The following is a 72,089-nucleotide window of genomic DNA, read 5'->3' as shown; positions in this document are numbered from 1 at the left end:
GAAATATAAAGAGGCAGAGGTTAAAGAATACATAATTCAAATGGGATTTAAATTTAGGTGATCTGCAGAACACAGCATTATTGAAAAATCACACATGAGGTGGAATAAGAAAATATAGAAAGATCTATTATTATGTTTTGTAAATTTCATTAAAGGTCTACATAAGTTTGCATCTTTTGATGTCCTTTTGCTGCATGTTATCCCAATTGGAAAGGATTATTATAAAATACGTTTCCTAGGTGATTTAAATCTTCACCTAGATGGGGAAACTGACTATGTCAGCAAAAGTTTTTTCCATGATTAACTCTTTGGGCTATCTCAGGATTGTAATGGTCCTACATGCCATCATAATCATACTTTCAATTTAATTAACATCAATGTGTCAACACACAGAATGTAATTATCTCAGTTCTTAATGAAACCATTTTAGATCATTTTTAATCACCATTAAATTGCTTCTTCCCTTTTAAATAAATGATTACTTTAAAACCAAAACTGTGAGAATATGTGCTGATGATATAAAAACCTCATACCTGTCCTGTTCAATCGACTACTACTTATATATGAAACAGACTTTACATAAAGTTATTCCTCACAAACTAAAGCTAAATGAAATTTTTAAAAAGAATTCTGTTTAATGAGAACACATGCTGTGTTTTATTAGAAAGCCATTGGAGCAATAATGGGGAGCAAGAAAGTAGCAGGTTTATTTATATGCATTGATTGAAATTATTATTGTTAAGTGTATAAGAAAGTTCTCTAGAAGGATTTATCTGAATAGGATTTCATATTAACAGATGAATATATTAATAACTCTTTAAGTTTTATTTACAAGAGCCAACCTGAAAAATAAGAAAGGAAATCCAACAGTCTTAATTAATGAATGACATCCTGTCTTCAGATTTAGTATCACAGGATCACAATGTTACTTCAAAAGAACATTCTTCAGCCCCTGACTTGTGGCAAATAGTGCTGGCACTGACAAAATTACCTCCTTAATAAGGATTTCAGCATCATTGAACTGAAAAGAAAATTGAAAAGGTAATAGCCACAAACAAGCAAGGATACGGAAATGTACAAAAACATCATAAAAGGTTCAAAAATAATATTTATAGATGAAAAAACTGCACCAAAATAATTAAGAGATCTGTTTATGTTTTATTGTGCTTAATTACTTCTTTTTTTTTCTTTTATTAGCTAATTATTTCATCTCTACCCTAAATGAGACTGTTCAACATCATACCCTTGGTTTATTGTTATTGCTATTATTGCATTAAGACTTATTATGCTTATTTTGGACACATTTTTAACACCATCCCCCCGGGTTTATTATCTGAGTGTATTATTTTAATGCACTAAGATTGCTGAAGACTATATATATTTTAAGTGCACAATTTGGTTTTTTTTTTGACTATATTGGTAACAGATATCTCTATCTTTTAACCCTAAAACGCCGCTGCATGGGGCTTGTTTTGCTTTGGACGTGCTCTGTCTCTGGGTATGTCAGAGGACTGGGACTGTGTGAAGTGGGCTCTAGCCTCACTTGGGGAGGCAAAAAGGGAGTGTGGGGGGTTAAGGGGGGAGAGAAAGAGAGCAGGCTTGATCTATACCTAATCTATCCTCTTAATCTTTATAATTATAACTACAAACGTAATAATAAGCTGCATGGCAACAACTCTAGGGGAAATAGGAAATTAAGGCCGAAGCTGTCTCACTTCCAGTTAAGACTATAAAATGACATCAAAACTCAGAATCAATGTCTCCATGATGGGACAGTTAACTTCGTGAGCTGGAATGTTAAAGGCCTGAATCATGAATTAAAGAGAAAGAAAGTACTCTCTCACCTAACAGGTCTAAATGCTAAAATAGTATTTTTACAGAAGACCCACTTACTAAGCAAGGATCAGTTCCGGCTGCAAAAAGACTGGACTGGCCAAATGTTCCATTCTAGTTTTACAAAGAAAACTAGAGGTGTGGGAATTCTCATACATAGAACAGTACCATTTGTAGCATCAGATGTAGTATTGGATCCTGAAGGGAGATATGTAATGGTCATGGGAGACTTATCTAACTGTAAAATGATCTTGATAAATGTTTATGCACCTAATGTTGATGATAAGGAATTTATACAAAATTTATTTGCATCCATTCCCAATCTGAACACTCATAAAGTTATAATGGCTGGGGACTTTAATTGTGTTCTAAATCCACTTTAAGATAGGACTTCTTCCACAGGGGAAACGGCATCTAACATCGCGAAGATAATTACAAAGTTTATAACTGATCACAACTTATCAGACTCCTGGAGGTTTTTAAACCCAAATTCAAGAACATATTCTTTCTACTCACCAGTACATCATTGCTACTCAAGGATTGATTACTTCTTTATAGACAATAACTTCTTGCCTATGATTAAATCTTGCAAATACAATGCTATTGTTATTTCTGACCATGCACCTTTGATCTTGGAGCTAAAATTACTAAGCCCCATACACTCACCCCGCAGATGGCGCCTCAACCCGCTTCTATTAGCTGATGAGAATTGTACGGAATTTATATCCAAACAAATCAAATTCTTTCTAGAGACAAATACATCCCCTGAGATCTCTGCAGGAATACTCTGGGAAACTCTTCAGCCCTTCTTAAGAGGACAGATTATCTTGTATCTTTCCCACAGAAATAAATCCGAAGCCAAGAAAGTAGCAGAGATAAAAAGCGAAATTACTAGAATAGATGAAGAACATGCCAGACTACCAAGCGAGACTCTACATAGGAAAAGGCAGGCTCTACATTCAGAACTAAACCTCTTGACAACTAAAGAAACTGAACAACTAATTTATAAATCCAGACATCATTACTGGAGAGAAAGCTAATAAGCTTTTAGCTCAGCAAATTCACAAGCAAGAAGTGCGCAATGCAATCTCAGTAATCACCAACACGAACGGAGATAAAATTGTCGACCACAAAAATATAATGCACACATAAAGCTCTTTATCAACAAAATTTCACTGTCTGCATGGAAAAAATTAAACAAGACTTACATAGATGGTCAACCATTCATCTCACACTAGCTGGAAGAATTAACACTGTTAAAATGAATATTCTTCCTAAGCTCCTTTTTTATTTCAAAGCACTCCAATATACATATACATTAATAAATCATTCTTTAGGCAATTAGATTCAACAATAACCTTATTTATTTGGAATTCAAAACATCCACGCATCAAAAAAGAGCGACCCTACAAAGACAAAAGGCCGAAGATGGCATGGCTTTACCTAACTTCCAGTAATATTACTGGGCAGCAAATATACAGGCGATAAGAACCTGGACACAAATAGATGAACATACACAAGCTTGGTCCACAATAGAAGTAAAATCCTGCAGTACTTCTTTGTATTCCTTGCTCTGTGCTCCAATAAACAAACGTTATCGGCAATATATAAATAACCCAATTGTGCTCCACTCACTTAGAATCTGGAACCAATGTAGAAATCATTTTAAGACGCAGAAACTTCTATCTGTTGCACCCCTGCAAGAGAACCACCTCTTTCAACCCTCACAAACATATGCAGTTTTTAATATCAGGAAAAAATTTGGAATTAACTTGCTTAGAGATCTTTATATAGACAACGTCTTTGCATCATATGAACAATTACATTCCAAATTTAACATTCCAGCTACACATTTCTTTCACTATCTTCAAATCAGGAACTTTGTTAAACAGAACCTTCCAGATTTTCCTCATCTTGCATCCTCATCCATGCTGGAAAAAATATTGCTCAATCTCAAGGACTTAGACACCATCTCTACAATATATAAAATCATTTTACAATCCTTCCTTTTCAAAGATCCAAGAGGACACTGGGAAAAAGATCTCTCAATTAATATATCAGAAAAGGAGTGGAAAGTAGCAATGCAGAGAATTCACTCGAGCTCCATATGCGCAAAGCATACAATTAAAAATTATATATCAAGCACATCTGTCTCGACTAAAACTCTCCAAAATGTTTCCAGGACATGATCCAACCTGCGAACGCTGAAACCATGTCCCAGCCTCACTGGGTCACATGTTCTGGGCCTGCACCAAATTAACATTATTCTGGATAAAAAATTTTAATTACCTTTCAGACAGCCTTGGACTCACAATCCCTCCTAACCCATTAACAGCTGTGTTTGGGGTTCTTCCAGAGGGGCTTAAAGTGGAGAAAGACAAACAAATTGTGATTGCATTCACTACACTCTTGGCACGCAGACTCATTCTGATAAACTGGTAGAACCCAAACTCTCCTCTTTTAAGTCAGTGGGAAACCGATGTGTTATATTATTTGAAATTGGAAAAAATCAAATACTCAGTTAGAGGATCCGTACAGACTTTTTCAAAACATGGCAGGATTTAATCAGTAATATTTTAAAATAAGCTCATATAGCACATAGAATTTATTAATATAGGTATGTTTATAAGCCTTAAATTTCACTCCATTTGGCTTGCTCTCTCTCTCGGGGTGGGGATCGATCTGTCCTTAACTCAATTTTTCTTTTTGTAAAACCTTGATTGATTTGTAAGGATTACTTGCAGGCCAGCTTAAATAGTGTCATAAATGGCAACCAAAACCATGCGGCCATGACTCAGTGACATAACATGAGCACCATATCATATGGACACACCTTCATAACATCATGGTGTTGCCACTATTTTGAGCCCCTAGAAACAATGGTAGATCACCAGCAAATTAAACCTAATTAAAATAAATGGAAAAAATGTATTCTATTTATATTTTTGTTCTGTCTATTTAACATATTTGTTTACCTAAATAAAAGCTGGTTGGTATAATGATTTGCATGTATGTGCATCATACTTGTAAATATATTTAAGCTCTGTGTCTGTATTCACTGAAAATATTAATAGTGCTAAATTGAAGTGAATTTCAAAGCCTTATTATGCAAATTTATCAGAATGTTCATTTTCATTTCCTGCTCTGTGAAACTTTTGGTCTCTACAGTAGATTGTTTTTCTCTTACATTTAGATTGAACATGCCCACTATATGTAGCTACTGTACTGATACTGCCTCTTCTGTGCTGTTTATCATCTCCAATTTGCAACCTAGTGCAATGTGGCTGCTTCATTAATTAAGCTGTTTTCTCATTTGCCCTCAGAACAGCCTGAATTTATCAATGTCCTAATTCAGCTATTTAAGAAAATATTTAAATAAAAAATGTTTCTTTTTTGCTCACTGGATTCCAAAATTATTTTTGAGTTTCTTAATTTAAATATCTACTTGTCAGATGAAATTGTGTTGAAACAACAAACCAGTGGTTGTAGCCAGAAACTGAATCTATCTTACTTAAAAATGTACAGAACATAGAACCTAAATCGGGGGATGTTATCTGATTATAGCCAATTATTCAACTAGTCACAATTGCATTTCATGTTGTTAAGCAAAACAAACTAGATGGTTGTTGTCCTTTACTAGAAGAACTGAAATGACAGATGATGTCAGCCAGCTAAGCAAAAAATCCAGAAACAAGGCAGTTGCTAATTGTGTTGTCCATTGGTTGACTGTGCGATACAGAAATAAGTCAGTTATTGTGCCTTGCTGGTAGCTCACAAAATTCACATATAGGAAACATAGATTATGTGTCATCTAAGCCTGGGGATTAGGTAAATGTGTAGATAAACAGACACAAGGCAGCTAGATGCTGCCTCAACATTGAGTTGACCAGTGGCACAGATAATACAAAAACAGTGCAGCCATCAACTAGGTTATTCAAGTCCAGTCTTAGTGGATGAGGTAGAGAAAGGAAACTGTCATGTCTCTGTTACTCAGAAAATAGAATTCGTCATAAGTAAATATTTTCTAGTCCTCCATTCTTTAGGATTCAAGTTGTTTACATCTTTATAAACTTGCTAATTTTTTTCAATGAGAACAGTGGAACTCCACTTCCATTTTGCAGCCTTAGCAAATTACTAAGTGATGTGAACCATTCACACACATAAGCAATGAACACTTCCAGTAGAAAGGCAGTATTTTTGGGCACCAAATCCACTGTCTTTAATACTATAATGCCCAGCACAAGCAGCAAACGGCCTGCTCTCTAATACCCCACCAAGGCAGCTGAAGTCAAGTTAGATGCAAAATTCTCAGAGCTGAAGTCTCTTTAGTTAGGCGTCTGGAATGGTATTGCAATTGTTGCATTTCACGCGTGTTCCGTGTCTACAACGATCTGTTTAAATTTATGATGACAGTAAATGCGAGGCAAGAAATGTTGAACGCATAACTAAAACCAGAAACTTTTTTTATATTATAGTAATAATTGACAAAACACTAACGTGAAATAATGTGTATAATGTGTTAAAACTGAAGTCCACATATCAAATAAACACTTTCACAAAAGGCATAATTCAGGAATATAACCAAAGAAGAAGGAAATATTCAATTTACATGCTCCTGGCATTGTGTAGGCTTCAGGGATTCTGGTGTTAAAATAGGCATTAATAGGGCCGGAGCCTTAAATAATACAACTTGAGGCAAGGTACATTATATACATATATATATATATATATATATATATATATATATATATATATATATATATATTTTTTTTTTTTTGTTTTGTCACGCGCGCAGTAGGAGACCGTGGACGGATTTGAACGCACCTGAGAACACATTCGCCGGCAGGGAATGGCGGGTACTAACTTTCTCCCTCTGCTTCATCATAGGAAAAAGGACCCTCCGCCACCATAAGCCGGGTTTTGACCGCAGTACGGTACTTCCGCCATCTTGTCCTGACGTCATCAATCCCATCCTCCCTCACGGTCCTTCCCAGCATCCCTCCACTTCCGGCTCCTCCCTAATAAAATGGCCGCCAACGCCATGATACGGCGTCGCGCATATGAACAGTTTTGTTTATATTTTTGACCTTCCTTTTGATATTATATTGTGGATTGTAGACAATATACGGGACCGGAAAACCCCAAACCTTTTTGTTGTCTCCTCCTCGCTCTTTTACAATATATATATATATATATATAAAGTGGAACCTCGGTTCACGAACGTCCCGGTTCACGTACAACTCGGTTCACGACCAAAAAGATCGCCAAACTTTTGCCTCGGTTCACAACCACACACTCGGTATACGAACAAGCCAGTTTCCCTTGCCTGTCTGAGCTGAGCTGAAAGAGAGAGAGAGAGCAAGAGCGAGCGAGCACGTGCCTGCTAGGGAGGGGGAGGAGGAGATTGCTTCACGTGTTTGCTGAACAAGCCAGTTTCCCTTGCTTCCTGAGCTGAGAGAGAGAGAGCAAGAGCAAGCGAGCACGTGCCTGCTGGGGAGGAGGAGAATATTGCTGCACATGTTTGCCTGCCTATCTGTAGGCTGTAGTGAAAGCGAAACCATCCCCCCTACCACAGGCAGCCTGAGAGAGAAAGAGAGCTGCCATGCTTTTTCATTTAAGCAAAGCCGCTCCTTGTTTTCAATAAGACGTGCACTCTCTTTGTGCTCTACAGAATTTCGTGTGCTTTTGCAGTTAACTATGGCTTCTAAGCAAGTGGAGAGTGGTCAGAAGAAAGTTTTGAAGAAAATTGAAATCGAAGTAAAGAAAGAAATTACAAAAGGTGGAAAAACTGTTTACCAGTTTACTCATTTACCAATCGGAGAACCTTCGTGCTTTCAAGCAGCATAATGTAAACAAAGCCAGACTGCCAGTAATGTGGAGGGCAAACACGAAGGGTTGGGTCACAAGAACTTTCTTTTTGGAATGGCTGCATGAGGCTTTCACTCCCACCAGCTAAACAGCTAAAAGCACCAGAAACCCAAGAAATCACAAGAGAGAAAACACCTGAAGGAAAACACTTCATGCCAGAACTCGTTTCATGCAAGGTTAGTTTTCTTGGTGGTTTTTGTATTACGGATTTTTCAAAAGTTAATTTTTTAGTTCATAATGTGATTTGTTGCAATGTTATTTTTCTCTTTTTTCAAATGTTCGCTTTTTTCCTTGTGCTTAAAACTCATGAAAGGTTTACAGATGGAGTTTTTCATAGCGCGATTAGGTGCGATGTTACATTTCTCTTTTTTCAAATGTTCGCTTTTTTCCTTGTGCTTAGTACTCATTAAAAAAAATGTTTACATAGAGGACTTCATTGTGTGATTTGTTGCAATGTTACTTTTTTGGTTGCTTGTGAGTTGGTTTTTAAATGAAGTTTGGATTTGTGCGATGTTTTTTTCTGCTGTGCTTAAAACTCATTTTAGAAACATTGTTTACAGCGATCAGGCTTTAGGTTTAATAGCGTGCTCTCCTGCAATGTTACTTTTTTGTTTGCTTGTGAGTTGGTTTTTGCAAGTGCTTCGGATTTGTTGTTCCTTTTTTTTCTGCACAGAGAGCACAGGCAGCTGACAGGGAAGGGTTGGGGGGAGGATAGGGGTGTGTGTGTGTGTGCGTGTGTGCGTGCAGGCGCTCGCGCTACACAGAGAGAGAGAGCGCGTGAGCCAGCCTGCTCCTGTAGCTGAGGTAGGGAGGGAGGGGCTTTGGTGGTGTGTGTGCTACAGAGAGAGAGAGAGAGAGAGAGCGCGAGCGGGCTCGCTCGCGTAGCTGATCAGGGAGCCTGGGTGTTTTGTGTCAGTGTTATTCAATGTTTTTACATTAGTTTACTATTACACTGTGGATTCTATGGTGTAATTAACTATATTTGTGCTTAATCTTTACATGTTTTTACATATTTACATACAGTTTGTACGGTCTGGAATGGATTAATTGTATTTACATACAATCCTATGGGGGAAACTGCTTGTTCATTTATAAACTCGGTTTACGACCAAAGTTCTGGAACGAATTATGGTCGTGAACCGAGGTTTCTATATATATATATATATATATAACATTTTACTAGTCTTGAAATGATACACTTAATCCACATAAAACACATACTGTAATACAGACTTCATGATACATTAATCACACAATCAGTTTATCATAAGAACAACAGAGAAATAATAAATAAATGTTATTTTGAGAAAAACAAAAAAAAATATTTTAAACAATACAACACACAACACAATCATTAAAAATAATTATATAGATTCTTCCCTGGTTTTGTTTGACCTCTGTCTTCCTTATTAAGTTTTGTGATTGTGACATTGAATTCAAAATTTAACTGAGCTCATTGCACTATTCTCTTAATAACCTGGGGCCTCATGTATAACGGCGTGCGTAGAACTCGCACTATAACATGGCGTAAGCACAAAAGCCAAAATGTGCTTACGCACAGAAAAATCCAGATGCAGGAATCTGTGCGTACTCCAACTTCCACGTTCTTCCGCTACATAAATCTCGATCAGCGTGAAAAGTAACGCTCGTGCACGCGCTTTATGTAACGCCCCATCTCCTCCCAGAGTTATGCCTCTTTGAATATGCAAACCAATATAAAATCGCCATTAAGCTCAGCCTTCTGTGAAAAGACAATGGGAAAAGCACGGGGGAAAATATAAGAATTTCAGCAAATACCAAGTGGAGGCAAAGGAAAAACATACTATTTGTTTAATTAAACCGTGGTATAATCACAAAAGGAAGTTGATCAAGTGACATAGCGTGTTGGAGAAACTTGAAAGCTCACGTTCACAAAATCGCACAGTGCCGGAAATAAAAAAGAAGTCACATATCAAAGTCGCCGTGAAAAGGCGAGTTGTAGCCCACTGTCTGAGTGCCATATGAAAGCTTATTAGAGTACAGACAAAAAAAAGGCACACAGTGGGGAAAAAGCACGAAATGTCAACTTCAATCTCAAAATTTCCACTATAATCATGTAGTTTATTTTGTCATTAATGCAGAACATCATAAACTTCATCTTAAAATCGTTTAATTAACCAGCTTCTCAAATCACATCGTAGTTAAAGTAGCACGTCAAATGCTTTGTTTTGTATGTGATCTTCTATGTGCTCTATGTATGTGAATCACTACTTGCTTCTTAAACCGGCTCTCTTCCTCCAACTGGACACAGAATCCATTACATTTGTGATATTACAGCTCTCTGAATAACTAAAATACTGAGATGTATACGTGATATCATTTTCATGATGATAGGAGTTAAAGCACGTTATTAAACATGGGTTTCACAGCGCAGTGATTGTGTGAGACCTTTGATGAAATAATTTATTGCAGCAGTACTCGGGGGCAGTTCTAGGCTTGTGGTGGCCCTGAGCAGAGGAAGAATCTGTGGCTCTTTCGCCCGCCAATGTCAATAAGGTAGCTTATGCACGGTGGATGGCCACGTCCGTTGTGGACACTGCATAGCCACCTCGTGCTTATGACACAAGCATTTAACTTTTGCCGAAATTTGCCGCTGCGCTTTTAGCTGTGTTGTTATTTTCTCTTTCTGTTTTATATTCAATATATATTGGCGTAGCCGCCCCTGCAGTCCTTGCTTTTCTTTCTCCAAGTAACCGATCACCGCACAATCAGCTCTGTAATAGACGTTAAGGCATCTGTAAGCTTAGAGCGCTGATTCTTCAAAATGTTTAAGGAACATTGAAATATCTTCATAGTACATGTTTAATTATTCTATTATTCATGACAGTCTCAGTGAATAGATTATTTAAATTAAGTTAAAGTTTTATCTGTATAATATAATAAACATATTTTGCTGCATTTCATTTTAAAAATATCGTCATCATATGTAAATACATGCTTTATAAAGTGGCTCAGGTTGTGCGATATTATAACTGTAGTGCAAGTTTACAGTGGGGTGATTGTACTTATAAGCACAAACAGTTCTACAAGGAGCAATTGATTAAGTGCGTTTAAAGTTCTTGGGATGAAACTGTTTCTAAACCGCGAGGTCTGTACAGGAAAGGCTTTGAAATGTTTTGCCGTGGCTGAAACAGCGTGTGCTTGAAGCTGTCTACTCTCTCCGATCAGCTGCTCCTGTAATTCGCACTCAGACACAGTGATATAAATACTCCGAGTGATGCAGTGAGAGTAATATGGAAAAAGATTATCCGGTGTGGCAGCCCTTAAAGGGAGCAGCTGAAAGAAGAAAAAGAAGAAGGTGCAGTGAGACTAACAACGCTAAAGCAGTTATGGTATTTGGAATACTATGGGTATTCCCTGGACCATTATATTGTTACAAGTTAATTACAATCAAATGCATTATACTAATAAACAATAGGCGGTTAGTTTCAGTGTATTTATAAAGATGCGTCAGGAAAATAAGGAGTAACCACACAGGAACAGTAGCATTGCTTTGACGTTTGTTGCCGCCAGTCTGCAAAACAGAGTGGAGAACTTGTGTACGACAAGGTATGAGGTACCGTGGAAATGTGCGTGGAATTACACAAAGTGTAGGTTTTATACATCGCGATTTGAATGTGGAAAAGTTCTTACGCAATATTTCTGTGCGTACGCACTGTTTATACATGAGGCCCCTGGCATTCTCAATCTCTTGTCTTGCAAGCTAAAACGTGCCTGCCCTTTCTAATAAAACATGTGCAGTCCAAATTTTAAGAGACGTTTAACAAACAATAGACTTTTGACTGATGCCTTAATAATGTCCCAAATAACATAATTAGTATATACATAATAAAAATTCTTTGACCTTGATTAAATAATTGATTTTTTTTCCTTTGCTCTATTCTATAAGTTAGATTTTATAAACTTGGGAGCTTATTTACCTTTCGCTAACCTGGTCTATGGCTAATATACAGCATGTATTGGTTAGTAGATGGTATTTAGGGGTACATCTTTTAAGATTTCATTGTTAATACTCATCACTTATTTTAAATAATAAGTTAAGTGACATAACAAATATTTTATTTTAAATAAAAGCATTTCAAAGACAATGAATGAAATTACCCTTTTCTGCTTTCCTAGTATGTTTTTAATATTTCTTATTGTTTCTAAATACCAGATAATAGGGGAAATCACAAAAAAATGACTGCATTAAAAATTCTTTCAGTATCTATTGCTTTTTATTGTCATCTGCGATCTTATTAAATAAAACTCATTGCTTTCTAGTATTGCATGCAGAATCTAATATAAAGTATTTCACCTTCATCATTTTCATTCATCACTGCTCTTAATAACACTCATACGATGAAACCCCACTTAGATGATTATACTTGATGTCAAAAAACTGAGACATGCTGTGACAGAAGAGAGGCTGAGAAAGAAGCCTTCTGACATTCAGGCACTGAATGCAAAGAAAACAGTCAAGCTCTGACGTCCTGACTTTAACGCCGCAATGAACAATCTGCTTTGCAGTTTCAGCAGCAATACAGATTTTCTTAAATAACTATAATAAGATGGATGTGCATATTTCTTGTTTGAAATACATTTAAAATAACATCTTATTATATGGTGTACCAATCTAGAGGTTCCCATTATATGGAGGTGTTTTCTTGCTGCACATTTCAAACAAGATAGAAGAGTTTTTAATGTTTTTGAGAAATTATCTGTATATATTCAGTTGTCACAAAATGTGTGTAAATAAAAGAAAAGCAGATTAAAATGTTCAATAGCCAGGTCTTTTTTAAGATTTAATTTTTACAAATTAAATATTCACATTGTCCAAAATATGTATAATACTAAAACACAAGCAGGTTTCCAGCATTTCTGCATGATTAAATTCATTTTTATTGGTGGTTAGTACTGATGGACAGTATCTAGGTATCTTTTTGATATTCATATGTTTTTACTCAGGAGTACTAGATGCGTAAGACTGAAATATTTTCGAACTAGCTTTTATCATCCAGGATCGTGTCGAAGAATGAGTCCTACATTGCACTGGTCATTCCACATAATTCCACTTACCAATAGGGTTGTCAATTAAACCAATATGCATATCTTTAGAGTTTAGAAACAAATATAAGCACCTGAAAAAAATCTGCTCAAACAGTCAGAATGTGAAAATATGTGAAAAGAGAGTTATTCAATAAACTATAATAATAAATATATAATTTTATATAATAAATACATAGTCTCTTGAGACAAGTGTTTTTAAGTTTCAATAATATAAGTTTAAGAATGAAGAAGCCCATCTTTAGAAAATGGTAAAAAAAGAAAATAAATGGCAACCTTATTGAATTGTCTAATTAATTATTGGAAATTGCAAAGGTGTATCAGTTGTCATGGATATGTGTGGGTGTCATTGGCAGTGTGCACCCTTCCCTAGATCTGTTGAAATGAATGGCTGAATGCGCAAGGCCAGCCAATAGTTCATGGGGAAGGGAGCACCTGGCTCGGAGGGCCAAACAGACTGTAAGGGGAGGAGTCAACTATATGTAAATCAGTGGTGGGAAAAAGGAAAAGAGGAGAGTGCCAGACCCAAAGGACAGGCATATGCTACCAGTAAGAGGGAAAGCTACTCAGCTCAATGGGAAAAAGTCAAGTGAACCCAGGTTCATTTCTGCAATAATTATTTTTCTTTTCATATGAATGAAGTGAAGTAATTCGGGATAGGACCTGGTGCCAGCATAAGGGACTGTGTAGCATTATGTTTCCCAGAAAAAGAGGTCACCATCACAGACTGTAAATACTCATGTTTAATGTTGAATATTTGAGAGAGAATACAGACTCACACAGAGCACAGGGGCTCACAGGCAGATGAGGGTCTGTGGCTGGCAACGTGGAAGAGACAGCTCTACCAGAAAAGTATGGCTGTGGGTCCAGCAAGAGAATGGGAAGACTCATGAAAGAATCAAGTGAAGCTGGCAGATAAGAAGCAAGGCCTAGGTTATTGCAGCAACATAAGGAGCACAGAAATGAAAAAAAGAACACTCACTCCATGAGGAAGACATGCTGACAAGGATTCAACAATTCAGCAAAACCTCTTTTGGTAAACAACAGTGAACATAATGTTTCTGTGATCATTTGGTACACAGTGCTCAAACAGGACTTAAACCCATTAAACTTATCCTCTGCTATTATGTTTTTAACAGATGTTTAGAGTGTGGACTGTGTATTTTATTTAAAAAAAAGGTTTTTGCTCCTGATATTTTCAAATTCTTGTCTGTTTTTTTTCTTGGTGTATTTTCAATATAGTCTGGTATAATACAGGTTATTATTGCTTTTCCTGAAATTTGTTGCCATGTCTTTCATTATGTGTTTACTCACCACCCAGTTTAAAGAAACCTATGTGCTATTATCTGTAAATCTCAAGAGTTCCCAGTCTGTTAACAAAACTGGATGGCGAAGTCGGATATTTTAACCATTTCTAGGTTAGATTATTTATAAGTGTGACTAGACACCTGTCACATGTTGCTACTGTGTTTTACTCTGAGATGACTAGGGTCCTCATGCACAACACCGTGTGTAGAATTCATACTAAAACATGGTGTACGGGCAAAAGCGGAAATGTGCGTATGCATAAAAAAATCCAGATGCATAAATCTGTGCGAACTCCAACTTCCCCATTCTTCCGCTACATAAATCACAGTGTGTGTGAATTGTAACGCTCATGCACGGACCTGTCGTCCCTCACAGACTCCTCCCAGAATTATGCCTCTTTGAATATGCAAATCAATGTAAATAGCCCCTTATGTTTTGTGTTCTGTGAAAAGACAATGGCAAAAGCACAGGAGAAAAAGAAGAATTTCATAGAATACCAAGTGGAGGCAAGGAAAAACATACTATTTGTAGGTTTAAGCGTTGATATAAACAACAAAAGGAAGTCGATCGAGTGGCAGAGAAACTCGAAAGTTTAAGTTCAGAAAGTTGCAAAGTGCCCAAAATAAAGTGGTCAGATATCAAAGTCGCCCTGAAAAGGCGAGTCGTAGCCCACCGTCTGAGTGTCATGTGGAAGCGTATTAGGGTACAGTGAAAAGAAAAACAAAATAAGGACACAATTGAAAAAAGTCCAAATGTCAACTTTAATCTCAAAATTTCCACTTTAATCACGTAGTTTATTTTGTCATTAAAGTAGAAATCACCACACGATCAGCTCTGTAATAGATACCAAGCCATCTGTAAGCTTAGAACGCCGATTCTTCAAAACTTTTATGAAACACTAGCAAAATACCCGCGCTTTACAGCGGCGAATTACTGCCTTAACATTTTAATTAAGAAGAAAATTAAACCTTTTTAAACTGAGGGAAAATATACCTATAATTATTTGTTAAGGATCTCTTTGTATACCACATTGAGAGTTCGGCCCTCCGGTTGTAATATGACCAAGCTGTGCGCTGAGCTTACTCTTGAGCATGCAACGTACAGTTGGCCATGTGAAAAGAAATCTTGTCTGAAATCTCACAGCTTGGATTGCTGCTGTCATAATCGGTTTGAGTTTCATGGTTTGTTTTAGTTATGACAGTATTTGCAGGACTTGTGTTGAAGTGACATTCAGCATCTGTCAAGCGTTTGTAAGCATACAACCGGTTTCATCGATAACTTCACATCCAGCTTTTGAGAGTTTAAACATTCATAAACATCACAGTGTCCACTACTGAAATCGTCACCTGTGAATCTAAGTTGTTTAAGAGGCATTGGCGGTTGTCAAAAGGTGTAAAATATTTGACCATTTCGGTACACTTGAAAGCGACAACCGAACAATTCAGTGGCAGCCATCAACTCACATGGAGAACCATAGGTGAAGGGCTTAAGCATTTCACTCTTATAGTGCTCCTGTGTAGTATAATTATCTCCTGTACCGTCGTCAGTCCACACCTTGAACCTGTCCCAGTCATTCAATACATAAGACACTAAGAAAGTTCTAAGAAAGTTCATCATGGCGGAGGTAGAATTTCGAAATGAAACCTGTTTAATTTTTGTAAGTAACCTGTAAGGAATGAGCCTGCCAAATTTCAGCCTTCCACCTACACGAGAAGTTGGAGAATTAGTGATGTTGGAAAGTTCAATATGCCGGCTGACAGTGGCGTCATACCACTGAAATAAGTATGTACATCGGTTTCGGTTAGCGCAGGGAAGCCGCCTACCAAATTTCGTGAAGATGGGGCCATAAATAAGAAAGTTCAGCATGGTTAACGTTGTCGACCGTTATGACCGCTACGCTTAAAATTTCGAAATGAAACCTGCTTAACTTTTGTAAGTAAACGGTAAGGAATGAGCCTGCCAAATTTCAGCCTTCTACCTACAAAGGAAGTTGGAGAATAAGTGACGTTGGAAAGTTCAATATGGCAGCCGACAGTGGCATCATACCACCGAAATAAGTACGTACGTCGGTTTCAGTTAGCACAGGGAAGCCGTCTACCAAATTTCGTGAAGATGGGGCCATAAATAAGAAAGTTCAACATGGCGGACATTGTCGAGCATTATGACCGTTATGTGTAGAATTTCGAAATAAAACCTGCTTAACTGTTGTAGGTAAGATATAAGGAATGAGCCTGCCAAATTTTAGCCTTCTACCTACACGGGAAGTTGGAAAATTACTGACGTTGGAAAGTTCAATATGGCGGCCGACAGTGGCATCATACCACCGAAATAAGTACGTACATCGGTTTTGGTAAGCACAGGGAAGCTGCCTACCAAATTTCGTGAAGATGGGGCCATAAATAAGAAAGTTCAACATGGCGGACGTTGTCGACCGTTATGACCGTTACGTGTAGAATTTCGAAATGAAACCTGCTTAACTTTTGTAAGTATGCTGTAAGGAATAAGCCTGCCAAATTTCAGCCTTCCACCTACACGGGAAGTTGGAGAATTAGTGATGAATGAGTGAGCGAGTGAGTGAGTGAGTGAGTCAGTCAGTCAGTGAGGGCTTTGTGAGCGAGTGAGTGAGTGAGTCAGTCAGTCAGTCAGTGAGGGCTTTGTCTTTTATTTGTATAGATTGAAATATCTTTGTAGTACATGTTTAATTATTCCATTCATCTATCCATCCAGGGTTGCGCCAATCAAAACAAGCATACAGCGCAGCAAGCATCTAGCATAAGGCAGGAACAATCCCTGAATGGGCGCCAGCTCATCACTGCCACTGTCCACCATGTTCTCACATGTTTAATTATTAACCATATACACTATTTTAATGAAGTTTTAAACTTATCTGTATAATTTACTGCATTTCATCTTAAAAATATCAAGAGCTCCAAGAAGATAGCACTTGGAAATCTAAATCGACTTAGAACTTTTTGTAAATATGTGCTTTATAAAGTGACTCAGGTTGTGCAATATTATCATTGTAGTGCAAGTTTACAGTGAGGTGATTGTACTTATAAGTACAAACAGTTCTACCTGGAACAATTGATGGACTGATTGAGTGCGTTTAAAGCACTTGGGATAAAACTGTTTCTGAACCGCTATGTCCCTACAAGAAAGGGTCTGAAGAGTTTGCCGTACTGTACAGGAGATGTCCAAATAGACTGTGTGCATGGTTGAGACAGCATGTGCTAGATCAGGGGTTCACAAACCTTTGGATGTCAAGTACCACCTGAGGTTAAGTGAGTTGCGTTGCGTACCACCCACACCTTTTTGAAAGGGAGGGAGAGCTGTAAGGGGAGCTCAGGTCTAAACCACCCCGAAATCTGAATAAAAGTTAAAGAATTGGAAGAAATTATGCATAAAATTAATGAAAAAATTTGTGCATGTACATAAATTGATAAATTCTGCCCCAAAACTAAATCCTGCCTTCGGCTTGTATGTGACCAAAGACGAAATGGTATCGGCTTTGTGCTTAGATCTAGTGACTATGATGCGATTCAGCAGCAGTGTACGTATAACAACAAACGCGAGTGGTTTCTGTGAGGCAGAGTTTCTGAAGACTAAATAGTGTTGGTGTTGTGCTTTCATCTAGTGACCAAAAGCTCAAACAGTGAAGAAGTAGAAGTTGACTTCTGCGAAACAGAATTATGGTAGCATTAAATTAATTAAATACTGATTTGAATAATAGGTTTTATTTATTCAGATGACGAAATTTCACACCACACTAAATTTGGGAATCCACGTATTATTGTATTTAAACAGTTTCATTGGTTTTTGCTCACAACAGGCTTGTCATAAAGGGTTTTACACAGATAAATTTCAGGGACCGCGATGCGTACCACCTGAAAAGGCTTCGCGTACCACAGTTTGGGAACCATTGTGCTAGATACTCTATCCTGATAATCCGATCAGCTGCTGTACAGCTGTGATTCCACATTCAGATACAGTGGGTTAAATACTCAGTGGTGCACTGAGAGTAACAATGCTAAAGCAGCTATAGTAGTTGGAATAGTTTGGCCATTCTGTGCACCGTTATATGGTTATGGGTTGATTACAATGAGATGCCTTAAGCTAATTACCGATATGCAGTTAATTTCAGTGCATTTGATAAAGCCACGTCAGAGATGTGAATCTAAAAAATAAAGGGAAACCACACAGGAACAGTAGCACCGCTTTGATGCTGGGTGCTACCAGTTTGCAAAACTGAGCGGAGAACTTGTGTATGGCAGGGATTGAGCTGGCGTGAAAATGTGCGTGGCTTTATGCCAAGTTTAGCTTTTATACATCGCGATGTGAGCGTGGAAACAAACTTACACAACATTTTTGTGCATACGCACCATTTATACATGTGTGTGGAGCATGACTTCCTATTTATATAAGATTACAGATAAATATTAAAAAAAAAAATTGGCATGTGTTTTTCTTTTGGCATGTGTTTTCCAACTTCAATTTACAGGTTTAGTTTGAGATGCTGACGAAAAATAAGATCAACTTTTTTGTTCTAACTTGACTTGGCTTACAACTTATGTCTCAATCAATAAAATACTGCCTCATGTTTTCCTGGCAGTAACCCATGTGCTTGTCTCCCCTACACACACAACCAGAAGCTACACCTCCTTGTTTATCTGTGTAGCTAAATAATCCCTATGATTGATATCAGTTGCCTATACCAGACTTTTTCAAGGGTACCCTATGGCTGCAGGTTTTAAATACAACCAGTTTTTAACAACAATTACATTTTTTCAATTTTATTGTTAAACATAACTAAAAAGTTTATATTGTCACAGGTGGCTGGGTGCGGTCGGCAATTAGCCGCCTATTTAAGGAGCCACCACCCTGCAATCAAGGCTGGAGTCGGGTGAGGAGGAAGACGAGGTTGTGGCAGAGGAGGCGAGGAGAGGCCCGAGTGATTTGTGTGTGTGTGTGTGTGTGTGTGTGTGTGTGTGTGTGTGTGTGTGTGTGTGTGTGTGTGTGTGTGTGTGTGTGTGTGTGTGTGTGTGTGTGTGTGTGTGTAGACAGTGGCTATTGACTTTGGGGAGACTGGGGGTTTGATGGCGGTGCACTTGACATTTGTAAATAACTGTAAATAAACGTGTGGTGATGGCTGAAACGGTGTCCACCTTTATGTGTCCGGGCCGCTCTAGTTCACAATATATATTTATACTTGCCTATACAGTTATTTGTTTTCTCTTATTTCTGTCCCACTCTCTCTGTGATGCCCCGTATCCACCACATACCCCACAGCAGTTCAACCATGGGGCATGTTGTACTTGTACCATGGATAAACCAGAGCGAGTGAGAGAGGCTCAAACTAAATGGCATAAAATAGACAGTTTTTTACTAAAGTTGATAAATAAAAATATCTTAATAACATCAAAAGTTGAAGTTAACTGAAAAAAAATCACACAAGTCCATCAAAATCACAGTTCCAAAAGTGCTTAAATAAAGATGATGAGAAGAAGGAAAAAATTTCAAAATAGACAAAAACACAGTGACTGTAGTCATGTTTCTTTCTCCTACATCCAGGCTATTTGTAGGGGCTCTAAGAAATGTCAGCATCAAAAACATAAAAATAATGCGTCCTTTTTTCTCCGTATTCCAGGATGTTCAGCGGACCCAAATTTAAACAATCTCCTAGCTCGTGCATTATTTCCACTACTCAGTGCTCTAGGCTTTGATCTAGAGCAACTGCAGTCTTTCACTAAAGAAAGACTCAAAGACTGACAATAAAGGTGATCTTTGATGTCTATCTTCCCATTTGTATACATCCCTTATTGAAAGACGTCTCTCCCAGCTCCTTCCAATTACCACAGGGCACGCCATAACCCTAAACGTAGCCTTCAAATCCGTGAACCACACTCCAGCACACATGTACGGCAATGGACACTCCATCTTTGATTACTGTCTGTAATTTCTCTTTTCTATCGGACTCTTTACTCACATTGGAAATGGCTTTACTACTTTTCTTCTCTAACTTGCAGCTCAGTACCTCATGCCAGAATATCTTGTCATGTCCAGGTTTTGGATGACTCTTCTGTACCACCTTCAATTAATAATTCCCCCATTACTATTTGAACAGTCAAACCTATAAATTGTCACATACATAAAATAAGACCATCACCACATTGTGACTCACCATATCCTCTATCATGATATTCAATTCATTCACTGAATATTGTTTTTGACCTATTGCTGTGTTTGAAATATAAAATTTGTGTTTGACTTCTACCTTGTGATCCCAAGAATACTTTTGTGAACATATCTGTCTGGCAACAAAAAAGAAAGGTCTCCATTCTTACGAAGTAGTACCTATTTTGGGCAAGAGGATGATCAGAGTGATCCCACCATTTATTTTCAGGTCAAGTCCCCTACCAGAGAAACAGGAATGCACCTTCAGTGAAAGATGCTGTCACTCTATGAATCTCCACAAGTGTAAGTTGAACCCTTTTCAGTATAACAGATTTGTGCTTATTTCGGCTTTTCTCAGAAATGCTCACAGATTATTATTATTTGATGGCTAATTCTGCATAAGCATTGTGAATTGTAAGCATTAGATTTGATCCAAAAAAAAACAAGCACAAAAAATCAAACCTGTATGTAAAAAGCACCTTTTCTACCTATCAAAACCAGCATTGAATATAAGATGGACTTGCATGTTGGGGTGGACGGCCGGGACCCATGCCCGGCTGGGATGCCCCTTTGACACAGGGTTTGGGGTAGCAGCCTTGGGATGCACACTACATCCCCCGGAATGTGTGGTGGCAGCTCTCCTGGGTTACTTTGAGGCCACAGACATGGGACTTCAGGGCTCAGCCCTGTTGGGCTCCATGGCCACCACAGGGAGGAGCTGCACGGCTTAATGAGCCTATGTGAGCTGGAATGCAGCCACACCCGGAAGTGCAACCTGAATTAGGTTAATCACCTGAAGCACTTCTGGGTGGGCTATAAAAAGTGCCTGCAACCACTACCCAAGGCGCCAGAGTCAGGAGGAAGAGGACAAAGCTGACTTGGAGGAGGAGGAGGAGGAAGAAGAAAAAGAAGAAGAAGAAGAGAGTAATTCTGGTGGGTGTTTTTCATTGGTTGTGTGTTTTGGGACTGTGTAGGGCCTAAGAGATACGGGAAAGATGTGCCCCACGGCTGAAGAAAGAATAAATCTTTTGTTTCATTTTTACGTGCCTCCGTTGTCAGTCTGTGTCGGGTTGATGCTTATATAGTGCCTTTGCCACAATGTACAATGGCCAGGGCAAAGTATCAAGTAGGTGTTTATTATACAAAGAGTGTAAAGATGAACAAAAATAATATCTAAATATTAAAAATATCTATTTTATCTTATAACTAGCTGAAATACCCAGCGTTGCCCAGGAGGAAAATAAAGTTTTTTTTTAATTGTTTGAGAAAAACATAATTAAAAAAAAACACAACTTTAAAAATAAAAATAAATTAACAAACAATAAACCTGGGTTCGCTTCCCAGGTCCTCCCTGCATGGAGTTTGCATGTTCTCCCCGTGTCTGAGTGGGTTTTCTGCGGTGGGCTGGCACCCTGCCAAGGGTTTGTTTCCTGCCTTGTGCCCTGTGTTGGTCAGGATTGGCTCCAGCAGACCCCCATGACCCTGTAGTTAGGATATAGCGGGCTGAATAATGGATGGATGTATAAAAAGTCATTAATGTGCTTGTCTTACGATGTTGTATGTATGTTATCATCCAGTTGATGCTCGGAACCGGCCAACTGTATTTAATTTGCAAAGTAACAGGTGCGCGGTGGTGCTCAAACATAAAGAATGCTGGCAGTCGCCTGGTATATACTAACTGTGTAAGCCTGTGCTGTTAAAAGCACGGGATCCTAGAAAGTATTTAAATTGTCAGAACTACTCTGGGCATCTCTCTGCTAGAAGGATTCATGTTGCCAAAGTGCTTGCATCGTTTGTGCATTAGCAGCTAAGAGACTGTCTTAGGAGGTTTCCTTTTGCCGGTGTGCTGGCCTAGCTTGCGTATCTTCAGAGCTGGAGCCCTCACCCTGACTCTACATCTCACTTCCAGGCCGGATAGACACACAACACTTCTGGCTCCTGAGGATGACGTCACTTCCGGTCCCTCCGAGATGATGTCACTTTCCGGCTCCTGGTGATAACGTCACTTCCGGTCCCTACGAGATGACGTCACTTCCGGTCCCGCTGAGATGATGTCACTTCCTGTTTCATCACTTTCTGCAGCCATCTTATGTCCCATATAAAAGCCACCATTACACAGCAGTTGTCGAATGTTTGGATGTTTTTTCATCTATTTTTTGACCAACTTTTGCTTTCAAGCAATATATGGGGCCATTCCCCAACATTTTTTGAGTTGTTACTCAACTTATTTACCACAATTGGCGTAGCCGGCAGGATTTTATTGTCCAAGAATGAGTGAGGGACAGGACCTAAACACCGTGCTGAACACCTTGGTTGCGGAGCTACAACAAGTAAAGATCCAACTAGGAGATACCCAGACCCGACTTGCAGAATCCGAGGCACGTGCAGCCGCAGCAGTAAGGGTAGAGACATCACGGTCAGTACCACCTTCCTTGCCTTACCTCACCGCAGAAGATGACGTAGAAACGTACTTCTTAATATTTGAAAGAAACGCTAAACGTCACGCCTGGCCGCAATCGGAGTGGGCCTACATTCTGGCACCCTACTTGAAGGGGGAAGTGCAGAGGGCCTATTACGATCTAACAGAGGAGCAGGCTGCCGATTATGACACCTTGAAAAAAGAAATCTTCAAACGCTACGGCATTTCCGCGGACCAGCAGGCGATGGAGTGGAGGGAGTGGAAGTTTGATCAGACCACACCCATACGTACACAAGTGTACGAAGTTTGGGGTAAGGTGGGACGCTGGCTAAGGCAGTACAGACTGTACTCTCCCATTAATAAACGAAGGCTTGGTAATGGAACATAAAAAAAATATTTTGACTGATTTCATGCCGTGTAATAACTCTCAAAATCCTAATGTAGATAGTGTTAATAACGGAGATGAAGGCACGTCAGGGACTACGGGAGGCAACCCACCCCCCGAAGGACCTGAGGTACCTGAATCTACACCCCTTAACACTAGAATTACCAGAGCCTACGAAAAACTCGTAAATCCGTCCCACCTTAAATCGCTTCTTAAAATTGTTCACAGCTCTCCACCAGCGTCTTTTGTCATCTAAATGTGCTAAAAAAAATCAGGCTGCAAAGCAGCCAGCTATTCCATCCCCCCACCGACTTAGAACGTGCACAAACTTCTCCCAGATCATGCCTTGATTGATTTTCTGGGAGTGAAGTGTAGTTTTAGAGTAGAAATAATAGATTGTTGTTTGGAACACACGCATTTCATGTCTGTTCCGTTTCTACAGTAATCTGTGTAAACACATTGTTAAAACAGAAACATTTTTTATATTTAAGTAGTAGATGACAAAATGTAGGCATAAACTATATAATGTATGAAGCCTGAAGTCCAAATATTAAAAGAAATAATTTCACAGAAAGGTACAAATCTAACACAACAATTGCGCGTTTATTCAAAAATATAACTCTAGAAACAAAAAGCCGCATTAACATACGACTTTGACAAGTGTTTATTATGACTTCCTCCGTGGAACAGAGGTAAACTCAACTCCCTTCTACATCGGCGCAAGAATGCGCATACCATTGCTTGCATACTAAAGTGTCAGCAGGCACTTTTCGTGGCATTACACACAGTTTTGAGCATGCCCTCTGCACATTACTTGTGACTTTAGGCTTTAGGAAATAAGTAAATAAATAAAGGTGCATCGTGTCATAAAATGATTTCTTCAAAACGTCGAATGTTATTTATTTGGCACGGACATGTCTGCGTGCACTTTTTGTGGCATTACACATGTATTTTTTGAGCATGTCCGTGCCAAATAATTAACGCTGTTCGTTTTCAAATAATATTGCATTTCTCTCTATGCTGTGATTTCTATTACACACCTGAAAGAAAGAGACAATATATGTGAAAACATCATCACACAAATGCAAGATTATTTGAAAACAAACAGCGTCCGATCAGCTGTAAAAGTATGGCATTTCTAAATGTTTGCTTTTTTTCAGTCTGATTCTCTCAGTCAGACTGTATATTTGTCTCTTATTCAGTGCACGTAAGAACATGCAGGTAGCCAGATGCTGCATGCTACAACATGCTGGCGGTGATCAACCTACATTTTAAAAAAAGAAAGAGACAAATATATGTGACGCTTTGAAGAATTCATTTTATGACACGATTTACCTTTATTTATTTACTTACTTCCTAAAGCCTAAAGTCACAAGTAGTGTGCAGAGGGCATGCGCAAAACTGTGTGTAATGTCACGAAAATTGCCTGCTGACACTTTAGTATGCAAGCAATGGTATGTGCATTCCTGCTCCAATGTAGAAGAGAGCTGAGTTTACCTCTGTTACAGCGCGTCTATGTGAAAACAGCAGTATCAGATGCGGGGGTGGGGTGTATTTGGGCTCGTGAACGCGGCCGAGATAATAAAATTGACTAAAAAAAAAAAAAACAAAACTAACCTTTACAAGTATCATAAATTACACTGGCTGTTACAGACTGAAATCAAATGTATGTTTTTATTCTAAAATAGTAAGACTAAGAGCAGTTTACTTCTCAAAATGGAGAGATGCAGGATCGAACTCGTGACCTTTTGATTCCCAGTCGGCAGTTGAGCCAATTGCGCCACAGAGGAAGTCATAATAAACACTTGTCAAAGTCGCATATTAAGGCGGCTTTTTGTTTCTGCAGTTATATTTTTGAATAAAAGCGCAATTGTTGTGTTAGATTTGTACCTTCTGTGAAATTATTTCTTTTGATATTTGGACTTCAGACTTCATACATTATATAGTTTTATTCCTACATTTTGTCATCTACTACTAGAATATAAAAAACGTTTCTGTTTTAACAATGTGTTTACACAGATTACTGTAGAAACGGAACAGACATGAAATGCGTGTGTTGCAAACAACTATCTATTATTTCCACTCTAAAACTCTACTTTCAAAAATCAGGGCCTGTTAAAGCCTATTGTGGCACTTGTGTGATTTTTGGGTTATAAAAAAAAGAAGTTGTTGGTGTTGTTTTAAATCTTAACAAGTTCAACCTTTTAGCATATACAGTTAAATATAATTAATGTCTCACATAAAGTGCTTCCTCAGTCAAAAATAATTTAAATGTAATGATTGCTATTATAAATTTAAAAATTCCACCTGTTCTTTCTTGCACCATAGGATCCTCTTCAAAAAGATGGCTAAACCATTTGCAGCTCTAATGCTTGTGGCTATAAAATGCTCTGGTGTCATCTAACATATATTAAAATCTGTATGATGTTAGGTTCAGCAGTAATGTACAGTATATATAGTGCTCAACAATATTATGAATGATATTGTACTGTCAGACACTGCTGTATGGTGATTTGGTTAAAACTTATCAGATCGATTTGTGAAAATATTTTTCAAAAGCAAATAATTTTTACTTTCACTGATGCAGGAGTTACTTGTACTAATCAAACAGCGCTAATGAGTATTTTTCATTTTCTTTCATTCTAATTTATTATTTTAACCAGTTTTAACTATAACTCCTTAAACTCTTTTAAATTCATATTAAAGGTCTTAGCTTTACCATAGCATACATTGATTTGGCTATTTATAATGTATAAATAGACTGGAAGTCGCATACCAGGTGATCCCTTGTGTGGAGATGGCATGTTCTCTTTGTCAGTTTCTTCCAAATGTTCTGGTTTCTTCCTACAGTCCCAACACATGCCAGTGAGACAGATTGGAGTTGCTAAATTGGACTTTGATGTATGTGTGCTTATCATACAATAGACTGGGCTCTCTGTCCAAGTGTTGTTCCGGCGTTACTGCCAAAGATTCCCAGATAAGCTCCAACTGCCCCATGGCAAGGAGGATCTGTTGATTGAATATGTTCAAGGCAGTAAAAAAATCAAATGGCATGTTGGTAGCTCTATCTGGCCATAATGTGTTGACAACAGTGAGTAGAGTCATCTTGATGGAATGGCCTCTCTTGAAGCATGAATGATTAGGATCAAGCATTCTGTTCCGTAGAAGAAAGTAAGGAAGGAAGAGACTTAGTTAGAGACAGCATTTGTAAATGTTTGTAAAGAAAACAAAGAAGAGAGGCTGGTCTGTAATTACCTGCTTGAGATGGGTGAACTAGAAAAAGTGCCATCTAAGTAACAGCAGAGGTGTGAGAGCAGAGGATGCTAGGGAAGAGAAGTGAGTGGGAGATGGAGCATAGGTGACAGTGGAAGGACACAATGGCAGGAATGACAGTTGGAGATGAGGGAAGAAGAAGAGAGAGAACCTAATAAAAAAGCAGTCAGATGTAAATAGTGGAGTACTAAATGCCTCTTGCTTTTGTCATGTTGAACTTAGTGCAGAAAGATGGAGTTGACCTGTTTGACATCAGTCCAATTTATCAATATCTTCAAGAGGGGTTCCCTACATTGAGTTTCCACATCCAGGAAGAAATTTACATGTATTTAATGAACTAATTTATTTCAATAGTCAAATTGTTTTTATAGTGGCTGTACCCAGGTTTTTTAGGACCCATATTAGCTACCAACCACCAGCAGCTAAGTACCCAAAACAGCAACATTAATTCCCCTGCATCAGGCAATCTTTAATTCTTAAATCTTTAATCTTTAAAAGCCTTGTTTTTCAGTTTTTCTTCTTGTTTACAATACAGTCTCAAAGTTGTGACTATCAATTTAACTATTTAATTTCCTTGAGTGAGAAAAATATCTGAAGGTGGATAAGCCTGCACCTTTTCATCTTATTTTTTAACAAAAGCAGCAATTATCATATACACTCGCTTATAAGTCAGGTCTTGAAACCTGATAAATCAATCATAAAATCAGACCCCAACGTATATGCCTGTTCAAAAATCCATCCATCCATTATCCAACCTGCTATGTCCTAACTACAGGGTCACGGGGGTCTGCTGGAGCGAATCCCAAGGCGCAAGGCAGGAAACAAACTGCGGGCAGGGCGCCAGCCCACTGCAGGGCGTGCACACACACACAGCACAATTTAGAATCACCAATGCACCTAACTGGCATGTCTTTGGACTGTGGGCGGAAACTCACGCAGACACAGGGAGAACATGCGAACTCCACGCAGGGAGGACCCGGGAAGTGAACCTGGGTCTCCTAACTTTGAGGCAGTAGCGCTACCCACTGCGCCACCGTGCCATCCCCGTTCAAAAATGCGACACTTAAATATCACATTTTTTTTTTTACATCTTCTTGCTTCCTCCAATCCTGCACCAGTTTCTCAGACACATCAAATTTTGTTGTAGCAGCGCAGTTACCAATTTCTTTCACCTCTTCAATGACTTTAAATTTAAAACCAGATTCATATTTTCTTCTTATCGAACGCTCCATCATAGATAAGGGATGTTCTTATGATAAAGGTATATGAGGGTGTGAGATACAAAAAACTGAAATGTTGCTTCGGAATAGATTGGGTATTACTGTGTGATCATGTAGGCACAAAACGTGGAAAAAAAAAGGAAAGTGTGCTCTGTGCTTACTCTCTCAGGTGGACATTAGCATATCATAATCTCTTGGACCAAGAGCGTGAGTTTTCTGCATTCAACTTAAACGACCAACATTTTAAACACGGTATTTTACACGGTAAAATCAAGCCCTGACTTATGCGCGGGAGAACTTAAACGTGAGTTATACGGAAACTGGTTTGAAATTATCTATTTGTGCAAATAAAAAATAAGAATGTAGGTGCTGCCCCTACATACTGTAAACAATGCATGCTAGCTGGCAGCTGGAGAAGAATTTGGTAACATGTTTGTTGTTTTTTCACTGATGCCTTAGACAAATGGAAAAAGACACAGACAAAGAACTAAATTAAGTGGATAATCAGACACAACCTAAAAACAGGAAATCTTACTACGCCCTCAGATCTGCTCTTTTAGTGGGTTTCCAAGACCCAAGTCTAAGTGATATCAAACACTAAATACAGGATAACTCCACATCTTGGATACTTGGAACAATTTATGATTATACAGTATATTATATATAAACCAAATATTGTTACTTGTGTGCTACTATCTTTTGTTAGGTTGTATTGCCTTTCAGTTTCTTTTATTTTCCTTCAGGAGCTAATTTATTTTAGGTAGGCACACATAATAACAATATAATTATTTATTCAGAAGGATTTATATTTAAAAAAAATCAGAGCCATCTGGCGTGTGATAAATGGTGTTCATCAAACACTTTTGGAGCTACTGCATTGTATCTTTGAATTGAACAAACAGCATTCTGGCAATTATTATTTCTGTCTAGTTAATTGCCTGGAAATTTTCTGAAAAGACAGTGAAGTTATCTATGCTTGATAGAAAGGAATATCTTCAATCTTCCAAATGTGCAGATTTTAATGAAGTAATCCTTTCAAAACTTATATTTAATTTTGCAGGAAAATTGGATTATTTTCATGAAATCCCTAATGGCCTAAAAAGATTTATCAATGCTTCTGTACAGTTCACTAATTCATGTGGCACTTTTGTATACACAGTTAAAGAGGCTTGCAAAAGCTTTTCCTATTTTGACTTCTATAAAGGCTGACAACTTTTATTCCAAAGCAAATATTTTGTAATCTTCAAGTTTTCTTTCTGAGAGCCATTTAAAGACTTATTGGACTACCTGCAGTAAATATGATTCATTGTGCTGTATCAGCTCCAAAATGCTATTTTCTCTGCTATTTAGGCAATATAATGGCAGCCTTTTAGGTGATGAGTTAGACATCTGGCGGTTTAATATTATATGATTTATATGAGCCTAAAATGAGTGACTTTGAAACATAGCTTGTGGCTAATTCACTTGTAAGGTTAAGATGAAGTCACCCACACATAATTTAAACAAATGATATATTTAACATCTACACATCACTTATAAGATTTTTCCAAAAGTTAATTTGAAATATTTCACTTTTATGTGGTGCACAGCTAAAGCTTCATTCTTCAAAGTGCCCTTTCAATCCATCAATCATTTTTTTTTAATTTTATATGTATCTTATTGAACTCAGTATGGTTCAGAAGGTACTAAAAGAAATGTAAAATACAATAAAACATTGAATATGCATATGAAAGCATAAATATACACAATGTACTAAAGCCACCCTGACAGTTTTCAGAAATGTAAGGCTTCAGAGGAAACAGTGTTGAAAAATGCCAGTTAATTCTCAGATGCTGACTTTATATTTGAATGCAAATTTAGAGACTTAACAAGCTACAGAGGGAGGTGTTACAGACATTTTCCATGTTAAAACAAAAGACACTTAACTTCTAACCTTTGACGTTTGTTTTAATATAATATATTCACCCATTATATCTGAATATAAGTGCTTTGCCATTGATATAAAGTGCTCTCTGATTAGCTGACACTGAGAGTGATCTGTTACAGGCCAGAATGGGCATTCATTTACCTATAAAACTACCTGGCTACCTTTTTCTGAGTTAATGAAGAAATTGAGATTGAGAAATGAATGTTAGTGCTGGCAAGTTACAGATCACTTTAGATGTCTCCCCAAACCCACCGATCATATTACACTTTATAATGGATCCAGCCAATCGCAGATCATTTTGATTAACATATGCAAGTGAGGTGTTGCCTTTAGTGAATACCTAAGACCCATTTCTTTCTCTTGTCTTTCTTTGTTTTCTTCTTTCAAGCACTTCTGCTGGCTTTCCAGCTCACTTACTGTTTTTTCCCCTATTGGTGCCATCAACCTGGAGAAGTCCCATTCGCAAGAGACAGCTTTCTAGCCTTGACTCTCTGAGAAGACAAGGAAAAACTCCCAATGAAAACCTTGTAGGGAAAAATGGAAGAAACCTCGGGAAAGGCAGTTCAAAAAGAGACCCCTTTTCAGGTAGGTTGGGCATGCAGTGGGTGTCAAAAGTAGGGGGTCATGGCGCCATGTCATATGCTTTCTCCAGGTCCACAAAGACACAATGCAACTCCTTCTGGCCTTCTCTATACATCAACACCCTCAGATCAAACATCACATCTATGGTGCTCTTTCTTGGCATGAAACCATACTACTGCTCTTTAATCATCACCTTACTTCATAGCCTAGGTTCCACTACTCTATTTTCCATAACTTCATGCTGTGGCTCATCAATTTTATCCTACTGTAGTTAGTACAGTTCTGCACACCCCCCTTCTTAAAAATCAGTACTAGTACACTTCTTCTCCACTCCTTAGACATCTCACTTTCCAAGATTGCATTAAACAATCTGGTTACAAACTCCGCTTCCATCTCTCCTAAACACCTCTATTCTTCCACAGGTGTGTCAACTGGACCAACAGCTGTTCCATTCTTCATCCTCTTCATATCTGTCCTTCATTCCTCCTTGTTAATCATTTGCATGGCCTGATTTCCATATCATCCAACCTTCTCTCTCACTCTTTCTCTTCATTTATCAGCCTCTCAAAGTACTCTTTCCATCTGCTCAACACAACCTCCTCACTTGTGAATATGTTTGCACCTTTCCCTTTATCAATCTAACCTGCTACACATTTTTCCCAGCTCAGTCTCTCTGTCTAGCCAATCGGTACAGATCCTCTTCTCCCTCCTTAGTGTCCAGCCTCTCATACAACTTATCTTACACCTTTGCTTTTGCCTTTACCACCCCTCTCTTCACCTTACGCCTATGTTCCTCCCTCTTCTTAAAGTATGTAGTCACCACAGTCCTGCCCATCCTTTACGCAAAATCCACTATCATCTGACCTTCTTCATTCCTCTTCTTGAAACCATACCTTTCCCATCATCTCCTCATCTCTTCTGTTCCCTTCATCAACATTTCCTTTGAAATCCTCTCCAATCACCACTTTCTGTCCCTTGGGTACTCTGCCTATCACTTCATCTATCTCACTCCAGAAATCTGCTTTCTCATCCATTGCACACCCAACTTGCAGGGTATATGCACTAACAACATCATCATCAAACCTCCAATTTCTAGCTTCATAATCATCACTCTGTCTGACACTCTTTTCACCTCTAAAACACTCTTGACTGTACTGTAACATACTAAAACACAACTTGCAATTATCAATAGTGAATGTAAGATATTGACCAAATTAAAATGTGTCAAAAGTACTTGCACTGCCTGCACTGGCACTGCATGGGACGCTAAACCAAAGACTAATTTCACGTTATATTGAAACACACTTAAACCAACTTTTAAAAGTAGCAAATTATGTAATACTTTACATAACTTTTTGCTGCCACTAAACTAAAATGTAAAAAAACAGTATTGTGCAACCAACCAACTTGCCAAATAAACCAGGTATCCTGTGTACCTGGTTCTAACCAGGTTCTAACCATCTAACAATCGTTATATTTATTTTAAAGGAAATAATGAAAGGTTATATTATAATCAGTTTTTAGCAATGCTACATTTAGTTTGATTGCTTGGAGAATTTTAAGGTGCCAGTTTTGCTGATACCTATCCGGATGCTGCAAATGCTTAAGGGTATTATTTATAAAAGAAAAAGTGTTTCTGTTTCAGATTAGATAGAAGTACTATTAATATAACTCGTATTTGAATTATAGTGAATCGTATACTAATATAAATGTATTCAACAAAGTAAAACATACATTTTTCAAAGCCATTTAAACCAAAACAGGGTCACAGGGATTACCTGCAGCAACTAAGGCAAGATAGGAACCATCCTTGGATGGGGTGTCAGTCTACTGTAGGGCCCACTCATGTTAAGAAACCTAATTTACACATCTCTGGAATGTGGGAGGAGAAAAAGTGGACTCCTAAGAAAAAACAAGCATACACAATGGAAGAACATGATGATCCCTATTTGCTGACCTGACTTGTTCATTTACCTTGCAATGATTTTACAAAATGTCTGATGGATGCCATAATATTGATATAAGCATAGCTTATTCAGGTTGTGGAAAGGGATTGGAAGGGAGAGATGTTTTAAGAGAAATGTCTGAAAAGTTAAATATAAATTGTTAGTTTTTTTTTTTTTTTGTATATTGATTGAGACAGAAATACATTTTATAAATGCATGTTCTAAAGTACTACAGTGGGCTGGCGCCATGCCCTGGGTTTGTTTCCTGCCTTGCGCCCTGTGTTGGCTGGGATTGGCTCCAGTAGACCTCGGTGACCCTGTAGTTAGGATATAGTGGGTTGGATAATGGATGGATGAATATTCTAAAGTATCCTGTACACTTTGTCCATCATGTGTGTTGTAAATTTACTTATGTTTACTTTTAAACATTGCATAGTACAGATTGTTAGTATCTGGTACTGATACTTTTTTCTATTAGTTGCAATAGTTAGTTTTGAATCTATATTACTAAATGCAATATTCTTTATCTTTAACTGCTAGCACCCTCTGAGCTTCCTTCTGTGTTGTGTTTACCTCCATGACATTTTTTTCCCCACATGTCACTTTTCTGATTGTTTTTTCTGTCTGTGTTGTCTTCTGTTCTCTGCCTGTTTACATGACCCCAGGCTAACAGCAAATCATTAAAGTATTTAACATGACTAGTGCCTCCTCTGGCTGGCTTACCCATCACATTTAAAGTTCTGCTTTATTAAGTTATTCCAACCCTTCATTTAGATTTTTTTTTTTTAGTTTTGACTGTCTTTTTAAAGATTGATTTGGAGTGTTTATAAAAATAACTTCGTGGCATTTCTTTCTTGTTTCTATAATTTTTGTTATTGGGTCGGGTTTTTTTGATGTATTTTTGTTGTATTCTTTAGCATGTCAGCAAAAACATATTTTACTGTAGTTTTCCCTCTTGTGCTTTTTATTTAAGTCCCTTATTTGTTTCTGTCCTGATTGTTTATTCTTTACATCTTACTTGTTAATGACATATTAATTCAATTTCCTTGAATTTCTTATTAAGTTTTTTAACATGTTGATTAGTCACTTATGGCTTGTTTTTTTCACACAGGTCTAATTAGGGTTTAGGGTGACAGTTATCTCTTTACCTTTTGAACTTCAGTTGGTTAATTTTAGGGCATTTTCCAAAGAAGATTTTTAATCAATGTCAAAAGGACAAAATATGATTTCTGTTCAAATATAAGAAAAGCTCCTGATCTGTCCATACTTGCAGGTATGCATTTATAATGTCCCAATGTGGTTGCCAACACTGCACATCACATCGATGTAACACGTCCTTGACATGGCATCTATAAAACCATGTGAATTTGACCTTTGTGGCCTTATTGTCAGGACCATCTTGTCTCTGGAAACAGTATGGGTTAACTGTAAAGAATTTCACAAGTTGGTCAGCAGCTGCATACTAAGCTGTGTAATTTTTCCTCACCTCAGAAATAAAATGCAGTGAAGAAATATACAAATAAACAGATATTCAAAAATATATACAGAACAAACAGAGTTTAGCTGAACTTCTTCTTAGGTTGGTTCTATGGAATCAGCATTCTTTCTTCACTAAACAGAAAATATTAAGCCAAGTCTGCATATCAGTGCTTTTCAATTACTGTTATTAGCCAACTAAAATGGATGAACCTTAATATACATTATTATTGCTTGGTATATCATATTTAAGGACATTTTCCTGACCAATTAATTTTAGTTTTTGATATATCACTGGCATTTCAGCTAAAAGATGTTGTATGAAGGTAAGTAGGTGGAGTGGTGGCTCTGAGGCTAAGGTGGCTAAGAATCTGCGCTAGTATCCCGAAGGTTACCAGTTCGAATCCCCTTCACTGCCAAAAGAGATGCTGCTCTGCTGGGCCCTTAAGCAAGGCCCTTAACCTTCAATTGCTCCAGGGGCGCTGTACAATGGCTGGCCCAAAGGGTTATGTGAGAAACCAAGTAATGTCCTTTGGGATTAATAAAGTATAATAATAAAAAAAACGTACAGTAGAGTTTCACTTATCCAACATTCCGTATTATCCGACATCCCACTGCAAAAAAAACCAAAAAAAACGCATCAATCGGCTACAAGAACTGCAAGTTGTGAGCGTAGTCTATTTTTTGTTGTTCCCGACTCTACCACAGCCAATTACAATGGAACCTCAGTTTGTGAGGATAATTCGTTCTGGAAATGTGCTCGCAATCCAAAGCACTTGTACTGTATATCAATGCGAATTTCCCCATAAGAAATAATGGAAAAATCAGATGATTGGTTCCACAACCCAAAACTATTCATATAAAATGATTAATACAAACTATAAAGTAAAAATACATAAAGCAAATTAACCTGCACTTTACCTTTGAAAAGAATCATGGCTGGTGTCAGTGAGCTTCTAAACTCTTGTGGGATTCCACCCAATGGGACGACACGCGGAAGAGTGTCCCAAAGGAATTGCGTCTCCTAGCGCTGTAGCAGTTCACCATAAAAGCCAATCCGAAAAGGTCGCGGACATGCTATAAGCACCTGCCGTCGATGGGTGATACAAGAAACTTTATAAATGTGCAGGGCACAGTATTATTTTCCCCAAGACCCTGCCTGAGTGCCGTGTCTGTGTATAGGAGAATGGCAGATCCCGCTATAATAAATAGCCGTGCTGTTGCTGTGTCATGCTTAATAAAGCTGGTGTTGCTAAAAGTACTGAGACTCAGGTTCGAGTTTTCAGGTGCAAGACAGGGACTCACACGTCACAGCACAAACACACACGCAGTCACAATGCTGTAGTAAACAGTATACGCTCGTACGGATGTTGACTATATGAGTGACGGAGTTAAGGCTCTAGAAACTGCAATTAATTACACTGAGCAACAAGAAGAAGCTACAGGAATCGACATAATGATGCTACAAAGATGGCGAAACTTGACAGCGAAGAAACGGCACTCGTCAGGAAAGCAGACTATGATCAGAAATAGCTTTAAATCATCACAGGACTGAACTTTTTAAGTATAGTACATACTGTATTTAACTTCAGACAATTCTGTAACTGTAAGTTCATTTTTTCAGTTACACTAGTTTATTCTGTTGTTTTGTTGTAAAACATGATTATTAGGTTTGTAAAGTGTAAAATTATAACATAGTCTGACGTTTAATAGGCTTTTTCTTAACACCTGCCATTATCCAACATTTTCGCTTATCCGACGTTCTGCCGGCCCATTTATGTCGATAAGCGAGACTCTACTGTAGTAACAAAACATGAGAATATAAAACACAAGAATTACAGTTGCAGGCTTGAAATAGAATTCTGTTTTATTATTGCTAATCCTTTGTTTAATGAGGTGCTCCAGAACAGAAACTGAACATATCTTTATTACCAAATCGTTATAAAATATATCTAATTAATTTACATCTAATGGGCAGTTTTATTTTTAAAGAATTAGTGATTAAACTTCTGAAATGACTGCAGGAAACTAAAAATATTTTCAGTGACCCTCTAAGACTTTCTGTTGTGAACCCTGAATACAATGAGGACTGATTGTGAGGTCATCTATGTTAGGTAGAATGCCTAGAGGGGGTTGGCTGGTCTTGTGGCCTGTTACCCCTGCAGATTTTTTTTTTCTCCAGCCTTCTGGAGATTTTTTGTTTTTTTTCTGTCTTCCCTGGCCATCGGACCTTACTTTTATTCTATGTTAATTAGTGTTCCCTAATTCTATTTTCTTATTTTGTCTGTTTTCTCTTTCTCACCATATAAAGCACTTTGAGCTACATTTGTATGAAAATGTGCTATATAAATAAATGTTGTTGTTGTTTTTGATAATCTGTTTGATTAACACTGTGACTTTCACTAACTTATCAGAACTTTCCTTTCTTTAAGAACAAATATCACTCTCTTTCATTCTCCTTCTGAGCCCAGAGGAGGTAGCTTTTCGAAATGAATTTTCTTTTAGTAAATTCCACTATCTTGCTGTCATATTTCATTGCAAAGTGAAGCTAACTATGTTTCTAGTAAACTCTACCATGTGTTTGAGATTAAATGCACCATTCCAATCCACATCAGCACAGTGGCGTAGCTTGAGTTCGTGCCGCTCGGGGCGGGGCTTCAATTTGCCGCCCTCCAACATATTTGAATATGTTATACTATTTAAATAGTAAATTAAAATGACGTATAGAGAAAAATTAAGATACATTTTGCATAGATTTATTCATATATAAAGAAACAGCAATAATTTTTTATATACATTTATAAGCATCAACTAGACAAGAATATAGTATAGACGCACTGATAAGCTGTGTTCTAATTATTAGTTTAATATAATTACGCTACGAAAACCAGAACCAAAGTAATAGGTGGGGATGTTTTCCGCGCTGAGCAAGAACGCATTCGGATTAATAACAAAACGAAATTATAAATTGTAAATTAGTTGTTTATCTTCCTAGAAATTATTATTGGTGTAACGTTTATGTTTATTTTTGTCATTGCCTCACACATTTCAACTGCTGTGTCTGATGCAGAAGGACAGTCTGAACATTATTTTTCAAGCATTTGTGGTTAAAAATCAGAGAATTTTACTTTTTTCATACATGAGTGATATTTTTCCAAACCCTGCTGCTTACACACGAATTGTACTGAGCCTTGTAGCCAATAATGCCGCCCCCAAAAATGTACTGCCCCCTCCGCCCCCCCAGTTACGCCACTGCATCAGCATTGTCCCTTACTCTGCCACAGTCCCTTGCTTACATGTGCAACTTCTAAAATGTTTGACATTAAACTTAATTATTATTAAATGGCACTTCTGTTAATAAACATGCATTAATATATTTTAATTGTTGTAAATGTTACATGATTCTTAGGCAATTTTAGTTAAATATTACTGTAATTTTGCAAGCAACAGATACAGAGATTAAATTTGTAGTGTTGATATTTTTCCCACTATATTTGGAGGCCTTCAAATTACATCCATAGTTACCCCAAGTACAATGCTAAGTTTTTTAAACTATAGGCAGGTAAGGTTTAGGTAAGTGTGCTGCTCTGGGAACACTGTATATGACAAAGGTTTAGTATGGTTCCATGAACTGAACTGAGTAAAATATTTTGCTGCAATTAAGTTGAAGGGAGAGCTGAAGTTGACCTACACACAACGTCTAAAAGAATTTTTATTTACTGTATGTTGATTGTGCTGTGGAATAAAGTTTGGTTTCTCAGTCACTTGGTAATGTTTAAGAATCACAATCTTGTTATTTCCTCTAAATACCCTTTGACAACCGAGGAAACACACAAGTCCAAAAAAGAAATGTTACCCCTTTTAATATTGGTGTCAGCAATTCAAATTAAGTAGGCACATGACGGTGAAAACAAGAACAAAAAGCTGAAGTGCCCTTGACACAAAACTATAGCCACTCTGTAGAGCGGTCAGGTTAGGTAGGAGTTTAGTCTGACGGGCTGATCTTTCCAAATTGCGAAGCCACCTTCTGGGAGCCTCTCAGTTTTATAATTGTTTGATTGGAAGGTCCAGAGTCAATTGGCCTTATTGAACGTCTTCTCAAAGCTGTGGGTGTAAAAAAGACAAAATCATCAGTGAACACTGTCTCCTCATGTCCTGGAGTGGTAATGCTTACCTCTGAAGAGCCCCGAAAAGGCGACCCTCCTACTCAGATGTGTGACTAATCAGCAGCAGACAACTGTTTTTGAAAATTGGTCCAGTCACTTTTTGTGTAGAGTTTTCTCGTTCTTCTTATGCCTCTGTGGATTTTTCTCTGGGTGTTCAGGCTTTCCTTGCACAGTTCAAAGATGTTTATATTAGGTTCATTGGACACTGAAATTTTGAGAATGGGTTTTTGCATGAATGCATCCTGTGACACATTGGCTTCCCATCCAGGGTCCCCTTCCATGGTTAGTTCCCACCAACAGTGCTGGATTAGCAGTTCTAATCATCACAAAACCATAACTGATGTGAAACAGAATTTCTGTGGATTTTACATAAGGTAATATTTAAATGAAAGGATATATTTAGATTTAGGAAAATGAATATGTTAGGGAAAAAAAGCAATAATCAAAGTGAAAAAGAGAAATCTTATCTTACTCAAGGCAACTGCACAGCCAACTAAGAGTAAACCTTTGTTTCAGCATCCCTAGCTTTAGTACAGGTCAGATGCAATAAACAAAATCAGTTCAGTCTAGCACAGCCTTTACCTTAATATTAAGCAATAAAAGACCAAGTAATAAATACAGTTAACAAAAGACTTCTACCCAGACAGAAAATATGGTTTGTTTAATTACAAACGAGTATGTCCCAGAATCTCAGCAATCTGCCAGCTTTAATTATGCACCTATTTATATAGCAAGTTTAGAATATTTTTCAATGAAAACATTCTACTAGTGAGGGAAGTGGATGACCTTGGCAAAAGAATGTTTTTGTGCTTCACATGTACTGTTTATGACTATGTACCTCACACATTTTAGCAAGAAATTAGACATCTCAGTTTAAAACAGTTGCAGCTTTTAACCTTGTTTGTATTGGACTGTGCTTTCAAATCAATTCAATTAAGAAAGTCAAATCAGTAAATGACTCTGTTGGAAGGAAATGTGCTGATTTTATTTTGTACATTTTTATAATTTATTATGTTTATTATGCCCCTTTGTTTTTTTCTGTTTTGTTTCAGATTGCCAAGTCAGTGTAACCAACTGTTTGCTGTCATGCATTATAATGTAATATTGTCTGGCTCTACTGACTGCATTTCTTTCCCTGTTTGGTACCTTTTGAACATTTACTTTCTTTTTGTTTTGCTTGCTAGACTCATAACTTCAGTTGCAACCAAATAAATTCACATGGGTGGAACATGCCCAACATATACGGCAAACCTTCCGCAAGTATTGTGCTCTTGTTTTTATTGCAATAACATAATTATTATCTTCCAGGCAAAGGTTGTTTTACTGAGAATTATACTTCAGGCATCAGATGCTACAAGTTAGTGCTATGCTGTCTATGCCTGAAGCTATACAACTGGCCAAAAAAGAAATGAAAAAGACCAATAGACTCTTTGAATTCTTTTAGCTTGTGGAATTACAAGGCCATTAAGACACATACAGTATAAATAATCAAATCCCACCAGACTGCTCGGATGATTAACTATAGAATTATTTGAGTATTATAAGCAATTTGTGTCTGAATACATGGGAATAAAATATTGAATGTGTTCAATGCAATCTTTATTAATTGTTCCAACTTTGTAGGACATGCTAGGGCACTCTGAATTTACAAAAAAAATATCTTCAGTAACAAAAATTAATGATCACTATATGCAATATTCCACCTTACATGCATCCATTTACTGTGTATTTGAACTTGCATTCTTTCAAGTTCTGTAATGCTATGATATTTTATGAATGATTATATAAGAGCATTAAATAATTCAATGTTGTATAATAAAACCCCCTTTGCATTGTACTGAGCCCATTAAATCACTGTGTAGTTAAATAATCGACTTTTAGCATGATCTAGAAAGTTTGGAAAATTAGGTAAGGACATGTTGTATGTGTATGGGCTAAAGCACAAATTCCTTTATACGGTATGCTTGTTTAGGTGAAGTTTCTAAAGTTTTTAAGTTCCAAGTTTGTATCTCTCCAATTTGTGATCAGAAAAATAAATTTCAATTTTATGCAGTCAGTCACAGTATTTTGAAAGTGTCTCATATGTATAAGAATGCAACGTTCAACTTCTTTCTGCAATTTTTAAATTTTAATTTGGAGTTGTACCAATGTAACTAATAAAATATTTATCATTAATAAGTATACATTGTTATTGGCTAGCTTTAATCATAACACAGATGCTCAGTAACTATATTTCTTTCATTTGCAGTTATTTTAATATTTTAATCTAAAAAAAATATATAATTTGCAATCTATGCTCCTTTTCACTTCCACAAGCTTATTAAATATGTATGTTGTTTCTGTTAAGGCTGGAAACAAAACACAAATAATAAAACACACTTCTGTTAAAGATACAGTCAGTCTAGTAATAGAAACATCATAGTTAAAAAAAATCCATCAAGCTGAAAGCTCAATGTTGGTTCACACAACCCAGTCTTATACATATTGCTTAAACAAAAATTAAGGGAACATTTCATCCTGGTACTGTGCATAATGGGTCCGCAGCTCAGAAAAACTGTCCATTTTAATAAATAAATAATGAATGCGCTGGGGAGTGGGAGCAAGTGTGAGCAGTCTGTCGTGAAGACGCCCTGTCTCCTGGTTGGTGCGAGGTGGTCAGCCATCCATGCGTTGCCTTGCCGGCGCGTGCGGGCTATCTGATAGTCCTATTATCAGCCTGGGGCAGCAATCAGGTAATAGCTCCTGCAACAGCTCTCCAGCATATAAAAGGGGATGGGGGGAGAAGAAGAAGAAGAAAGACAGAGTGGAAGTAGGTGGATGGGAGTAGAGCCCCAAAGAGAAGTGAGTGACCATTGCTCAGGAGGGGGTCATGGTTCGCTCATGTTAAGCATCTTTGGGAGCAGGAGCAACCATTATGTTCTGGAGCTGCTCTCGCTGGGAGTAGCCTTTGAGATAGCAGCTGTGAGAGTACAGAGTGCCCGCGCTGGCTGGAGCACCCTCGGATGATGTGGGATTGTGTGGATTAACTGCTTTTTCTATTTATTGTTTTTTAGATAGATAGATAGATAGATACTTTATTAATCCCAAGGGGAAATTCACATAATCCAGCAGCAGTATACTGATACAAAGAAACAATATTAAATTAAATAGTAATAAAAATGAAAAGAATTAAAATAAAATTAATGTTCGCATTTACTCCCCCGGGTGGAATTGAAGAGTCGCATAGTGTGGGGGAAAACCTCCTTTTTCACTTCATTTTATAGATTTATTGACAATTTTCTACACTGCACTTTGGGACACTGGTTTTGTGATTTTTATTTTATAATAAAAGCACTTGCACTTTTCACCATCCCCTTGCTTGGTGTGTTGACTTCATCTGCCACACTCTTCTCTTTTACAGTACTGACAGTGTCTGGTTCAAGAGGCTCCCAAAAGCAAAGAGGCAGCAAGAAGCTGACCTGCACCGTCTCGTTTACTAGCGGAAGACTGTTGCCTAACACGTGGATGTCTGTGCGACCCTCCAAGGATACACCTCCCCAGACCATCACTGAACCACTGCCAAACTGGTCATACTCAATGATGTTGCAGACTGCATGATGTTCACCACGGCATCTCCAGACTCTTTAACGTCTGCCACATGCTCTTGGTGTGAACTTGCTTTCATGTCTAAAGGGAACAGGACATTAATGGTGGTGCTCTCTGGCAAATTCCAAGGGAGCAGCACGGTAATGGGCTGTGTTCATAGGTCCTGCTTGAAGATGTTGGGCCCTTATGCCACCCTCATGAAGTCTGCTTCTGACCATTTTTGGTCAATCATGCACACCAGCTGTCAGCTAGAGGTCACTTTTGTAAGGCACTTGCAGTGGTCCTCCTGTTCACCTCATACAAAGGAGCAGATAACGGTCCTGCAACTGGGTTGATGCCCTTCTATAACCCTCTCCATCTATCCTTGTGTAATGGATGGTCTTCTTCTATCTCCTCTATTCTCTTGAGATTGCATTAGGAGATACAGCAAACATTTTTTCCAACTGCACATATCTATATGCCACCCTGAAGGAGCTGAACTACTTGTACAACCTGAATCGGCTACTAGTAACGCCTCATGCCACCTGTAGTGGCAAGGGCACCAACAAAATTCAAAACTAGAAAATATCAAACTTGAAACTTCTGCCTGTTATGAGACAATGGACTGATTAATTTTTGAGGTAAATTGTGCAAGAAAAAAGAGGCACTTTAGAGGAGTCCTCAAATACTGTACTTCTGCTGTTATGAATTCTTCTCATTAATTGCTATTGTAGTGACCTTTTTATGATCAGAAAGATCAGCATCAGAGCAGTAAATAATTGAAATGTTATAGAATTGTTTGAGTAACTTGGTTCCTAGGTCTTAAAGCCTATTGACACCCATGTCCAAATGTGTGTTTTTTTTTCACCATTAGGTATTTTGTGATAGTTTCAAATGTGTTGCTGTGGTGGAGATCATTTTTATTATTATGACAGTAATGTCCTTGTACATTTTTTGTTTTTCCTCTGTTTAATGTTTCTGTAGCATCTCATTAGTCTGATCCTGTAGTTGCTTATCATGCTTTATTTGGTGCCTTTATCGTTGCAGCAATGAGGGGCAATGCTTATTTTAAACAAATCGAATATCATTGAGGCCACCAGCATACAGCTTTATGAACTGATATTACATTGTGCATATAGTTTATTTTGCCATTTAACAAAGATGTTAATGATTTTTGTGGTGTTGCAGCAGTTGACCTCAAATGGTATATGCTGAATCTTTCTCCTCCCACAAATTATTTATTTTTTGGCACAGTATAAACTTTAACTCCAAATTTTAATTCTAGGTGCGCTGAAGGTGCCCATAGTAGTCCAATTAGTTGACAAACGCCTCCATGTGCAGCACAGAAGGTGATGGATCTAATAGCGTGTGGCTTTTAAAGGGTCAAATCATGTCAAGCCACTTCATGTGTTAGATTGCAGGAACTTTAGCAGATCTAATTGCTCAGATAAATTTAAATACAGTATACAGTATGTAAAAGTCTCTGCATTAACATAATAGGATTCAGTTCCCTGCAACCTTGTACCACATTAAGCAGGGTAAGAAAATGGATGGACAAATCAGACAGATGAAACATTAGTATTAATTTTTAGATTTGATCTCTCATTGACAAAAAAGACCTGTACATTTAAAAGGTTAAAAATGTATGAATTGTCGTTTAATAGAATTTTTATAAGCTAAAGGGGTGGTGCAAGAACATCTAGCTAATATATGAAGTTGTAAAGTATTTTTAAGTTTGTGCCGAATGTGTATAATGATTTTATAATAGAAAAGATCTCCGTTCAGTTGCACAATAGTATGAACACTAATTTGAGGATAATACAGTCAATACATGGCTATTTTAAATAAACCAGAGCTTGTGTAAATAAGTTCACAGTTTAAGCCAAAGATATTTGTTATCACTCTGATATTCTATATAATTAGGTATTGCCTTATTTTTTCAAACGTAAGTGTAACAGACATTTTGGCTCCTGTGTATGAGAACAATAAAGAAGAAAAAAAATTAGCAAGATCTTGTTGTATATTACGGAACAGTCCAATTTTCATGTGCATCATTGAGTATGAGAGATGTCACTTTTTTCAAAACAGGGTCACATGACTTTTTCTTCTTTTGTGGCAGTTTGACACAATAGAAGGACAGACTGTCAGTCATGTACACGTATTTTCCAAGATCTTTAATTATTTTGTACACTTATGTGTACTGGTAATCTGTCTTTTAATAAATTAATTTACCCAATGTAAAGGTTGTGGCAGGCAGTGTGATGCAGTGGTTAAGGACGTGGACTTCAAAACCTGAGGTTGTGAGTTCAAATCCTGCTACTGTGTGACCATAAGCATGCCGCTGTGAGCAATTCTCAATCAAAATATAAGTATAGATTATGCTGATTACTAAATACATACAGTAGTGCAGATATAAATAGAGATTTGTTATAGAAAACTGAGGATAAGGTCGACTAATTGGTGAACTATGGTCAGTATGCTCATATGGTATACATGAGTCTAGCTCTATCATGCCATCAACAGAAACATATTTTGCAATAAGTAATGGGGGCAATGATGCTCTGCTTGGCTGGGGTGATTATTGAGTCCAACTGTAGCATGAACGTTTTGCTGTCTTTATCAAATTTAGCACACACAGAAGTTGATTATTACTTTGTATTTCACTATCAATCATTTGAAATTAAACTATTGTCATTATGTTTTATACTGTCACTGCTAAATTTGTGCTTTTATTTGAATCTCTGCTGAATCACAATTATTTGCACAGTTCAAGGGTTGAACACATCCATGATCACACCAGGCGAATTTACACACACACGCACACACCAGTTAATCTAATCTGAACATCTTTTGAAATCTAGAAGACCTATCTCCTGTAGTTGTGAGGCACTGTGCCATAGTGCTGATGAAGAAGATCTGATAACTTTTAAAGAAAATGTAAGTTTTAAATAAAGTTTCAATATAAAACCTTTTAAAATGCATTCCTGTGCATTGAAAAATAACCTGTTAATTTGACAACTTTTTCACTTTAGCATACGCATGCCTAATACAACTGCTGTATTATTTTAAACTAGCATGGGTAGTGGGAGGGCAGAATAAGGTGTAGGTACAGCCACTAAACAAATTCACCAAAGATAAATGTTTTAGCCCCAAAACAAACCCATTGTTAGGAGCAGCTTTGCTAACCTGTCCCAGGTCCCAGAAATGCCCCCTAGAGGCTTTTCCCTAATAACATACAGGAGAGGTAATAAAGTTTCCCAATGGAAAAAAAAAACATTGTAATGAAACCAAGCCTATGATCTTACCATGTTCAAATTCTGAATCTGTGTAAAATATGGTAGAAAATGGTGGGTTGAGCAGTGTGGATTGTGATACTGGGCAAACACACAGACACCCATATTCAGCTTTACATAATAGATAAACAGTGATTAAGCTGTAATGTTTTTAATGGAAAAATGAAATTTTGCAAATTAAAGAAAGAAAATTAAGTTGTAATACTGTATGTGGTAATCCATGTAACTGAAATGATTACTCTTTCAAATTCAAGTGAGCATAAACATAGCTTCCACAAAGGCTGAAATTCTCAAATTTGTAGCTGGCTGTGCTGGTTACCGACTGTAAACTCATAGAAAAATCAATGAACTTCACAGTTGCTGAAATGGATAAAAATATTCTATGGAAGAGGAAGTGTAGCTGATATAGTTCACTACCTGCTAAATATTAATGGGTTACAGCTGATCTCTTACAGTACATGTAATTTACATAGTGTGCTGGTAAGTGGTTTGCTGTTGTGTTCCTCAGATGCGATTCATTTTTTTTTTTTGTAGGAAGGTTTGTGGTGAACATTCCTGTTTAATCTTTACATTTGTAAACCAAATGTTATCTGCCTTTTATTTTTATTTACACTTTATTTGCTGGAGCAACGGTTAAAGAAAAAAATTTGCTTTGTTTTGTTTTACATTAAAAATTGAGGAATAGAGATTGAGCATTAGTCAATTTATGTTATGAAAGAAACATTTTTTTCTTACATTTTGTGGAAAAAGTCTACAAAGCCTAGAGGACCATAAGGGTGCTTCCATCATTACCTGGTGAGCTGAAGGAAGGGCTTCTGTTTAGACATCTTGGTTGCTTTAACTTTCTACTTTATACCAATTAGCTTCTTTGATAGTGTTTCGATTTCATCCAAAGGCTGAATAACTTCTGTCACTCAATACTTACTGATTTAGAGGCTTTAAGCAAAAATATGTTTGTTTTTTAGTCAGCAGAGCTGTAATAAATGTAACCATGGCAGACAAGAAACAGATAAAAATGACTAGATTTCATGAGCTGGGGAATGTTTTCTTGGTAAGCCAGAAAGACGACAACCCTAACAGTTAAACCCCAAGTGCTGAAAGAAGGGCAAACAAGTAAGTAATTCTTTAAAGTACTAAGTATAAGACTTAAAACAAAGGTGAGCAAAAGATGTAAGCCATTTTTATGAAAGCATGGACTGAGGCAAAAGATTTAAATTGCCAGACTTAATTGTGAGATTTATTGATTGATTCTGGAGTGTCCTCCACATGAACCTTACTTAAAAAGTATAATTGAATGGGTGGTGTATTTATTAAAGCAAAGTAGATTTTGGGGTTTGAAATTTTATGAATGGCCCAACTTTATGTCTAGAATTTAGGGAAAAAATACTAAAATTCTTTAATTTTCACTTTATAAAATGTACTCTCACAACTATGAGTTTCTGTTTAATTTCCTTACTGGTTTTGATTAATGGCAGCTTCCTGATGAAAATGTTACACTGTTTCTTGATATACTGCTATTTTTTAAATTCTTGTATTACTCTCACTATGCTAAACTCACAAGGTCATCAAGTTGACAACATAATAATACATTTATAATGTATGCAAGGCTGTGTGCAAATCCTGTTTAGTAAGATTTGGTGTGGATCTATAAAATTGTATCAAAGAAATTCCTCTTCTCTGTGCTAACAGGTGACTTAAATGCATGGATTTACTAGTATTAAACATTTCAAGAAAATGTTATATGAAGAAACTACTGTTATATGTATGTCATTCCAGGTATAACCTATTCTGATTCAATTCTTAAGACTAATAATAAAACAGAGAATTCTAGTTCAGATGGATGTTATTTACAAGTTAAATAAAGCTTTCCTTAAATTTTACCATAAGATTTATTTCCAGAACATATGTTTTCCATCTCTGTGGTGGGCTGGCGCCCTGCCTGAGGTTTGTTTCCTGCCTTGCACCCTGTGTTGGCCGGGATTGGCTACAGCAGACCCCCATGACCCTGTAGTTAGGATATAGCGGGTTGGATAATGGATGGATGGGTGGATGTTTTCCATCTTAAAAATGCTGGATACTGAGATATTAATTCAAGAATTTATTTTTAGTAGGATTGACTACTGCAATGCAGTATTGTTTGCCTGTTCAAATTATTCTTTATGCAACTTTTAGTTAAAATATTCTGTTGCAAGAATTATTACACAAACCATAAAATATGACCATATAACTCCAGTTCTTATGTCCTTGCACGGGTGCCCAGTTAAGGTTAGGGCTGAATTTAAAATCCTCCTTTTAACTTATAAAGGCTTAAATGGCTAAAGCTCTGCTTACTTATCTGAATTTATCATTATCTACAAACCAGAGTGCACATTGAGTTTTCAAGGTGCTGGCTTACTTAAGAGTCAAAGGATTAATATTGGAAGGACAAGCTTTTAGTTACAGGGCCCCGAACGTGTAGAATGATCTGCCTGCTAATATAACAGTTGTCCCTTAAGTCTCAGCTTTTAAATCCAAGATGAAAACTCACTAATTTAGTCTAGCATACCCTGACTAGAGCTGTTGATTAGCTGTGTATACTGCATCTCTGTTCAGTCATTTGTGCAAAAATATAAGTGTCACAATATTTTTAAAACATTACTAACCCTGCTCTATTCTGTTTTTTTTTTCTCAGTATCTGATTGTGGCTCTAAGTGCCACAGCTCTACTGCCCATGTGCTCTCCTAGATCACCTTGGTTAAAGGGGCATTGGAATCATTGGATGGAAAGATTCTATCATCAGATTGGATGGCATGCATAGACTCCAATATAGAAAACTGAGGAGTTGGTAGGCTGCCATTTGGCTGAGGCCTATAGGACTGTGACTTTATTTTTGACTTTCTTTTTACAATTTGTAAGTTCCTCCAGTGTCAAATGGCTATAGTTCATTAATGAATTAATGGACAGATATTGTTAGTTTCCATTTACATTTAATCAGTATCTACCTTGTTCTTTGTATGTTTTAACCAGTTCTGTATTTAGTAATTAGTATAATCTATGTGTTCTGTGCCTGCACTTATTGAAGAGTGCTATACAAAAAATAACTTGCATTTCACATTGAATGGGTGTAGTAAATATAAAATTTAACAGCGTAAATAAATAAAATGCACATGTGGGTTGTCAGGATTTGCAGTCACTTCAACTACCTCCTTATTTTGTTTAACTTTGAGGTACCTTTTACAGAGTTATTTTTGTCTTTGTACTAAACCCATTTATACTGATGCCTGTGATATCATGAATGTCATTTTGTCTAAAACTAATATTCCTAGCAAAAACAACTATTAGAATTGCTATAATACTTTACAAACACAGTTGTTTTTGTATTTGGGAGACCACTATTTATACCTGACATGTTTGTAATTTGGTTTAGAATTTGGTTCTGTCTGTGTTTTGAGCAAATAGACTGTGTCATTTTAAGGTTTAGAAAAAAATTTTGTATCTACCACAGTTTTATTTAGCAGAGAAACTGCATGAACTCTATCATTTGGTAAGTAATTAGGGTTTATCATTATAAATGAAAGCTTTTTTGGTGTCGGGATTTTGGTCGTGCAAGTTGCATCGGACAATGTTAATTGTTTTTGTGCAATTTTTTTATGTTTATGGCTCCTGCATACTTTTTTAAATACTTATCCTGTTGTGTGTGTAGGTGTTCAAGGTGTCTTACTTTGCTTAAATCATCCGTATGTGCAGTAAGTATGGTACAAGACCATGACATCATTGCCATTTTAGTGTACAAACTCGCTTGTGAAAAGTGATGAACAAGCGATTTGAGTAAAATGTAATTCCTAGTGAAACGTTACAAAACCTATGACACAGGAATGAAAGCATTTTTTGTTTCTAACTGGAATAGCTTACATGTGTTCATTGTGCATGCCCTTTTACATGTCATCTACTTTTTAAATAAAGTTCTCTGGTGAAAATAAACAGTATTTCCTGTCTCATTTAAACATTTTTTTGAGCTGTGTGATGTGTGTCATGGTTGTTCTGGAAGTACTATGCCTGCTTTGCCAATTAGATGACAATTGCAATCCTAATAATGCATAAAAGATAGAAATGGTACTTAATGCATTCCTCCATAATTCTTGTTGTGTGAATAACCTCAACCTTATCTGCCAGAATCAAATAACAGGAAAGTGTATTTGCCTCCTGGCAGCAAGGGGTGGATTTCCCATGTAGTGTGTTGTCCTATACAGAAAACACAGTAATGAATGAACCATGATGGATGAGTATGTATGTGGAAAATATGCAGCATATCAAATATCCAAAACAACATCCAAACTATCCAAACTATACTCCTTTGCAGTAATATGAATGACAGCCATAAAAAAAAATTACTGGTGTGCTGCAGATTTACCTACATTGCATGGTAAACAAGGCTTTAGGAAGCAATATTCCATCCTTTCTGCCCTAAAAAATGTTTAACCCCCCTCGCAAAAAAACTTTCTGCTGAGTTTTACACCTCCTGATCGTGAAATCTCATGCTAACTGATTTTTATAGTTAATTTTTTTTTTTGCAAAATAAAATTCTCTCTCGCTCATCACTGTTTATTAATGTCTTCTTTTGACTTTTCAGTGAAAGCAAATGCCAGTATTTTACTACAATTTACTTAAAAACAGTGAACTTTTTTGTGTTTTTGGAGGCATAGTCACACACAATCTGCCAACTGTTTTTTCTCATCCTTACCTTGCTCCTTGCTGCTGTTTCCTGAACTTGTGCGGCAGGCAGTCTTTTCCTGAGCAGAAGCTCTTTGGGTACTGGGCAGTTGAGTCAGCCATGCTGTTTTTTCGTGATGGCTGTGAGATTTTTTTGTTTTTGTTGTTGTTCTCTTGGTTGTGATCTACTTGTTGTGAAGTGGCACCAGTCCAGTTTCACTGGGTACTCCTGGTTAGCCTTCTTTACGTTTTATGCAGGCTTTCACCAGTGAGACATTTCCCTAACAACAAGCCAATAGCTTTCTCACCTTGTCCATGTAGTCTTCTGACTCAGAGCCAATCAGCATTTAAAATGTCATGTGTTTCTGTGCAGTTGACTGATCACCTTAGATAGTGTTGGTTTTGTTTTTTTGTTTTGCATATGTTTTTGGTCATCTCCTAACTTATTATTGACTGACCAGTTAAGTAATATCTGAAGCTGTCAGCTGCATGCTGCTTATCCTTGTTTCAACTCTGGCACTGAAGGTCCAAATAATTATTTGGGTTCTCCCCTCCATAATAAGATATACACTGCATTCTTCTAAATTTCTGGTCATGGCCAAATGTGAATTCTGGTTCTTTTCTGCTAATTAATATTGTGATGATACTCAAGAGAGAGTATCACAAGTTTAGGAAGAGAACAAAACTAGGTCATTAACTTGTTTGTGGATAAGGCTGAAAAAACATACACTCAACAGCAAGTTTATAATTAAATGAGATGATGTCTGATAAAAGTCACCATATTACTTTATTCCATTACTGGATACCTTCCAGATGTACATCATGATCTTTTGGAAAGTGCCCTATTGGTCTGTGTCTTGGCCTATGTTATCTAGTTGATTTATAAAACGTAAATCACCACAGAATGTTTAAATGAACAGAAAGTGAAATTTCCATGTTAGGATTTAGATGAAGTTGACAGACCGCAACCTATAACCACAATAAATTTTGTCAAATGGAACATATTGGGGGAAATAGATACAAACATGACAAATTACTCTATTATTCCCCTTGTTTAAGAGTCCCAGAGGTTGATGTTGCATAGGCAGCAAGATTATAGTTTTGCCTTTTTATATTAGTTTTTATTTCTATATTTTTTCTGACCTTACCTGAAAATTCAGTTTAGTTTTAGTTTTTCTTCATTGTGTATTTTTAGTTTTTATTAGGGTGAGTCAAAATTATGTTAACACTAATGGATTATTTTTATGTCGACCACACCTTTCCAGGTCGATGGTTAGGTTGTGGTAGACCATTGCCATGGCCTCCACACTCCCCTGATTTGACACCCTGTGATTTCTGGTTATGATGTATGCTGAAGGAGCGCATGTATAGCAGGAAAGTTTGTGATATCAATAACCTGAAGAACAGAATACGGACTGTGGTATCATCTGTTCCCCGCAAAATGTGTGTCCAGGCTTTAAATTGTACTGTTGCTCGTTGGTTTTTGTGTTTTGGGCATGATGGCGAACTGGTTGAGATATTCCTGTAAATCATCTTGCACATATGAAGTATGTTTTGTCAATAAATTGTTTCTGCCATTCAAATGTTAACATAATTTTGACTCACCCTTTATATATATATATATATATATATATATATATATATATATATATATATATATATATATATATATATATATATATATATATATATATAGTAATATTATGTATTAATATTAGTTTCAGTTTAATTTTAGTAATTATGGTGTTTAAAGAGCTACTATGGAGTTTAGTTTTGTGTCACAATTAGACAGAACTGTACACTTAACGAGTTTGGATATACAGTGATATGAGGTTAATGTTAGTGGAAGCTTTCTGCAGTACATTACATGGTTTACTGTCTGGTTTTGTTTTTGTCTGATAAAAAAGCATACTCAAAAGCAGATACTGAATATAAACATTTTTTCACAATTTTGTAATTTTTTAAATATTTTCAATGTCATTTGTACTTAACAAATGTGTGTTGACTGTTGGCACTTTTCCTTTTATTGTCCAGAATAGGCTAATTTGTAATGAAATTTAAGTGAATTTTAAGGTTTGAGTGTTTGTGTATATATTGGGTAGAGCCTATCTCAATTATTCAAAATTAAATAGCTGTATCTCTGCTTTTATTTTCAATTATGACAGGAAACATTTTGTTTCTTTGATATGAAGTTCTTGAACACACACCTACACAAACAGTATGAACAGATTAAAATTTGTAAAATTCTGAAGACAATTAATTACAAATAACTTACATATGTCCTATGTATATGTGCATTGTTTTGTATTTTGTGTTTCATTAATTATTTTTTTCCCATTTGAATAGCAACTATTGGGTTTTATCAGTTATAATAAATTTTCTTTTCAATTATATCATTTTTTGGATGTGAATAAATCAATTGGAAAAAAACAATTCATCTATACAGTAGCACTTGAATTTAATGTTATATACTAGGGCAGGAAGACAAATGCCGTAATTCAGTATATCTGCCACATTATGTTCTCTAAGTAGTAGCATACAGTAAATGAAAAATTGGGAATACTAGTATCAGGTACTCTGAAAGCAGCATGCATTTATTAAATAATTCCAGTTATTAATTTGGTTACATATAGTGCATACATTCACACCCCATTAATTTAACCTTGGAAATATCCATTAGTAATCCCACTCTTTCAGACAGAAGCAGAGGTGGCATATTATATTTTAGAAGTAGAAACCGAAAAGCATCACTGGTTTAAATAATACTTTGGGTTGGATAGACTTGGTCTATAGGAGGGAGAACGCAAAAAGTCACAGAATTGTTAAGAATTGAATTCTTGATTAAAATTTAAATGGGAATTGCTGTAAGTTTTATAATAATCTTCAAAATACACTGCTTGAGATGCAATACATTTGTCCCAGGACTTCTCTGCTTCATGTTAATATTTCTTGTACTTATCTTTTGTTACTGCATCTTGAGCCATCACTGTTTTTTCCTGTTTCTTCCATGGTTGCAGATCTTCATTTCAGTCTCAATTTTAATTTTGGGAAGCAAATACAGTGGGGCTCCAAGGGGTATACCCACTGAGCTTTAGATTAAGACCAGGAACTTACCTGTAGATGAACCTTCCAAGATCCAGGTGATGCAGTACAATGTATGGGATGACAGAGGGATGGTTAGGTGTGTCTTGGCTGCAGCTATAGAGGGCAGCTAGGATGACAATCAGTTTTGATGTCGACTGCAGCAGTTGGCATTGCATCCAGATGAGCTGACCCACCAGAAAGAGCTGGAGAAACATAGAGAGAGATGTGCTTATGTAGCCAAGGTGACTAAGCTGAAGCCTTGAAACATTCCAAAAGGGATTTATAAGTATCTATATACTGTTTTTAGCCTCCACAATTGCACTGCTTTTTTATGGATTACAGTGATCCCTCGCTTTATAGGGCTTCGACTTTCACGGCTTCACTCCATCGCGGATTTTAAATGTACGCATATCTAAATATATATCACAGATTTTTCGCTGGTTCGCAGATTTCTGCAGACAATGGGTCGTTTAATTTAAAGTACATGCTTCCTCAGTTTGTTTGCCCAGTTGATTTCATACAAGGGATGCTTTTGGTGGATGGCTTAGAAGCTACCCAATCAGAGCATGTATTACATATTAAATAAAATACTCCTCAAACTCCTCAATGATATACGATGTGCTTCCCAAGCGGTGCTTGATTGTTGGCTTTTCTCGGTCTCTCTCACATTCTCTGCGCCTGACGGAGGGGGTGTGAGCAGAGGGGCTGTTTGCACAGAGGCTGTTTGCCTAGAAGATACGGACGTTCCTGTAAAAAATGCTGAAAGACTACCTTCACATTGCTCCCTTCTTTGCGGGAGATTTATCGCAGTGCGCATACTTAAAAGCCCAACAGCACGTATTGATTTTTTGATTGTTTGCTTTTCTGTCACGCTCTCTCTCTCTCTGACATTCTCTGCTCCTGACTGCGCTCCTTTGAAGAGAAGATATGCTTGCATTCTTTTAATTGTGAAAAAGAACTGTCATCTCTGTCTTGTCATGGAACACAGTTTAAACTTTTGACTAAAGGGTGTTATTTCATGTCTAGAGGGATCTAATAATGTTAACAGTGTGGGAGAGTTTATAAGGGCTTAAAATATATAAACATAGCCATACAAACATATGGTTTCTACTTCGCGGATTTTCACCTATCGCAGGGGTTTCTGGAATGCAACCCCCGCGATCGAGGAGGGATTACTGTATTTAATGGCTTATTTCCTGCACTATCCTTTATTACTTTGCTTTTAGTTTTAACAAACATGCATAAACATGTAAAGTGAACCTGGTTGTTATCTCTCAGTCACTGCTATGTTCATCTTGGTTACAAAGCACTAGGAACACACATGTCTAGGTAAAACCATTGAAATGGTCTTTATAAATAATATTGAAAATTATTTCACAAATTTCATATTTATTGTGTAAATATGACTACGTAATAACCTTTAATGTAAACCTTAAGTAAATACTTTCTTTCAAAATAATGGTGTAAAAGATGAATACCTTCAAGTGAACCTGTTCAACTGTTCTCATACTGGTTTGTGATGTGTTATGAAGTTCTCTGAGTTGTTTAAGTTTTGTTTACATTTAAAGTTTCATTCATCTGCGCTCATTAGAATATGATGTTTAAAGCACCTTATCTGACTTATCAAAAATGTATTTGTATTGATTATTTCTGCAGAGGGAATGGTTCTTTTCCTGGTTTCTTTTCCATGATTTCAGGGTCATTGTATTTGTGAATTTATTTTGCATTCCTGAAATAATCCTGTGGCTATGAAAATGGGGACCAAGATCACTGTAAAATAAACGAAGAGAAAACAATGGACGTTTCTAAAATATAGACGTAGGGCATGGTAGAAGAATAAATATCCCCAAATAATAAAGCAATAACATTATGGGTTGGAGATGGTGTCACTGACCAGAAAGCAGGAGACAGAGCTGTAGGTGGCAGAGTTAAAGATGCTAAGATTTGCACTGGGTGTGATGAGGATGGATAGGAATAGGAATGAGTACATTAGAGGGTCAGCTCAAGTTGGACATTTGGGAGGCAAAGTCAGAGAGGTGAGATTGCATTGGTTTGGACATGTGCAGTGGAGAGATGCTGAGAATATTGGGAGAAGGATGTGAAGGATAGAGCTGCCAGGTAAGACGAAAAGAAAAAGGCCTAAGAGGAGGTTTATGGATGTGGTGAGAGGACAGGAAGATATGGAACAAGATGATTTGCTGTGGCAACCCCTAATGGAAGCAGCCGAAAGAAGAAGAAGATTACAGGTAGTCCCCGAGTTACAGACATCCAACATACAACTTACGAATGGGGCCACAATGGCTCCTTCATCTGTCTGGAGGATGCGATGCAGGCTCCTCAGTAACTGCCGCTCCATCATCTTTGGCCTGGGGACGCTGCAAGCGGTGGCTGGACGGAGGCTGGAGGGGGGCAGTTTCGCTGCTCACACAGTGTAGTGTCCCTCACCGCACCCCATTCATTCTCTGTGGGCGGCTGGGTGTGGTGATGACCCAGGGTCCATAGTCACTGGGGCCTTGTGCGGGACGGTGGCTTGATGGGGCGGTTTGCTGCCTACCCACCATGCCGTTGCAGCTACTGCTTCTGACTGGACAGAGGCTTGATGGGGCGGAGGGGGACATTTCATTGCCCATCCACCACACAGTCTTCCAGTGTCCCTCGAACAGCTGCCCCATTTGTCCTCAGTGGGCGGCTGGTGATGCTGCAAGCAGTGACCTGGTTGTGGCTGAACAGAGGCTGTTGAGGGTTATGTTTATGGGGGTAGCATTGTAGTGTGCCTTGGGTGGCTGCCTGTTGAATAGTGGCAGTGGTGGGTGATTCACTACATGCCTTTGGCTGCACCCTGTTCATTCTCGGCGGGCGACGCTGCAGGCAGCATACTGTATGCAAGTTGAGGTGACTGTGTGGTGGGTGGGTGGTGAACGGCCCCTCGCTGCACCCATTCATTCTCAATATCAAGCCTGCTTGTACTCTTGCGTACATAGTAGGAAGTTGTCGAAATTCTGATTTTGGACTTGCCACAGTGGAAACAGGGAATTTTTGATATGAACACAATTAAGTAAGTGTTCAGAGTAAAATATGAGCCTGAAAATACTGACAGATGGAGGAAAGTATTTTGAAAAAGATGCATTGCTATTTTGCTAGTCTGCTTTATTTCTGACTAGCCGAAGAACCTTGAGGATTTGGGTATAGTTTTAGAAAGGGTTAAGGAAAGAAAGAGAAAAGGTTTATGTGTTTTAAGTGATGGCCTTATTGTTATTTCTAGCTGTTCCATCGATCATCCAGACTACTTCTTTATTAAGGTCTCTGCTCTTGTGAGTCGAGAATTTGTTGTTTTTGTGTCCAATTGGATTCCAGAATTGCAGTAACTCCTTGCTAGGTTGTAACCATGAATGCTGTCATGTTTAACCCATCATCTTAGTTCAAGGCAGATAATTTTTAGTCCTTAAATTATGCCAAAAAGCTGTCAAAGCAGGAGTTAAGCATCAACCTTTTGATTCACTTTTTTTGAGCTGCAGTTCCACTCTCAGTAAGGCCTCACCCAATACATTCCTGCAAAAGCACAAAGCACTTCTTTTAGTATGGCAGAGGATAGATGAAGCACTCCCTGAGTAAGTAAATGTTAAACTCTGGTCATTTTGTCTGCTAGTCTGGCTTCAGCCTGTTTGGATGTTTCACTTGTTCTGAGCTTGCAGGTGGCACTGGTGTACAAACAGTAGCACACAGAAAAAAAACACTGGCACCTCTATGGTTCAAATTTTATAGTCTAAAGTAGCCCTAGAGACCAACTATGCAAACTCTGGTCCACATCAGTCACAGGATGTAGGATTGTGTGGGGAACAGACAGATAGATATTTAATTTTATATATTACTAGCAAAATACCCGCGCTACACAGCGGCGAAGTACTGCCTTAAAATTTTTATTAAGAAGAAAATTAAACCTTTTTAAACTGAGGGAAAATATACCAATAATTATTTGTTAAGGATCTCTTTGTATACCACATTGTCAGTTCAGCCCTCCGGTTGTAATATGACCAAGCTGTGTGTTGAGCTTACTCTTGAGCATGCAACGTACAGCTGGCCATGTGAACAGTAATCTTGCTTCAAATCTCACAGCTTGTATTGCTGCTGTCATAATCTGTTTGAGTTTCATGGTTTGTTTCAATTATGACAGTATTTGCAGGACTTATGTTGAAGTGACATTCAGCATCTGTCAAGCGTTGTAAGCATACAACCGGTTTCATCGGTAACTTTGTATCCAGCTTTTGAGAGTTTAAACATTCATAAACATCAAAGTGTCCTCTACTGAAATCGTCACCTGTCAATCTAAGATGTTTAAGAGGCATTGGCGGTTGTCGCAAAGGTATAAAATATTTGGTCATTTCGGTACACTTGAAAGAGACAACTGAACAATTCAGTGGCAGCCATCAACTCACATGCAGAACCATAGGTGAAGGGCTTAAGTATTTCACTCTTATAGTGCTCCTGTGTAGTATAATTATCTCCCGTACCATCAGTCCACACCTTGAACCTGTCCCAGTCATTCAATACATAAGACACAATGTTCCTCCGGATATCAAGAGTGAGCCTGATATGGCCGTGCAATATGTAACAAAGAGAATGGAAAAGGCAGGTGCCATCTCCGGGCATGGAAACCACTCTGTAAGTGACAGTTCTTTGATCAATGGTGATCACCTAGATGGACATGTTAATGGGGGTACGGTTGGAACAATAAAGGAAATGGGTACCTGAACAATGTAAAATAAGTCTAAAATACCTACACAATAACTATAATCGGATTAAATGGATGGGGGACCCAATGCCGCCACACACAGTGACCGAGCTGCAGGCTATAGACATATTTATGTACGTAAGTAGGATTCAGTTAGTGTTGGGAACCCGCGTACCAAATTTCTTTAAGATGGGCCCATAAGTAACAAAGACCGTTGGAAAGTTCAATATGGCGGCCGACAGTGGTGTCATACCACTGAAATAAGTATGTATATTGGTTTTGGTTAGCGCAGGAAAGCTGCCTACCAAATTTCGTGAAGATGGGGCCATAAATAAGAAAGTTCAACATGGCGGATGTTGTCGACCATTTTGACCGTTACGTGTAGAATTTCGAAATGAAACCTGCTTAACTGTTGTAAGTAAGCTGTAAGGAATAAGCCTGCCAAATTTCAGCCTTCTACCTACACGGGAAGTTGGAGAATTAGTGATGAGTGAGTGAGTGAGTGAGTGAGTGAGTGAGTGAGTGAGTCATTCAGTGAGGGCTTTGCCTTTTATTAGTATAGATTAAGATATAATCTTTACTTGTTGCACACAGTGTGGCAAGTGTGCCATGTGAACCCTGCATTTTCTTTCTGTGTGTTTTCCTTTATTGGATAGATTGTGATCTCCCACCCACACTGCACGTTGTTTTTGTCTGACTGGTTTAGAATAGACCCACAGTCTGGTGCACAAGATGTAGAGAGATTTGGGTCTGTTTCCTCAGACTATACTCTGTTTTTTTTCAAAATAAACAACAGCAGTTGTTTGTACTGTCCCAAGACTCCAGACTGTTCAATTGCAGTCTTTACTAGTGATGGATGTCACCCACTCATTCCACAATCTCTTTACTGTTTCTGTCTGGCAGAAGGTATCAAAGTGTGCGGACCAACCCTGTAATGCTGAACAACAGCTTTTTCCCACAGGCAGTCAGACTCCTGAGCACAATGCTACACAATGTTTCCCCATGCTCCTGCATGTGCACCATTATCATTGACTTCTATCTAATTACTGTTCTGTTCTGTTCTGTATTTCTTTGAATTCTTTGTCCATTGTACATCTGCAATCATTAGTAATTACGGTTTGTCTATATGGGGTTGATTTGTACCGATGTTGTTCCTTGTTTTGCATTATCTTATGTAGTATTACCACCCACCCTGTATTGTTATATTGTCATATTCATTCTCTAAATATATGTGACCCAGTGAAACATAATATCATAACATTGAATAATGTACCAAGGTATGTGTATATATGATATGGCAATAAAGCCCACTTGGCTAATATATCTAGTAATACTGTACTTTAAAGACCAGAATATTTTAGTTTTGTCATGAACAGGAATATTAGCATATCATAGTTATGCTCAATATAGTGCATATGTTCTAATTTTATTTAAACCTGGGAATAACATTTGCATATCTAAGAAATATAGTTTTTGAAGTTTGTACTGTTTTCTTAATTGGGGAAACCACTTTACTGCTTTAAATGTTCTTTTTTCTCACAATGTACTATATTTATTTATAGGATATCTAAGGTAGTTGCAGAAGATGTATTTACAGTAATGACAAAGTGAAATAATATCCGTATTTTTCATTGTGAAAACATAGCATTTACAACATATTTTAAAGTTCAAGCTTAAGTCACAGAAAATTTTCCACATAGTTAGGATGCATGCCGTAATTGTTGATGGAGGCAACAATTATGCTTTTCTTCAGAAAAGTGCTCTGAAGTATTGAAAAAGTCCTCAATTCTCCATTCTTTCAAAATGAAACAGACTTAATTATAATATAATTTAGGTGACTTGCTAAATTTAGAAGAAGAGTTAAAACTTTGTAGTAAGAGAAATAAGCGTAACACTAGTGATACAGATTATAACTGATACAGATGACTGATCATAACAAAGTAAGGACAACTAATACAATATTTTGATGAATGCAATTAATTGGTTCTTAAAATATTGGATTATTAATTAAATAACAATGTTAGCTTTGACCTATTGTTGTAACAATTACTTTAGAAACCAAGTAATTTTCAATTTAAAGGATTAGTATTGATTTAAGCCCCAAGGCAGCACCTTCTTGGTTGCTATGACTTCAGCTTTACCTTTTTATAAGAAAGAGGTACAAATTAGGCAGGAAGACATTCTAACCTAGTTATTTTATCTTGAAACTGGTGTTGGACTATCTAAGTTGTACTTTTAGGCACTTAGAGAATGTTAAGATACACAATGTGAATCACGTTTTTTTCTTACCTCATTTTACTTTACTTTATCTTCCCTCTACGTAAATTAGTATTAGATTGCAAGACAATGTATCCTCTGCATGCACAATAATTACACAATTTTCTGACCTTATAATTATTTCTGTGTTAAATTTCAACTTTAAACCAAATAAACCTCAGTGCTGATTGGATATAATTATTGTTATTATTAAGTGCTATGTAATTGCTTAATGAGGTAATGAGGGAGGGTGTGGCTTAAAGTGTATATTCTATTCTATGAGGAAGAGACAAAAGCATACAACAGGAGAGGTGCATATGATATTATTTATCTTGATTTTCAGAAGGCTTTTCATACAGTACCACATGAAAGTTTAGTGATCAAACTAAAAGGACTGGGAATTGTTGGTGGATAAAAAAATGGCTCCAACACAGTAAGGAAATGGTTATGGTGAGGGGAAATTGTTTCAGAATTAGGTGATGTTGAAAGTGCTGTTCTTCATGTAACAGTGCTGGGGTTGTTGCTATAGACAAAAATATAATCAGTAAACTGGTTAAATTTGCAGATGACATTAAATTAGGTGGAAGAGCAGATAATGTAAAATCAGCTAAATCGTAGACTTCTATAGGATACAGGCTTGGTAATATTAGTAGCTGATAAAATTTAAGGTAAGTAAATGTAAATTATTGCACAAAGTAAGTAAAAATGTTAGATATGAATACACAGTACAGTGTAATGTCTGAAACTTAAAAGTGCACCTTTTGAAAAGGACCTAAGAGTCATAGTGGACAACCACTATTTACATTCATGCAGGGTACAGAAACTATCAAAAAAACTAATATGATATTCGCTTATTAAATCAACAGTATCATGATGTGTAGAGTACAAGTTAAGGGAGTTTATGCTTAAGTTATATAACACACTAGTGAGGCCTCACCTGGAGTATTACTTACAGTTTTATTCTGTTTTATTACAAAAAAGACAAGCAGGGGAAGCCTGGAGAAGAGTGACTAGACTGATTCTAAGACTGTTTGAGCTATGAGGAAAGATTGGAGGAGTTGAACCTTTTCAGTTTACGCAAGTAGAGATTCTTCACGCAAAAAAACTTTGACATATGGAATACATTAACAAGTAGTGTGGTGGACAGTAGGACTTTAGATACCTTCAAATTTTGACTTGATGTTATCTTGAACATCCCATTTCTAATATTCTAAAGTGAATACAGAGCTGACAGCTGAGGAGTGAGCAAGTAAAATGTGAAGATGCCCAGATCTTGTGTTACTTCTTAGTAATTCTTTGTGGCCTTACTAAAATAAATGAGAAAGGACAACAGGGCAATGCTCAGAGAAACATGAAAATACAACTTATTAGAAGGGTGGAAATGGTAACAATGGAAACAATGAATCTTGAATTCATCTGTTTACAAGTAGTGGCCATTCTGAGAAAATATAGCAATAACCAACAATAATGTGAGCTTCATGAAGTAAACAGTAACCATATAACAGAAGGATGGAGTGAAGTTGGACTCATGTATGAAGCTCAGCTAAAACCTGTGCAGTTTGAAGGTATGGCTGTGCACTGATAAAAACTGACCTTAGAATGGGGCTTGAGCTAACTGGTGCTATAGCTGACGGATGTGTTTGAGAGAGACCTTAGTAATCCTGGAGGACAGTGACGATTTGCATAGAAAAATCAGTCATTGGCCTGCAGCAAACATAATATAAGGTGTGGGTGAAGTGCAGTCATTCAGCATTTCTTTCAGTCTGTGAAGGAGGACCTGGATATTGGCCCAGCATCAACATGGTCCGATTTGTTAGGGTAGACCCAAATGAAACAAGCTTAGGCATACTGTGCCAATTTTAGGATATCTCTTATCTTCCCAACATACTTCATTCTCCCACTGATAAAACTCTGTCTTTCCTCCTACATAAGACAAAACAATATCCCCCATATAAACAAAAAAAGATCTAATATAATTTTCTCAATTAAACAACAAACCATATACATGCGAACACCAGTGGGAATAAAGGAATTCATTAAAATAGGAGTGTGGTATCACTTCTCCACATGGAATTGTGGTAATCTGGATCAAACAACCATGGTGAGTTCAAGCTCAGTGTGAAAGTTATTTATGTCTACAGAATAAAGTGAAATTCCTGCTGGCATGTGCCATAATAAGTTGTGATTGATTTATCTGTTTTAAGACAGATACCTTTACAACTAGCCAAATTAACTGTTTGCTATCCTCACATATTTTATGGACTGAATAGTGTCTGATTATGCAAATAATGTACTTTTAGATTTAGTCTTAGGCTGGGTTTATGCTTCATGTGATGTGATGCGTGTACCTGTGGATGCTTCTGCTATGCAAGCCTTGGCCAAAAGAGAATGACAGAAATATTAATTTTCACAAAATGTGCTGCTTCAGTGTTTTTAGATCCTTTTGTTAGATGTCTCTATGGTATACTGAAGTGTAATTATAAGCATTTCATAAGTTTCAAAGGCTTTTATTGACAATTAAGTTTATGCAAAGAGTCAATATTTACTGTGTTGGCCCTCCTTGTTCAAGACCTCTGCAATTCGCCCTGACTGAGCCACTTAGTTATCACTTTTACCTTTTTCATGCTGAAAAAGACATTGTTCATCAACAAACTGTTGAATAAAGAATGCCACCAAAACATCCTCCAAAAGCAGCTTCTCCCAACCATCCAAGAACATTGTGGTGACTAAGTGGCTTGGGGAACAAAACATTGAAATGTTGGGTCCATGGCCAGGAAACTTCCCAAGCCTTAATCCCATTGTGGTCAATCCTCAAGAAGCATGTGGATAAACAAAAACCCACAAATTCTGACAAACTCCAAGCATTGATTATGCAAGAATGGGCTGCCATGAGTCAGAATTTGTCCCAGAAGTTGACTGAATTGCAGAGGTCTTAAAAAGAAGGGCCAACACTGCAAATATTGCATAATGTAATTGTTAATAGAAGCCTTTGAAACATATGAAATGCTTGTAATTATAAGTCTGACAAATAGATCTAAAAACACTGAAACAGCAAATTTTGTGAAAATGAATATTTGTGTCATTCTAAAAACCTTTGGCCACGGCTGTTCTGTTTATACTTGTGTGCATACTTTATGTAAATTTGGAAGAATCCAGCAGGTGGCTATGTGAGATGTCATCACAGTGAGAAAATGTTTGGCTTCCCTTTGTTGTGAATCGCCTGAAACACGTTAAATTCCGAGGACACCTAGCCACAATATCTCTGAAAAGGATGGATGTTTAATGATTACATCCATTAATCCAGGGATGTGTCCATTCCAGCATGCATTGGGCACAAGGCAGAAACAATCCTTGGACGAGGCATCAGCTCATCGCAAGGGGAATACAAGCACATAAATACACTGGCGTCATTTTAGCATCACCAAATCCCTAAACCTTCTTGTCTTTGGAAAGAAACTGGAGCACACTGTGAAAACCCACCGGGCAAACATTCAAACTCCAGGCAGGGAACACCAGAGACGGGACTCCCTGTGAGACAGCACCACTACCTCTCAACCACCATGTCACCCCCACATGTGTAATTATTAACAGTATTCATTATTTAAATGAAGTTAACAACTTATCTGTAAAATGTAACATACATGCTTTAACGCATTTTATTATTAAAGTGATATCAAGTATAAATCTAACAATTCTAAATGTGCAGAGAGCTGGAATATCATAAATTTAAAGTGTTCTGTGTGGCGATTGCTGCTTGCTGTTGCTGTCAGTTCAAGAGGAAGCCCTAGAAGCACATAGCGATTAACTACTGGGTCAGTTTTAAGATGACGTTTACGATGGTCTACTTTAATGACAAAATAATTAAAGTGGAAATTTTGAGATTAAAGCCGAAACTTCCACATTAATCACAAAATAGACCTTTTCACAGTGCCCATAATTTTTTCTCTGTGTCTCAAATGTACTGCCATACATTCTGATGCTGTTGTTGCAAAAAAAAAAAAACAGAAGATGGTATGTGAGACCTTTAAAATGTATCACATCACTACGATGGAGAATATGCAACACTAGAATATAAAAGCACCACAAATACATTTGTATGTCAGCATTTTGCTTCACCACATCGAACCGTTTATCAAACATTGATGCACCCATATTGATCCTGTAGGATCTCCAAAGTGGCTTGCTATCAAATGTTGATAGTAAAAAGAGACTTTGACGTCATGTTCCAACTTGAACACACTATGGTCCCCAATTTTTTGCTGGTACAGCAACTCACAGACACATTGTGTTCATTTCTGAGGACATGCTCAGAGAACATGTCAAATGAACCCGTGGCAGCCATGATGCATGCACATATGCATTCTGAGAGTGAAGTATAAACCGGCTCTTAGACTCCATTGGGGGCTAATTGCTCCAATTACTAGGCTGGAACATGTGCCAGGACAAGTGCAGTGGTAAGAAAATAAAGAAGTATGAGTTGTAAGCCACAAAGATGTTCATAAAGAAGAAGAAATGTGTTCCACAGACAGAAAGTGTGTTTTAAGGAAGGAGAAATGTCAGGTGATGGAACAGTAATCCATCATAAAGAAAAAGGCTGAGAAAAAGAGATATCAAAATGTTTTTAAAGGTGGGCCTCAGCTCATGATTGTATATTGCAGAATAGATGGCAAAGGGGGCAAGAATGCATGTGTTCTCCTGTATGAGATGAGGAGATGTTCAAGAGACAGTGTAACACTCAGTCACGCACAGAGGGACTGTGCCAGTATGTAGCCTTTCCCCAAGGCAGTGGCCTTCTCAGTCATTTGATGCTGATGCAGAGAAACTCAGTAAAATAGATTAACACTTTTGTGAGCAGTGTGACAGATCCATTGCAAAGTGAAAGTTAAAGAAGAATGATCAGTGATCGAGATATGGAGAAAGAGATAGAAGACTGTATGACTGACAAGTATGAACACCGCATATCAAAGACAAAATAGACCTATAGAGCTGATGTTTTCGAGATGTCTCTTATAATCCTATCAAAATGAGAGGGAGAAACTGAAATAGGGAATACGTCAAAAGGAAAGAAAATGAGCAGGGGTGCCTTCATTTTAGTATTTTGTGTTGTTTCTTGTGTACGGTCTAATATGTACATTGCATACATTGTTATTGTAGTAAATTGTAAATGTATACATTTATCCATCCATCATCAAACCCATTTAAAACAGATCAACATTTTAAGGATGATATATTGATTGAATGTAATGTACAAAAATGTGTAAAACTGTAAAAATGTGTAAAAAATAATCCTTTTCTATTTTAAAGGTCTAGAGATATCAAAAATATTGTTGAAATTTTTAAAGTTAAAATCTGTTATTCTATAACGGTGGCTGACAAAGAAAAACCCATTTAGTTCATTCAGTCCCCTGTCTAAACATACTAATTATAGAAAATGTTGAAAAGCAAATTCTAGTCACTAGACTAATTTATTTGTAAGATAACAGAATGTGCTTTTTGTTTAATCTGACAGGCATGTCCTTGAAGCTGATTAATGTTAATAATGAAAAAAGCTCACCACTAAACAGCATTAACAAAACAGTAGGTAAGCATCTTTAAAATTATATTTAAACATTCTGATATTCTAAACAGATGATAACATTGGTGTACCAGTTCTGGGAAGAAGTATAATAAGGAAATAACTAAATGAATGAGAGTACAGATGTAGGCTTAGGAGGATTCAATAGGGGCATTGCAAAAAGTGTGTGTGTGTGCATGCAAAGATGAGAGCCTGGTAAGAACAATTACTGAGAATTTTAAATTAAACAAAGTAATGATGAGAGATTAATATTTGACTAAGAGAGACAAGTCAAAAGGTCATGTAGGATTATCGCTGAGGACTATAAAGCAGCAAAAGCAAAAAATAGGATACTGATAGCTAAGTTAGGTAAAAGCCCTACTGAAAAGAATCAGAAACTGTAATTAACTGAGAAACTTCTGACAGATTTATAACAAAGAATGGATAATATTTAACATAAAGGAATTTCTTGAACATTTCTGCAATGATGTCATTATCAAATGTTATGAATAGTCACAGCATTTGAGACAGGAATCCCCAGATTTTTGGTACAGCATCTTCTTTAAGCAAATAATAGTATACCATATTGCAAAACGACGCAAATAATATTGAATTTGTCCAACTCAGATTAACCACAGAGCAAGGATGAAACTTTGGGTGAACTTAGAACAGATAAAATAATCAGATATTAAACAGTGAACATAATGTAAATTGTTTGTTTAAGAGAACTAAAAAGTAAAGTTCTAAAAATTCAAAAGTAAACATGGTTTGACTACCATTCTGTTTTTACAGGGAACTCTAAGAGGACATAAGAAAGGCAGAATCATTATTAAGATCACGGATTTTTCAGTTTTCCGCTTAATAATAATAAAGAAACCTCCCTTGTTGATCACTAGTGTACTACAAAGCCCTGAATTGTCTGAGTAGAAAAAAGGCCACCAAAAGTTCCTTTCATTGCCAGAAAACTAGTGAAGAGACATGGGGTTGTCGGCAGCGATGCATATAGTTCATTTCTTAGCCCAGTTTACATAAGCTTTTACAATGAAGATACAAATCTTAACTGCCAATATAAAATCTGGAAGTATACAGTTGTGGCTTAAAAACCAACAAATGAGAGGAGAGATGAGTTTTCATTTTAAAAGCTCAACCCCTTTCTCTTTTGGGCACAACTGAATATTCTAGAAGTGGTTTATTTATGAATATTTTAGCCAGAACACTGGTGTTTAGGACATTGTGAGCATACAACTGAACACCTGGCATTTGAGATATGCAGCAAGAGTAATATATTTTCTAATGTACGTTGTGATATTGTTTGCTGTTGTTTAAGATGGACGCCACTGAAGCCTATTGCATCCAGAATTATGTTGCCATTATTTTCCATGAAAAACTAAGAACTATTTTCCTTAGCAATCACTACAAACAACGAATCTATCTATCTAATTGTGCCCTAGAGTATTCCTTTAACAAGAACAGCGGTCTCAAAGGTGACTACATTTTTCACTTAGAGCTGAATTGATCTTTGGGATAAAGAGAAGTCCAATGTTAGATGAATTCAACAAGGAAGAACTTACTCCAAAAGCAGTTTCCTTATATTGCACTTCGAATACCTTTGTTTGAGGAATCTGAAAGCACATTCAGTCAGCTGCCATGTAAAGGAGAGCTCTGTAACAAGTCAATCATGAAGTTAAATATAATCTAGTGGTGCAAAGCAAGTGTATTATTCTTGTTAAAATATCCCTAGAATCATGGGAAAGGATGATTAGTGTTGAGAAGGGATAGTTAAAATATGGCAAGGCCTTTATTTAAACAAGATGTGACACTAGGCCAAAATTTCCCTGCTGGTCTATTGTATAGTACATTGGGTTCTACTTTGGGATTGGCCATGCAGGCTCAAAAGTGAATTTATGCACCATTAAGTTAACATGATTCACTAATACTTAGTTCATGCTAACATGGACCAATTAGAAAATACTGTTTTCATATTAAAAGTTTTCTGCTTACACAAATATCTTTAGATAATTTTCTAAATTTAGATAATTTTCTAAATTTTTCCGATTGGGCCATGTTCCATGCCTCTATTGTTGAGGCGGCTGACCGGAGCTGTGGCCGTAAGGTGGTCGGTGCCTGTCGTGGCGGCAATCTCCGAACCCGTTGGTGGACACTGGCGGTGAGGGATGCTGTCAAGCTGAAGAAGGAGTCCTACCGGAGCCTTTTGTCCTGTGGGACTCTGGAGGCAGCTAATAGGTGCCGACAGGCCAAGCGGAATGCGGCTTCTGTGATTGCTGAGACAAAAACTCGGGCATGGGAGGAGTTTGGGGAGGCCATCTAGAACGACTTTTGGATGGCTTCGAGGAGATTCTGGTCCACTGTCTGGCGTTTCAGGAGGGGGAAGCAGTGCAGTGTCAACACAGTATATGGTGGGGATGGTGCGCTTCTGACCTCGACCCTGGACATTGTGGTTCGGTGGGGGGAGTACTTCGAAGACCTTCTCAATCCACTAACATGCCTTCCAATGAGGAAGCAGAGCCTGGGGACTCCAAGGTGGGCTCCCCCATCTCTGGGGCTGAGGTCACCGAGGTGGTCAAAAAACTCCTTGGTGGCAGGGCCCCAGGGGTGGATGAGATACGCCCGGAGTTCCTCAAGGCTCTGGATGTTGTAGGACTGTCTTGGTTGACATGTCTCTGCAACATCGCATGGACATCGGGGACAGTGCCTTTGGATTGGCAGACCAGGGTGGTGGTCCCCGTCTTTAAAAAGGGGGACTGGAGGGTGTGTTCCAACTACAGAGGGATCACACTCCTCAGCCTCCCTCGAAAAGTCTATTTAGAGGTTCTGGAGAGAAGGGTCCGTCGGATAGTCGAACATCAGATTCAGGAGGAACAGTGAAGTTATTGTCCTGGTCGCGGAACAGTGGACCAGCTCTACACCCTTAGCAGAATCCTGGAGGGTGCATGGAAGTTTGCTCAACTAGTCTACATGTGTTTTGTGGACTTGGAAAAGGCATTCGACCGTGTCCCTCTGGGAATTCTGTGGGAGGTGCTCCGGGAGTATTGGATACCGGACCCACTGATAAGAGCTGTTCGGTCTCTGTACAACTGGTGTCAGAGCTTGGTCCGCATTGCCGGCAGTAAGTTGAGCCCGCTTCCAGTGAGAGTTGGACTCCGCCAGGGCTGCCCTTTGTCACCGATTCTGTTCATAACTTTTATGGACAGAATATCTAGGTGCAGCCAGGGTGTTGAGGGGGTCTGCTTTGGTGGACTCAGAACTGGGTCACTGCTTTTTGCAGATGATGTTGTCCTGTTTGCTTCATCAGGCCATGATCTTCAGCTCTCTCTGGATCGGTTCGCAGCTGAGTGTGAAGCAGCTGGGATGAGAATCAGTACCTCCAAATCCGAGACCATGGTCCCGAGCCGGAAAAGGGTGGAGTGCCCTCTTAGGGTTGGGGGAGAGATCCTGCCCCAAGTGGAGGAGTTCAAGTATCTCGGGGTCTTGTTCACGAGTGAGGGAAGAATGGAGAGTGAGATCGACAGGCGGATCGGTGCGGCGTCCGCAGTGATGCAGGTCCTGCATCGGTCTGTCATGGTGAAAAAGGAGCTGAGCTGTAAGGCAAAGCTCTCAATTTATCAGTCGATCTACGTTCCTACCCTCATCTATGGTCATGAGCTATGGGTAGTGATCGAAAGAACGAGATCGCGAATACTAGCGGCTGAAATGAGTTTCCTCCGCAGGGTGTCTGGGCTTTCCCTTAAAGATAGGGTGAGAAGCTCAATCATCCGGGAGGGGCTCAGAGTAGTGCCGCTGCTCCTCCACATCGAGAGGCGTCAGATGAGATGGCTCGGGCATCTTATCAGGATGCCTCCTGAATGCCTCCCTGGTGAGGTGTTCCAGGCACATCCAACTGGGAGGAGGCCCCAGGGAAGACCCAGGACACGCTGGAGGGACTATGTCTCCCGGCTGGCCTGGGAACGCCTTGGGATTTTCCTGGAAGAGCTAGAAGAAGTGGCCGGGGAGAGGGAAGTCTGGGCCTCTCTGCTCAAGCTGCTGCCCTCGCGACCCGACCTTGGATAAGTGGAAGAGAATGGATAGATGGATAATTTTCTAAAAGTTTGTCATACACATTGAAATGCCACAAATGTTTAAATCATGCCTATTGGGCATTTATGAAATTGTTTAATAGCCGAGCCCACAGTTTATTTACAGAGAAAACCCATAGTAAATCAAAGTGCTGAAAGAATGAGGAAAAATAAACTTTTTTGTTTTAACTGATAATGACGTACAACTGCTTTTAAAGAATATAACTGAATTTAAGGTTGCCGAAGCCTTGCAAAATATAGATTGGGAGTCTCATCAAAATAAATACAGTGAAATATTCAAGTGATTCAACTTGCAGTACATGTAGGCTGATTAAAGAAGTAAGGAAAGAACTATCCCAACAGTAAACATGAAATTACAAAGGGATTACCAAAAAAAACAGAAGCCAGTGCTCGATTAAGTGACAATTATAAGTGAACATTTTTGAAAATCTCAATTTTCTATTTCATCAGTGGTACTTAAGACCCAGCATTTTCAAATTACATACTATAAAGAGTTTTTTCAAAATGATTCATTTTTTAATGATTGAAAATGCTGTTTCACTATTAATGGAATGCCAAAATGAGTAAAAAAAAAAAGATGTATTTCAACTACCGGTAGGCCTAATAAATGAATTCACATTGAATTCAAAAAGACTGCCACAGTAATTACCAGGCATGTTGAGAGTCTTAACTTTGACAAGAACATTCAAGCACCTATTGCCATATATTCCTTCTTATTAGTTGGAGCTGACCATGAGTGACCAGCATTTGAAAAAACATTGATTTCTTAAAAAAAAAAATTCTTGCCCATCTGAAATAAAACCAAGAAGCTGTTGTCAATTCCACACAAACATGACTAACAGCTACAAACTGAGCAAATCAGGCTTGTTACACATGTGAATGTGAAAAAATAATTGTATTCATTGTTCTTTATGTACATTTGATTGCTTATGTTAAGTAGGCTAAACCAATGGATTTCCCACTTGCAAAGGCCACGATTCATTAAGGTAGCAGAGCACTTCATGAGATTGTAAAATGTAGTGCCAGTGCCACCACATAAGAATACTGTATAAGAAAAGTTTTGAACAGGAAATGTATTACAACATTCCTAGTTAATTCCTTTTCAATTACCCTTTATAAAATATCATTGAGTCGATGGTCTTCACAGGACTACCATCAGCTAAACTACTTGGCAACTTATGCCATATATTTCTAAGTTTGAAAAAAATGCTTCTTAAGAAGATTTCATTAGTGTTCTTGCAAAATAATTCATGCTCAAATAGCAAGTAGGATACAACTAACTGTAAAAATACAGTAGTCAGTAAAAGTTTTGGCTGTGACACAAATGTTGCGTTTTGCAAAATTTGCAGCTTCAGTCTTTGTGGTAGCAATTCACATTGTTCTTATATTATTGCACAGAGGGATCAGATGCATATTAATTCATTGCAAAGAGCTTTATTACGATCAAAAGTTAACTTTATCACAAAAAACATTTTGACTTATTGTGGCCCTGTCACAAAACGATCAACTAAAGGTGTCCAGCAAGTGCCAGGACCGTCTTCTCCTCAGGAGTCAGCTACAGAATTGTGTTGTCACCAGTGCAGAGTTTGCTCAATACTGGCAGCAGGTTGGTTTGAGTGCATCTGCACGCACAGTGAGGCGAAGACTTTTGGACAATGGCCTTGTGTCATGAAGGGCAGTAATGAAGCCACTTCTTTTCAAGAAAAACATCAAGGACAGACTAAAATTCTGCAGGAAGTTCAAGGATTTGACAACAGAAGACTGGTGCAAAGTTATTTTTCCAGATAAATCCTCCTTCTGACTGTTTGGGACATTTGGAATATCTATTGTCCAGAGAAAGAAAAGGTGAATGTAACCATGAGTCCTGTATAGTGCCAACAGTGAAGCATCCTGAGACAATCCATGTGTGGGGTTATTTCTCATCCAAGGGAGTGGCTTCACTCAAAATTCTGTCCAAGAACACTGCCATAAATAAAGAATGATATCAAAACACCCCCCAAGAGAAATTTCTCCCAACAATTCAGGCAGAATTTGGTGATGATCTGTGTATTTTCCAGCATGTTGGAACACCATGTCACAAGTGATGACAAAGTAACTTGGTGATCATGACATTGAAAGTTTGGATCCATGACCAGGAAACTCCCCAGGTCTTAATTTTATTGAGAACCTGTGGTCAGTTCTCAAAAAGTGGATGGACAAGCAGAAGCCCATAAATTGTGATCAACTCCAAGCACTGAAAAGGCAAGAATGGATCACCAACAGTCAGGATTTGGCCCAAAAGCTGATATCTAGTATGCCGGACCAAATTGTAGAAGTTATGAAGTAGAGGGGTCAACATTGTAAATATTGACTCTTTACATAAATTTGATGTATTTGCCAATAAACTTTGACAAAACTTTTGGCCACTACTATACATACTTCTGTCATATGACTTTTTAATCTTAGATTTATGTCCTTCAGTGTTTCCTTATTGCTTAAACCCTGCAGTGCTGAAATAAGTTTAGTACTGTTTTGTCCTTTTTGGAATATGGGGTCCAAAACTCTCACAAGATTCGAGATGAGGTCTCCCTTGTGTCTTATATAGCTTATGAATAACCTCTTCAAAGAAACTGAAGAGAGGGCATTTGACCAATGAATGATGGGAAGAGATGGATGTTCAATTCAAAAACTCATTTCCACAAACTTCTGCTTCTTGTTTTTATTTAACAATATTTTTGAAAAAACTGCATGTGTTATTTTATGCATGTTGTGAGCAATTGACTAGATAACTAACATGTGGATTATACAATCCGAGTGACATGAGATTTTTTTTTCCATGGATACTTTTTATAACAACATTTGCCATTGTACAGCTTTGTCCACCATTGGCTTGTATTATATCATTATCATGAGATATCATTTACAAAATTGTGAAGGTTTCTACAGTTTCAGATTCTTACCAACCTTGCCTGTAAAGAACTATTTTCTGCCTTCTGTTTTTAATGTATTTCTTCTTAATGCTTATTAGTGTCCATGTACGTGATTTACTATTTTAAAGAAAAAATTTCACTAGCTCAACTTTATCAGAACAGAATATGCCCTTTAACAGAGAGATGCACTTAACTGCTTTTCCTTGTGTGGTCTCTGGAGCTGCTATGTATTTTGTAGCATGTAGACCAGAATTACAC

The sequence above is a fragment of the Polypterus senegalus genome, chromosome 8 (genome assembly GCF_016835505.1).
Source record: "Polypterus senegalus isolate Bchr_013 chromosome 8, ASM1683550v1, whole genome shotgun sequence".
Classification (NCBI taxonomy): domain Eukaryota; kingdom Metazoa; phylum Chordata; class Cladistia; order Polypteriformes; family Polypteridae; genus Polypterus; species Polypterus senegalus.
The sequence above is the reverse complement of the archived record's forward strand: the minus strand, read 5'-3'. Positions refer to the sequence as shown.